Source organism: Aulonocara sp. 'chitande type north' Nkhata Bay, linkage group LG12 (genome assembly GCF_057382095.1).
Source record: "Aulonocara sp. 'chitande type north' Nkhata Bay isolate Kocher_YH1m ecotype deep benthic linkage group LG12, A_spYH_male_GT1.1, whole genome shotgun sequence".
Taxonomy (NCBI): Eukaryota; Metazoa; Chordata; class Actinopteri; order Cichliformes; family Cichlidae; genus Aulonocara; species Aulonocara sp. 'chitande type north' Nkhata Bay.
Window position 1 is genome coordinate 38925709 of NC_141355.1, and position 60948 is coordinate 38986656.

The window sequence follows — 60948 nt, forward strand, 5'->3', positions numbered from 1 at the left end:
CGGCTTCTAAAACAGTCATCATAGTTCCTTATTATTGTGTATTACTACATATGGCTGGGTTATAGCTGTTACTGAGCTTTGGGTGAATCTGCGTTATTTTCTCTTTTTAAGCTGAATGAAGAAATTTAAATGTACATAAAATGTTTTAGATGAAGAAATGTATCAAATGTTTGATGTGTATGTAGCTGTGGCTTCTGTGTTATTTTAAGTGAGTGCAACACTTCTTTCCCCCGCAACAAACATGGAAGGAAAAAAAATGAAGATGAACTTTTGCGAGACCTCCTTTGTGGCCCATCCTATCCCAGAATTCATAGCGCAGCCCAGCCAATTCCAGTTTCCAACAATGGTGGCAGCTGCTTAGTTTTAATATTATTCTTTCTGGGTCACAAAATAAAATTTTAAGATATCAGGCAAAAATGTAGCTGTGTAAACTTCAAATATCTGATTGGTTTATCAAGACATCACATATTTGTAAAAAGTGCTCCGATGTTTTCGTAGTCGTCTGTTACCCACCCGCTGCGCTCGATAGCTGACTGGGAGGTCGAGGCCACAAGAGACGGCGAGAATACCGCACTCCCGGCACACTGTGCCTCGACCTCCCTGTCAGCTTCCTTCTGGCGGCCTCCGAAAGATGTGGCCTAAGATTTTGAGAGATCCCGAGATCTCACAAAAGTAACTCAGGATCTCGCAAAATTTTATTTTCATTTATTTTCCTCCCATGTCCCTCACAGGGCTCCGTACTTTCCTTGTTATTCCATCACAAATAACATTTTCTAGAACACCTCTGTAAAACAAATAAATCTATGAACAAGAATTCAACTTTAAATATTCTTTATATTCATTCTCTCCATTAAAATTTATGAGCTTTGCATGCATAATTATAGCAGTGTGTATTATTTTGACTGTGGAAGAGAAGCAGCTGAGCTTCTCTCCAATGACTGGATGAATGACCATTTCTCTAAAGAAGAGGCCAGTCATGGCTTACAGAAAGCACATTCCTGCTGCTCTGGCCCTGATCTCATTCTTTCAGTAACTACCCAGAGCTCGTGACCACAGGTGAGGGCAGTGACCTCTGGGTAGTTACTGAAGGAATAATAGTCATTGAAAATAAATACTGCATTATTTTTAAAATAAGGTCTCAGATTCTTACCCAGTGCAGTGGGCAGCTGTCAGCACCCACTGTGGATGGATTAATGTCCCTCCACACAAAGAATCAGTCACACTTATCACATAAGCCATGAAAGGCAGTGAGTGTGGCTCGACTTCTTTCCCATTAATAATCTCAGAACCACGACCTGAAACAGAAACAAAATATCAGGACACATAAATCAGCAGATGAGTGAAATGGACTGGTTCTTATATAGCGCTTTTCTACTCTGTCTGATCACTCAAAGCACTTCATACAACTAATTCATTCACTTAAGTATCTAACATTGATACTACGGAGAGCAACATGGGGTTAGAATCTTGCTCAAAGCTATTTGGCATGCAGACTGGGATCGAACCGCCAACCTTCAGTAACTGACCTGCTCTGCCACCTGAGCTATAGCCACATTGAAGATATCAGCAGTGTGACGTTGCATTATGCTCGTTTACATGAAGATTAAAAATGTCAATAAGTAAATTAAATTACAGTGGAAATTACAGAGCACCCAGAGAGCTGCCCAGCCAGGCAAGATAAACTGTACTTGTCAGGATGAGACTTCTACCCCGTCTCTGTCAGTCCCTGCATCCCTAAATGTCTCCAGTTGTCCGGAGTTCTCTCTGTCTGTCTCCTTGGTGCATTTAAACCTCTGTTCCTCCCTGTCCTTGTCCTCGTCGTCTGTTGTCTTCGTCTCCGTTATCAGTCATCATAATTTTACCCTCTCTGTGCAAGTCTGCAAATTTCTTTATTAAATCATAAGATTCTTAAATCCATCAAGTCTCTCTGTGCCTGGGTCCTCGTCACAAAACATGACATCACTGCTTTGTGCATTTTAACACAATTTAATCCACATTTGTGAAAGAAAAGAAAAACACGTTTTTAAAGTCTGTAACAAAACCATCAAATCTGATCAAGGTTATTTAAATGGATTGGAATAGAAAAAATACATATCCTAACCTTAATTACTGGGAGAATAATGAATGATGCTCATAGTGAGTAAAAAGTAAACTGAGTGCATTTTTTGGACAGAGATTCATTGTTAATGTATATGTATAATATAATACAGATACATAAAAAAAATACACTCCAATAACAGAAGAGTCCTTGAAATGTACAAAATATATCTATACTTTTGGTGTTAAAATATTACATCTCAACCATGTACTGTATGGTTTTTATATTTTTATTGTGTCACACAAACAGCAAATATTGTCCAAAAGTAGTAAGTAAAAACTGAGTGGAAAACATCACTCACCTGGCTGGATGATGAAGAGGAGCACACATGAGATGAGAAGACTGAAATTCTTCAGGCAGGACATTTCTTCTTCTTCTCTCTTTGATCAGACGCTGAATGCACTGAAACTCACTGTGATGCTCAGCTTTATATGTTCAGCTCAAAGGATGTGGTCTGACCGTGGAAACGAATGAGTCAGCAAAACAACACTCACTCAAACCTTCAAATCGATGGTCAGGAGTATCAGTAATATCTACACTCCCCCCTCACAACATATGCGTTTAATTTGTGAAATATACTTGGATACTTATAACTATAACTTATTTATTCAAATTGCAGGAATGTCTTAAAGACATAAAGACTTGGATGGCCACTAATGTCACGGTGAGTAGGATGAGCCGTGTGGAGAAAAATGAAGGAGGATCCAAATGCAGGCACGCGTGGAGGAGGTTTATTGTAAATATAAAACACAAGTAGAAAACAGCAAACAGAACTAAAGCTAAACTATACTGGGAACAACTAAACATGAACACGAACAAGGGTGAGCAGAGGCACATGAAGGTTGAGAGCAGGGACACACACACACACACACACACACACACACACACACACACACACACACACACACACACACACACACACACACACACACACAGTTGATTTACGGGAGACTAACAAATGGACCAGCAACTAGAACCTGAGGAGACACGACTTAAATACACACAGGAGAACACGAGGAAATTGAACACAGCTGGAAGTGATTGATGAGACGAGACAAGAGAGGCAAAACTGAATACACTCACATGAGACACGGACCTACACAATAAAACAGGAAACAAGAAACAACTACACAAAGACGCAGACCAGACACAGAGACACAAAACCTAAGAACTAATCCCTTAACACAAATAAACAAAAACATAGAATTCTAATAAAAAATCAACGAAGCACAAGAGTTAGAATATAACCCAAAATACAAAATGAAACCAAAACATGAGAACTCAAAATACTGGGTCAAAATGACCCAGAACCGTGACAACTAATTTTCTGCTTCAGCTAATCCAAAATGCTGCAGCAAGAGTCCTGACAGGGACTAGAAAGAGAGAGCAGATTTCTCCTGTTTTGGCTTCCTGTTAAATCCAGAATTCAAAATCCTGCCCCTCACATACAAGGTCTTAAATAATCAGGCCCCATCTTATCTTAATGACCTTGTAGTACCATATCACCCTATTAGAGCACTTCGCTCTCGCTCTGCAGGCCTACTTGTTGTTCCTAGAGTATTTAAAAGTAGAATGGGAGGCAGAGCCTTCAGTTTTCAGGCCCCTCTTCAGCCTGAAACTTTCCTTTTTGCTAAAGCATATAGTTAGGGCTGGACCAGGTGACCCTGAATCCTCCCTTAGTTATGCTGCAATAGACGTAGGCTGCCGGGGGATTCCCATGATGCACTGAGTTTTTCCTTTCCAGTCACCTTTCTCACTCACTATGTATTAACAGACCTCTCTGCATTGAATCATATCTGTTATTAACCTCTGTCTCTCTTCCACAGCATGTCTTTATCCTGTCTTCCTTCTCTCACCCCAACCGGTCGCAGCAGATGGCCCCGCCCCTCCCTGAGCCTGGTTCTGCTGGAGGTTTCTTCCTGTTAAAAGGGAGTTTTTCCTTCCCACTGGGTCGGAAGAATAGACAGGAGGACAGTGGGAATTGCGAACCTGGGCATCTGATCGCTGTTTGTCCCGCACTTCGGAGGAAGCAGCAGCGCAAAGGATCTGAAAGTCCAGCAGGCGTAGGTCTTATTAAGCTTATGTCTCCACCTGAAATGCTTCTCACTTGTGATCTAAATGCTGGAATAGAGTCTTAAAGTTTTAAACCGTTCATCACCAAAGTATATATTGGATTGTGTGGGTCCCCTGCCGAAGACTAAATCCGGACACCAATACATACTTATAGTGATGTGTTCAGCAACAAGATTTCTGGAAGCAATTCCATTACGTATACTGAAAGCTAAAATGGTGAAAAAGGCACTAATCAAGTTTTTCACTACCTTCGGGCTCCCAAAGATTATTCAAACAGACCAAGGAACCAATTTTACTTCAAAGGTGTTTGTACAGGTTGTTGATGAGTTGCAGATAAAACATGTAAAATCCAGTCCATACTACCCGGAGAGTCAGGGTGCCTTGGCAAGATTTGATCAAACCTTTAAAACTATGCTGCACAAGAGAGTGGGGTGTTGGTTTGCCATTATTACTGTTTGCCATCAAGGAGGCCACTCAGGAATCCTTGGGGTCCAGGACCACGGATCTGGTGTTTGGACATGTGGTCCGTAGTCCCCTCTGGCTTCTGAAGGAGAATTGGTTGTCAGAGACTTCTGAAAGTCAACATAATGTCCTTGATTATGTTAGCAGACTCTGGGAAATGCTCCACCTTGCATGTCAGTTAGCTCGGGAAAACCTGACGCATGCAAAGAGTACCTCACCTTGTAATGAACAACATGTTGATGTCGTAACAAGACATGGAGCCAGTGCCAAGACAGATGCAACTGTTGTTGTGATTTGGCGCTATATAATACAATTGAACTGAAATCAATTTTAATTAAACATACTGCTCAAAAAAACTGTAAGTAAAAGTTTGAAGAGTCTGACATTCTGATACCTGATGGCTCCTAAGACCGTCAGTTACTCACCACCAAACTGGTCATGCAAAATCATTTTACAGGCAACGTTCTTCACGGCTTTTTCAGATCCTTTCACTTTTGTCACATGTGCTCAGGGTAAACCTGCTCTCATCTGTGAAAAACACGACGCAGTACTAAACGGCCTGTATTTGTACAGCGCTTTACTAGTCCCTAAGGACCCCAAAGGGCTTTACACGTTCAGTCATTCACACACATGATGGCAGCTACATTGTAGCCACAGCCACCCTGGGGCGCACTGACAGAGGCGAGGCTGCCGGACACTGGCGCCACCGGGCCCTCTGACCACCACCAGTAGGCAACGGGTGAAGTGTCTTGCCCAAGGACACTCCCAACTCTTGAGCCACGATTGCGGTGGACCTGCTATTTCTGATATTATATGTTTATGTTTCCACAGGACCCAGCAGTAAGGACAGAGCCCACTAGAGGATGCCGGGGCCTTAGGCCACCCTCATCAAGTCTTTTACTGAACATTTGGTCAAAGACACTCACATCAGTGTCTTGCTGGAGGTCATTTGGTAGCTCGGGCAGTGCTCAGCCTGTTCCTCATGGCAGAAAAGAGCAGATACTGGTCCTGCTGAATGTTTAAAGACCTTCTACAACCCTGTCTAGCTCTTCTAAAATAACTACCTGGACTACCTGTGCAACCTCTGTAGAGTCAAGGTATGGCCTCATGCTACCAGTAGTGACACAGATCTACCAAATTCCAAAACAAGTTTTTAATTATCGAGCAGTATGTTAGTGAGTGCTGAAATATTTGAGCCTGTATGCTGTAAAACCATGCCACGCTAGAAAATGAACAGTTCAAAGAAGTCATTAAAATAGTTACATTTCTCAGGCAGAACATTTCTTCTTATCTGTCTTTTACCAGGCGCTAAAAGCTCTGAAACTCAGTGTGATGTAAAGATTTATATCATGAGCACAAAGGATGTGGTCTAAATATGAATTAGTAAAAAAGAGACAACTGGGCTGATGCATGCTGATATTATTTAAGCTTGAGGTCAAATTTATCATAAATAATAACCATTTTATTTAGATGCTAGAGGCTCTTTATATGGTGCAGCACACTTTATCACAGCGTGTAGATGTGTAAGTGCGTCACTGAAACTCTCAGTTTTACTTATGAGGCTTTCTTAAAGCTGTGTTGTAATTCAGAAAACACAGAAAAAAGCTGGAAAAACATTGTGTTTTTTGTCATCTTTAACTTCCACAAACAGTTTCAATTTCTTAATATTCACTGAGAATAGTTGCAGACACAGCAGTTTCATCAAAGATGTTTTTTATACTCAAAAGAAAGTCTTTTAGGTCTGTGCGTGATGCTGAGATTGTCATAGTCCGGACTCCGTGTTTATGTTTGAGGTTTATTAATATTCTGTGGTTTTGTTCATTTTGGCTTATTTGTGATTATTCTCGGTGTTTAGTGTTTTCCATGCCTCCCTTGTTTTTTGTCTAGTGTTTTTGGTTCTATGGTAATGTTTACAGGAAAAATGATTCTATGTTTCTTTACCTTCTTTTAAATGTACAAAGATGCCTTTTGTCTGCCCTCTGCCTATGGTTAGATTAGTTTAGAATTATCTTTTTAGACTTTCCCAGCAAACACATCTTGTTTCTGGGACATATTGTTTTAGATTGTTTATCTTCCCTAGCCCTCTGCTGACGAGACTAGCACCATATATGGAGTTGTTTTATTTTATCTGTTTATTATTTGTTATCCTGTTCTCACTGTCTCTGTGCTCTGTGCCTATAAAAATTACCAAGCCACTGTGCATGGTGTGAGTTGTTCTTAGCAGCTCACCCGTGTACACGTTTGATAAAGAAAGTAACTTTGTCTCATTGTGTCTTTATTTCTCCTGGGTTTTTTACAGAGTTTTCCCCCAACATTTCTTGGTCCTTCGGAGCCGGAGCGCCTCCATCGTGTCCCATCTCCGTGACCAGTCCACGTTGTTCGCCTGTCGACAGCCCACACACACTAGGTGTGTGGTCAAAGACCAAGGGCGTTAAATTCGAGTCTTGGCCAACGTTCTAGAAAGCGACCCACGGTGGTGGGGCCCGATCGAGGTGGACCAGACCCGGCGACACCGACCAGGTAGATACAGACACACTGACACAATCTTGCGTAAAAGCGTATTTTAAATTCAGGGAATTTAAAATAGCGAAAGTAGCTCGTCGCGACTGGAAGCTCCCCACCTCTGTGGGTTTAAAGTAGCTCGTCGGCTGGTAGCTTGGAGCTCGTCGACTGGAAGCTCCCCACTTCTGTGGGTTAGGTTTGGAGCTCTGGGTAGCTCCCCCAGCTGGGTCTAGACAGGGTCTAGGGAATAAGTAGCTCGTCTACAGAAAGACTGGCAGCTCCCCTTATGATAAGGGTTCCGATCGCGCGAATAGGTGTGAATGTGAATGTGTGTGTGTGCATTGTTTTAATTAACGGAGCAAGCTGAATTTTCACGGTCCAATAAGAGACTGAGCTGCTCCTACTGTGTTTTTCTTTTACTGCTATTCACTGACGTGCTGGTGAGTTGAGAGAACGGTCGAGTTCCGTCTCGTAAAGTTCACACCGCTTTTGGAAATAGTCCGAAAGTAGAAGGGCGTGTGAGCAACCACTCTCGTCTCTAATACCAGCGAAGGTGATAGCAGCTGTATCGTGTATATACTACTTAAACAAAAATAAGTAAATACATAAATAAGATGGGTAATCAAGCAAGTGAAATTAAAACTCACTCCTGCTGACGAGCAGTGGTGAGAAAAGAAAAGTCCAGACGCCGGACAAAAACAGTGTCTGTAAACTGAGAGATTTAAGAAAACAAAATATAAACAGTCAGAAGAACAGAACTCAACTGCCAGTTTAGTAAAACCAGAAGACGAGACACTGTGCAGTTCCCACAATCCTTTTAGTAAACCATCACTCACTCCTGCAGCCGCATCTGCAGCAACACCCATATCAGGAAGAACATAATAATCCCTTATTAAGTGAAAACTAGAGATCACAGTAGTTTTGTAGTAGTTTAAAAGGGTTGAAAACAGACCCCACTGAGTAGATATAAATATAAAAAGTACGAAATAAAGATGAACAAAGGGAAAGTTACAGTAGAAATGATCTTTAGAGTATTTGAAATTAATAATAGCAAGGATAACAACCTGTAAAGTGATATTAACAATGAAACACAGTTGGCATGATGACCATGCCCACAATGTATAAAATGAATATAAAGCAAATAATTCACACGAAAATATTTTAATAACATAAATAAAGTATATTAAGGCTGTGTCATTGTTCAGCCAAGGACAGTGTGTGAAAAGGTAACTGTCTCCACCTTGGGAAAAGGATGATTCTGCAGGTCATCTGAAGCCCTTGATGGATACAAAATAAAATATAAATAATATATTATAATAGAACTGCCTGGTCCGCCATGCAACAGAGAGAACAAATGTGACCGCAGATTGGATGAATTCTAAATTATCTGTTTGCTGAATAAGATGATCCTAACTAACAAATTGGCTCAGTAGTAGTATAGTGGTACACACTGATAAAATATTATAATATGCTATTGCTGTTATATAAGACAAAGAGGATAATATTAACAATGACATAATATTAATATGAAGAGGCACCTTAGTCGGTTATGATGTAAGGTGGATAATTGTTAAGCAGTAGTCTGCATCAAGCTTAAGGTTTGCTGAAACTCAGTGTAACGACATGTGAGATGAAGACAATACAGAGAATAACTAAACTAATGAAGTGCATAGAGGCACTTGACCAGCTTGAAGCTTATCATCCTAGAATGACACATTGCTGAGATATAGAGCACACCTATAATAACAACCAATAAGCAAAACCCTGTAGACAACAGCTAAAACTACAGGATTGAGAAGCTGAATTAAATATGTAGACACTGCTAAGCTGATGAGCATGTTCCACATTTTCTTTTCTTTTTCTTTTTTGTTTCTTTTAGAGCAGAAGCTGCTGTAACACACCCAAAGAAAGACTCTAGGTCTGACCAACCGTCTCAGTCGTGGGAAAAAGATGACAGTCAATAAAATTCTAAAAGATAATTTATTGACGAAAAATATATCAAGAGATAAAAGATAAAACAGTCCAGTGTCCCACTTATGAATTGTATAAAAACACACAGTCCCAAGGCCAGAGCCAGCTATGCCACACGGCCAAGTTTAACAGGGTTAGAAGTTGTCCTTGGAGACCCACCACCCTGCAAGCATATAGTCAGTGGTCACTCAAGCCTCTGGAACTCTGCTGCCTTTAGGCTGTGGCATATAATAGGCCCTGGACTGCACAGAGAGACAAAACAACACAGCAGTGTTTGTAGTGTGGGCTATATGTAGACCAGTGTATCAGTGCAATCAAGTACACCTGCCTCTAATTAGTCCAACCCCATTCCAGCCATTGGCTCACCAAAAATGTGACAACCACAAAACCACTCCCAACCCAGTGCAACTTCACACAATAATATGGAGCTGAATTAACACAGGCACATTAGTCTACCATGTTACAAGCTGCATGCTATTAAAAGCCAACATATGCAGACTTCTGCCTTGTTCGGGTGGCAGCATTTTTCTTTTTCTTTTGTGTCCTGACACGTTTATGTTTTTTGTTTTTGTTTGATTATTTTGTTGGTTTTTGGAAACGAATTTAAACGAACTTGTGACCATACTTGAGAATCACAGTGACACATAGTGATTAGGCATATGATTGAAAAATGCCTAGGTTTAGAGCTGTGAGCTATGAGCTGTGAGCAATGCAAAGTTAAATATATATATATATATATATATATATGTATAAATGGGAAACAACCCTAACTTGACAGTTTGAAATGTGTGAGATCCATGAATTGTTTGAAAAACTAGAACTTATTTAAAATTGCCTTACGTGAACATGTAGTGTTGCATCTATTCTCCCAAACCAAGAAAAAAGAAGAAGCATTCTGTAACTTAAAAATAAGGCTGACGTGTTGACAACAGACTAAAACACTAATCCGCAGGTGGCTATCAGGAACAGAGAGGCGAGCAAAGTCATAAACACCAAGGCTGCAGACAGCCACGCAGAAACAGCAGATAACATAGAGACAACGCCTGCTAGAACCGTGGAGAGGAAGGTCACTTCACACGACATTGTAGGAGTAGGCCACAGAGAAATAATGCAAAACAGTTTTGAGGCAGCCACTTAAGAACTTATTTGACCTTACAGCACAGGCCGAAATTGTGTAGGTTACGCAGTAACCACAGATAGTAAAATAATAGAAGCAAAACCACTCTCTTCTTCATGTTCTGCACAGAGCGCTGAGCTGATAGCTGTGATACGCGAAAGTGAAATACACAAAGACAAACTAATAAATATACATACAGACAGCCAGTATGTTTTCTCTGCTGTGCATCATTTTGCAAAAAATTTGGCATAACAGAGGAATGATTACACCAACTGGAAAACCGGTTCAGCATGCCAACCTCTTACAAAGCCTACTGACTCTTTCATTACTACAGGCAACAATTTTGCTGACAGAGCAGCAAAATAGGCGGCACAAAAGACAAACATCACATTGATGGCAGTAAACACACATCAGATTCCACTGGATGTGTTGAAAAATGAACAAAAGCAGCAAGCACAGCAGAGCAGGCAAAATGGCTAAAACACGGTGCAGTTCTGACAAACGACTTAATGATGTGTTATGGCAAGCCAGTGTTGCCAAAATTCCTCCACAAAATGGCGGCATTAGTGACTCATGGCTGTACGCATTTGTCAACGGGGGGACTGACCAGTATTGTCAACTCTCATTTCTACACTGTAAATTCTACACTGTAAATTTTGAAACCTCAGCAAAACAATTTGTCAGAACGTGCATGACGTGTCAAAAATATAATGCTCAGGGAAACCTGAGACCACACAATCCATATGGACTTTATTGAGCTAAATGAATGCCAAGGGTAAAAATACACCCTAGTGGTTATAGATGTATCCTCAAAGTGGCCAGAAATCTACCCAGTGAAAAAGGCAGATACAATTTCAGTAGCAAAATGTATGTCTAAGTTGTAGGAAAATAAAGAGATGATTGTAAATGACGAAGAATGTAATGATGTCTATCAAGTGTCTTGCAGATCACAGCCCGGTGACTGGGTTCTGATCAAAGTGCTCCAAAGGAAAAACTGGAGCTTGCAAAATAGCGGAACGACCATCTTGCATCCATCAGAGCGAGTCAGTGAAGCCATCTAAACACAGCTGACGGCAGGCTTGCCCACTTGTTGTGATCTCGCCTGGTGGAGGGGTCAGCTTTCCTGGCCGGGGGGTCTACTCGCGACAGGAGGGTGTGTCCCGTCGTCATGAGGTGGTGGCTCTTAACAACTGCAGCGGCCCTGACCATGGCCGGGCTCCTCATCTTTGCTTCCGTGAGGGACAATAAGTCACGCTATATGAAGAAAAGGCAGACACTGTATGACAAAGGAAAGTACACCAAGTTTCCCCATGGCTATGCCACTAATTTCTGGTGGCAGCTTATGAACACTACAGCTTACTTGAATAATAAAACTGACTGCTATGCAAATACATATACACTTTCTGCCCACCGAGAAACGAGAGGAAGTGTATGGACTGTTCACTCAACGAAACCTGTGCCAGTAACGCGACACTGATGAGCCTCAACTGTCGCTCCAACTACAGCTACCGAATGATACTACAAACAAAGACTCATTACCAGACAGGATGTGCACGGACGGCACCAAGCAGTAAAGGAACCAGAGTTTCGCATCTGAGGAGGAGTGAAATTCTTACAGAGCTTGATCCCCGGCATTGGAGTTGCCGAGGTGCGGGATCACGTGGAAATCAACCGATATGCTCTGCTACGACACATCAACTTAACTAAGGCCCTGGGAACGGCCTTAGCAGGAGAACAGAAGGCCATCAGAACGATGGTGTTGAAGAACAGACTGACACTAGACCTGCTAACAGCATCACAAGGAGGAGTTTGCAAGCTGATCGGGGAGACATATTGCACTTTTATCCCTGATGGATACAAAGCTGGAGGAGACATTTATGAAGCTTTGCAGAATTTGTCCATTCTGCAAAAATATGTCACTGACCACACATCTGGAGCAGCTACACCGCCATGTCTAAGAGTAATGATTTCAAAGATGATAACAACTACAATGACTGCTTATGTTGCCGTGCCTCAAGAAGACCAGCATCCTGTTGCAATTCTGTTAGAGGAGAACTTGTAATAACTGCTAATGAATGACGTGGTGATTAAAAATGACTTCTGCCTTTTTCAAGTGATCATGCACTGATTAACACATTAGTAGTTTATGCAGGTACAATATAAGGTTTTCATCCTTTATTTTTTGAAGTTTTCATTTTACATATTAGGTTTTCATCATTTTTAAATACAAAGTTTTCATTTTAGTTTTCATCCTTTTATTTTTTGTAGTTTTAGTTTTATTATTTTTTCTTGTTTATTTCATTTACTATGATTTTCATTTACTATGTTTTTCTTTTTATTATTTTCTTTTGTTTTATTCTTTAGACCAAATGACTTCCATTTCTGCTATGCTGACATTTTGAAAATTAAAAAATTGCTTAAGATACTTAATAAATAACCTTCACAGACAATTGTTGTATACATTTAAAATAAGTTAAAACAGGAGGGAATGTTACAGGAAAAATGATTCTATGTTTCTTTACCTTCTTTTAAATGTACAAAGATGCCTTTTGTCTGCCCTCTCCCTATGGTTAGATTAGTTTAGAATTATCTTTTTAGACTTTCCCAGCAAACACATCTTGTTTCTGGGACATATTGTTTTAGATTGTTTATCTTCCCTAGCCCTCTGCTGACGAGACTAGCACCATATATGGAGTTGTTTTATTTTATCTGTTTATTATTTGTTATCCTGTTCTCACTGTCTCTGTGCTCTGTGCCTATAAAAATTACCAAGCCACTGTGCATGGTGTGAGTTGTTCTTAGCAGCTCACCCGTGTACACGTTTGATAAAGAAAGTAACTTTGTCTCATTGTGTCTTTATTTCTCCTGGGTTTTTTACAGAGTTTTCCCCCAACACTGAACATTTGGTCAAAGACACTCACATCAGTGTCTTGCTGGAGGTCATTTGGTAGCTCGGGCAGTGCTCAGCCTGTTCCTCATGGCAGAAAAGAGCAGATACTGGTCCTGCTGAATGTTTAAAGACCTTCTACAACCCTGTCTAGCTCTTCTAAAATAACTACCTGGACTACCTGTGCAACCTCTGTAGAGTCAAGGTATGGCCTCATGCTACCAGTAGTGACACAGATCTACCAAATTCCAAAACAAGTTTTTAATTATCGAGCAGTATGTTAGTGAGTGCTGAAATATTTGAGCCTGTATGCTGTAAAACCATGCCACGCTAGAAAATGAACAGTTCAAAGAAGTCATTAAAATAGTTACATTTCTCAGGCAGAACATTTCTTCTTATCTGTCTTTTACCAGGCGCTAAAAGCTCTGAAACTCAGTGTGATGTAAAGATTTATATCATGAGCACAAAGGATGTGGTCTAAATATGAATTAGTAAAAAAGAGACAACTGGGCTGATGCATGCTGATATTATTTAAGCTTGAGGTCAAATTTATCATAAATAATAACCATTTTATTTAGATGCTAGAGGCTCTTTATATGGTGCAGCACACTTTATCACAGCGTGTAGATGTGTAAGTGCGTCACTGAAACTCTCAGTTTTACTTATGAGGCTTTCTTAAAGCTGTGTTGTAATTCAGAAAACACAGAAAAAAGCTGGAAAAACATTGTGTTTTTTGTCATCTTTAACTTCCACAAACAGTTTCAATTTCTTAATATTCACTGAGAATAGTTGCAGACACAGCAGTTTCATCAAAGATGTTTTTTATACTCAAAAGAAAGTCTGGGCTGACTCAGCATGTAACAGAGGCCACACATAATAGAGGACACACTCTTGACCTACTGATCTCCAAAGGCCTGAGCATTTCAAAGGTTACTGTGTCTGATGTGGGCGTGTCTGATCATTACTGTGTTTTCTTTGAAAGTAAAATCTCAGCCCACACAAATATATCAACAACAGTGATCACAAAACGGTGTATAACTGAACACAGTAGTGCAATTTTTAACCAGGTCTTCCCATTAACACCTGACCTGTCCAGAGGGTCAGTCAATGAGCTCGTCAATAGCTTCAATGCTAACATGTTAAATGTAATGGACACTATTGCTCCCATTAAGGTGAAGGTTATCTCTGGAAGGAAAAAGTCTCCATGGAGAAACTCCACACTGGTGAAAAAAGAAAAAAGAGAGTGTAGGAAAGCTGAGCGCAGATGGAGAAAAACAAACCTCCAGGTTCATTATGACATTTATAAAGAGAAACTTCACAATTATAATTTACAACTGAGGAATGCAAGGAGGTCCTACTTCTCTGACATCATCACTAAAAACAGCCATAATGCTCGGGTCTTATTTTCTACAGTTGACAGGCTAACAAACCCTCCTGTGTCAGTGGCAGCTGAACTTCATTCGACCATGGCCTGCAATGACTTTGCCAAATTCTTCACTGAAAAAATCCAAAAAATTAGACAAGCAATTGGTACATCAACAGCAGATCCAGGATATGTACTGTGTCCACCAAAAAACTGTTTAAACACCATGAAACAGTTTCAACCTATTAACAGCAAAGACCTGGAGGACATCTTAGGTAAACTGAACTCCTCCTCCTGCTGTTTAGATGTCCTGCCAACAAGTTTTTTCAAAAAGGTCTCAAAGACTTTAGAGTCAGACCTGTTACAGATCGTCAACTTTTCTTTATTATCAGGTGTGTTTCCAGAATCACTAAAAACTGCTGTAATAAAACCTATACTGAAAAAGGACAATCTTGACAAGACACAAATGAACAACTACAGGCCGATCTCAAATCTCCCGTTTTTAAGTAAGATCATTGAAAAAGCAGTTTCTCAACAGCTCAGTTACTTCTTAAAACAGAATAATTGCTACGATGCCTTCCAGTCAGGTTTTAGACAGAACCACAGCACTGAAACCGCTCTGACCAAAGTGTTTAATGACATATGTCTGAATACAGACAGTGGAAAAATGTCAGTCCTAGTTTTACTGGATCTCAGTGCAGCATTTGATACAGTTGACCACAACATATTACTCAAACGACTGGAGAACTGGACAGGTCTTTCAGGAACTGCACTAAACTGGTTCAAAACATACGTAGAAAACAGGAAATACTTTGTATCAATAGGTAACTTCACATCTGAGCAGACAAGTATCACATGTGGAGTTCCCCAAGGTTCCATCTTGGGACCCCTTCTGTTTAACATCTACATGCTCCCACTGGCACAGATTATAAACAACAACAAAATAAACTATCACAGCTATGCAGATGACACACAAATATATATCACAATGTCACCAGGAGACCGAGGCCCTGTACAGGCTCTTGGTAAATGCATTGAGGAAATCAATGACTGGTTGTGCCACAATTTTCTCCAGCTAAACAAAAACAAAACTGAGGTAATAGTCTTTGGCGCCAAAGAAAAACGATTACAGGTCACCAGAGAACTTCAATCTATACATCTAAAAACCACAAACCAGGCGAGAAATTTGGGTGTAGTGATGGATGCAGACCTAAACTTAGAAAAACACATTAAGACAATAACAAAGTCAGCTTACTATCACCTCAAGAATATATCAAGGATAAAAGATCTGATGTCTCAACAGGACCTGGAAAAACTAGTCCATGCATTCATCTTTAGTAGGCTTGATTACTGTAACAGCATCTTTACAGGTCTACCTAAAAAATCAGTCAGACAACTACAGCTCATTCAGAACTCTGCTGCTCGAGTCCTCACTAAGACCAAAAAAGTGGACCACATCAGTCCAGCTCTGAGGTCCTTACACTGGCTGCCTGTCCGTCAGAGGATAGACTTTAAAGTTCTGATGCTGGTCTATAAAGCTCTGAATGGTTTAGGACCAAAATACATCAATGACCTCCTGACCCAGTATGAACCATCCAGATCCCTCAGGTCATCTGGATCCGGTCTTTTATCAGTTCCCAGAGTCAGAACCAGACACGGAGAAGCTGCATTCAGCTTTTATGCTCCTTATATCTGGAACAAACTCCCAGAAAGCCTCAGATCAGCTGAAACACTCAGTTTATTTAAATCCAGGTTGAAGACTCACCTGTTCTCAGCTGCATTTGAATAAAGCACCAAATCCACACTTTAAGCTTAAATTTCAAAACTTACATTTAACTACTGATTTTATCTACTGTTCTGATTTTATCTGTTTTGATTTTATATACTGTTTTGTTTGTTTGTTTGTTTGTTTGTTTGTTAATTAGTTAGTTAGTTTATTTGCTTGTTTTAATCAATTTTAAATCATGCTTTTTATTTGTTCTTGTTTCTAATGTCTCTGTAAAGCACTTTGAATCACCTTGTTGTTGAATTGTGCTATACAAATAAACTTGCCTTGCCTTGCCTTGCCTTTTAGGTCTGTGCGTGATGCTGAGATTGTCATAGTCCGGACTCCGTGTTTATGTTTGAGGTTTATTAATATTCTGTGGTTTTGTTCATTTTGGCTTATTTGTGATTATTCTCAGTGTTTAGTGTTTTCCATGCCTCCCTTGTTTTTTGTCTAGTGTTTTTGGTTCTATGGTAATGTTTTCTGGTTCACCTCCTCCCAGTCTCATCTAATTAGCATCAGCTGTGTCTTCCCCCTGTGTGCCATTTCCTTGTTTCCTTGTGTGTATATTAGCGTGTGTTTGCCTCTGTTCTTCGTCGGAGCTTCTGTGTCTCACCTGTATTTCTTCCGTGTGTCAGTCCTGTTGGTCTTCCTCTGTGTTTTCTCAGCCTCAGTCTCCTCGTGTTTCAGGTTTGATTTTCTGTTTGTAGTTTTCCCAGTTTGGTCCACGCCATTCTAGCTTCTGTTTTGTACTTCACCTATAAAACTCACTCCCTGCATCGTCTGCGTGTGGGTCCACACTCTTCATCTCCACATGGTTTCCCTCGCAAACTGTCACAGTACGCTCCGACCATACTATGGACCCAGTGGACTCCGTGTGATATCAGCAGCCCGCAGTTTCCTCAAGGAGAGGGTGAGGCAGGAGGCTAGGCGTGCCCAGGAGCACGAGTCCTTTGACGGGTCTCGTTTGGCTCTAGGGAGTGTCCCACAGCTTCCAAACTGAGATGGCTACGACCGGTCCGCCAGTGATCCGAGGGGACGCACCTGTTCCCGTTTTCGCTGGAGGCTCAGGTCACTGATTAGCTCAGCCACCTGTTCAACCACCACCTTCATGGCATTAACGTGTGGCACAGAAACTGCACTGTGGCAGAGAGGAAAGCTCTACAGAGGGTGGTTGTCAGGTTTATATTATTGGATTGTCATATATGCTTAGAGTTGTATAATCAAATTCACGTTGGTAGAGGGTTGATCCTTAATAGTCTGCAAAGACTCTGTTCTGGCATTCACACTCACATCCTGGGGTCACGAGAAGAGGTCGTACCTTCTCTTATTGTTTTATGGTAGGATAAACGTATCTATGTCTGTTTTAGTCTAAGTGCCTTTTGTTTAGATGAACTGCTGGACTTGCAGACCAGCAGGTTTAGGGAAGTCGTTTATGGGTTCACACATTAACTGAATTGTCTTGAACGTTCCAGCGAATAGGTTTGTAGCATAAACCTATCAGTGGTGAAGGCTGCACAGAGAGTCCAGCGAAGGACCAGCCAACGGCTTGACAGAGGCTCCAAGGATTTCATCCCAATGCCTAATGGCAGTCAGGATACCGTTGCCTGTAAAGTTCTGTGTGTCGCTCCATGGATGCTTCTCCAGACCATCACTGACTCACCACCAGACCAGAATGATGTTACAGGCAGCATAACGTTCTCCGTGGCTTTTCCAGACCCTCTCATCTGTCACACGTGGTCAGGGCAAACCTGCTCTCATCTCTGAAAAACACAGGGCTGACAATGGCAGGTCCTCTATCAGTGGTGGACCTGGTCGCAGGCAGGAAGCACAAGGCCTACCAGGGGATGTTGGCCACTCAGTCTAATGTCATAAATCCTTTTTCTGAACATTTTGTAAGAAACATTGACACCAGTTGCCTGTTGAAGGTGATTTTGTTTCTGGCAGAGCTCAGCCTGTTCCTCCTTGCGCAAAGCAGTAGATACTGGTGGTATTGAACTGTTAAGAACCACCTACAGCCCTGTTCAGCTCTCGCTGAGTAACTGACTGTCCCCCATGACTCCTCCACGCTCTTGAGACTTGAGGAGCTGGGCTACCTGTGCAACCTCTGTAGGGTTCAGGTACGGCGTAATGCTAACAGTAATGATACTGATCCCAGTCAAATGCAAAACCAGTGAAGAAAAAAACCCTGTCTGAAAAAACTAAGAGGGAAAAAATTTCAGTCGCCTCCACCTGTAAAACCATTCCTGTTTTTGAGGCTGTCTCATTGTTTCCCCTTTAGAGCACCAGCTGTTAATTTGATTAACACCATAACAATTGAAACTAATAAACAATCTCCTCTGCTTCTTAACTGAACAGAGCACATTCCCAGAAATGTAATTCTGTTGATGTTATACTCTCATTAAAGGTGTTCTTTTAATTTTCTGAGCAGCATATTAGTGCGAGTGCATGTATATATTTGAGCCTGTCTCTATGCTTTTTACTTCGTGTGAATTATAAAAGTTAAGAATAAAGTTGTGCACTTGTAGTCATTGTAGATGTATGCTGTAAAATCATGCACACTGGAAAACAAACCGTTCAAGGAAGTCATTAAAATACTTTATTTCTCAGGCAGAACATTTCTTATCATCTGGCTTTCATCAGTTGTTAAAAGCACTGAAACCCAGTGTGGTGTAAAGATTTTCATCATGAGCTCAAAGGATGTGGTCTAACTGTGAAACAGGGACAACATCAGCATGTATCAATCCACTTGTCTATCTTACTAAGTCAAATTTATCATTAATAATAACCATTTTAGACTCTTGATATGATAGAGCACACTTTATCACAGGCTGTAGACGAGTAAGTACGTCACTGAAATTATCAGTTATATTTATAAGGGTTTCTTAAAGCTGTGTTGTAATTCAGACAAAACACAAAACAGCTTGAAAAAACTATTTGTGGTAAATGATGAAAAAAACCTTAATATTTACTGAGAATAGTTGTAGACACAGCAGTTTCATCAAAGGCTAAAACATAATAGTGTAGACATTATTTAACAGTAGAGAGGTTTTTCATTAGTAGTCACTAGCTCACTAGACGACTTTAAGATGAATGCTAAGTATCATATGTGTGTCATTTCTGTCAAAGCGCTGAATTATTTATGTTGCAACAATAATCACTGATGGTTAAAAGAACACTTTCCCAGTTTGCTAATGTATGAATAACACGTGCTTTTGAATCATTCTTATATATTTTCCAGTTCTTACAGTGAACTGTGTGGTTAAAGGAACATAGTGCCTACAAAATACAGCACAGAGCACCACCGATTGTCACAGTATGAAAAGTTCAGTGTGTGTGTGGAAGCAGACATACATGGGTATGCTTGAAAAACAGAGATTTTCCATTTTCGTTTTTTTTTTTTTTTTTTTAAATCCCGTCCACACGTGGAGTTTTGAAAAATATCTCTTTCCACATGTAAACGCCCAAAACGCAGTCAAACTGACACGGTTTTGTAAATGAACTCAGGCGCAGACCAGGAGACTTTTGCAAAAACTGATAGTGTGTTTATTTACAGTGGTTTCACCGGAGGAAGGGTCCGGGGCTCCAGGGTAGCTTTGAAACACGGCTTTCTTTTTGCCAACAGTAGGGTGATTTTTATTACAGGTGTCAAACGATGTGGACAAGCTTTACTCATGTGGCCTCTCTGTAAGCAACCAAAGCATAAACCTTTACTCTTAAGGAATGTCACCTTTTCTTTGTTGGCTTTTAGTTTGAATGAGTCACATACGTCCAAAAAATGATTTTGGTTACAAAACAAGCACCGAGTTTGATCTAAGCCTTTATCTTCATGACTTATTTGAATATGTTCCAGTTTGTGTTTGTCATTGTTCTGTTCTGAAACTACAGCAACAGAAGTAGCAAAGCTACTGCTTTTAGTTTTAAACGGTGTCTTTGATGGTTTTGAAGCCATCTTTTCTTTTGTGTTGTGACTCTCTCCAAAAACAGGATCTAATGCAGCTCCTGTTTGCTTTTCAAGAAAATCAAGAAGATCTTTAAATCTTGTTGTTGCATCTTCAAAAAATAAAAATACAATAACTGAGACTTACAATGAAGTATCGTTGCAACTGGTTTACTGAACCTTCTTTTCAGTGCATATACAGAACAGGAGTATCCATTTTCTACTGCCTCCTACAGGACACACTCTTCTTCCACATCCTTACACATTAATGTAACACAGAACCAATACTGCCTCTCCTGGCATTACCATTGTAACAACACACTCATTCTGTTTCTTTCAGATGAATAACAGGAACTTAGGATGTAGGTATCTATGAATAATAACTATTATGCATACTCATATATTTATATAACCTACTAATTTCTTGCGATACCACACTTGCTCTGCGATTGCACTTTTCTGTTATATCAACAACTAGTATTTGCCGAAGTCTAAAAGGCAACTTTGAAACAAGAATCCTCATATTGGTTGAATTTTCCAGCTCATCAAGAAACCCAGCTTCATCCATTGTGTTGAAGCAGCTTCTTAGAAAGAATGTGTCAGCTCGTAATGCTGAAGCATCATCAGACTTTAAAAGTGACCAGTTAAGAGCCTTGTCTATAAATGCAGATGTTATCTTTGCTCTGTTACCAAAGTTCCACTCAAGCTGCTTTTTTGCCTCAACAGAAGCTGTCTGTGGACTCATGTGCATGCAACTTCTCACTAAAATTCTGGGCTGTCCTGTAGTAAACTGTTCTAAATAATAAAGCCTATCCTGCATGTTATCAGTCTTAGTTTCTATTCCTTGCTCAAACGCCTTAAGAAAGGATCTAAAATGCAAAGGATCACCACCAAAAACAGGAATTTCTATAGCTGGAAGCAGTGACAACCTCTGACAGCTGATTGCGGTCAGGTGTGTGCGCCAAGGGCGGGAGCTCACTGTGAGCTCCGCCCAGGCAGAGAGAGAGAGAGAGAAAACAAAACAAACACATGTAGCCTTGCGGGGCGGCTGGGCAGGCATGGAGACCATGACAAAACCTTTTTCTCATAATACATGTGACTCAAAGATGAGGAAGAAAACAAGTTAAAAATATGAAATTTCTCTCCGCAAAAGAGAGAAAGAAAAGTACATTTATTCATGTGTTTGCTCTATTAAAAGTAGAACTAGTAATAAGTCTACTAAAAATGTTGTTGTTTGGGGTTTTCAAAGAAAGCGTGCTCAAAAATGTATCTTTGTCAACACATGCACAAGCAGTTCTCATTTTGAGTCTGTGTGGCCGACGTCCGGAATAATCTTACGTTGTTGTCTTACTTTTATGAGTTTTGTGTGTACAAAAAACAAAACAACAATAAGAAAAACTGTTTTCCTTTGATTTATATTATTGACAAAAACGCAAGAGCAAAAAAAGAGAAAAGAGAAAGTAATTTTCCAGTTTTCCTGTTTTCAGTTTTATATACAGAAATGCAAAAAAAAAAAAAAAAAAAAAAAAGTTAGGGGTCCAGTTAATGTTTGTGCCACGTTGTACCTGCTTTAAGTTCCATCAATGGCAGTAATGGACTAACCAACAGAGGGCTGCTATCATACTCTATATGTGCAGAGTGTGTAAGAATTATAGCAAGCAAGCAGAAGCTAAAAATATAATGGAATATAAAAGAAACAATGAAATGATAAAATGGATAATGGTCTGCAAGGTTGGCGAACTCCAGGCCTCGAGGGCCGGTGTCCTGCAGGTTTTAGATCTCACCCTGGGTCAACACACCTGTTTCAGATGATTAGTTCATTACCAGGCGTCTGGAGAACTTCAAGACATGTTGAGGAGGTAATTTGGTCATTTAAAGCAGCTGTGTTGGATCAGGACACATCTAAACCTGCAGGAGAATTGGAGAATATTACTGTTCAGAATTAATACATTTCAAAAAATTTCACATTTATGCAAGTCAGATATTTTATATAATTATTAGTTTTGTTCCAATAGTAAATCAGTTGGAGAACTGTAAACTGTTGATGGTGTTTTCTGTGTCTTAAGCTGTTTGGATGCACATCAATGCTTTGATTTAAGATCTTGAAGAATTTGTACTTATTTTGTTCTTTATAGCCGGGCGAAGACGCTATACCTGGAGAGGCAGCCTCTCTCCTCCCCAGTGCTGCTTTTTGATGGAACAACCAGCATTGTTGCTGTGGGAAACATACCAGTGACCACTCTCCCCTTCGAGGATTTCTGGGAAGGAATGTTGGTGTTGGTGGTTTATTACTACACTTAACATGCCCAAAAAGTGTTGCAGCGGTCCTCTGTCTTACAAACTGAGCTAATCACTGATGATCGAGATGCCGCTTGTCAGAGTTCTACCCCTGACACTGCTGGATAAACAGAAACTCACTCAGGAACGAGGTCGCACAGAGCTCAAGTTTTCACTCGCGAGAGGGAAGCAGTTGTCTCCAACCCACAGGTTGTTTTTATTGGTTACACACATGAATATTCATGAAGCTTGTTGCTGTATTACCTATGAGAAGTTAGGTTACAAAGTGTGATTGTGCTGTGCAAGCATGGTTATACAATGTCTGTGGTCATATGATTTGACTGCAGCTCTCCCAGGATGTTTTCGGTATCTCATCCCAGCCAGGTGGCTTCCTTCATTGAGTAGAATCTGTTCTTCTCAAGGCTGCTTGTTCCCCTAATGAAGGTCGTGCACGTACTCATACGCGTGGGTTACATAGAGAGCAAACAGAAGCATTCTAGCTTTTTAAATGGCGACCTACAACACATACATTAAGCCTAACACCACTAGTGCACATAAGAAAGCAATAGCTGAGTTATTTTTGCAGTTCGTTTAGTTTTGTAGCGCGTTTGCTAGGAAAATTAGAAAATAAAGTTACACAATGTCCTGAGAAAGTGCTTCACTTATAATTCCTCACAAAGTTTTTTTTTTTCTTAATAACGCGTTACGTGAGGCATGTAAAGGGTTAAGTCACTTTTTTGTATTATGCCATTACGTACAACACTGTGTGACTGTCACATAAGTTTAAGCACAAAAACTTTTTGCTTTCTTTCTTTCTTTCTTTGTATCATAACACCTCCAAAGAGGATCAGCTTTGCTCTCTAAGAAACAGCTTTCCTTTGTGAATGTCATGAATGTGAATTACAAAAATATTTTGTGTTGTATCATTTTTTTGGGCTATGATCACGTTCTCGTCTCATTAAAGTGCAAACCTGTCTACTTGTTCTCTAGTTCCTTAAAAACACAAAAATTATATGAGGAAATTTCACAAGGAAAAACATTTAAAAGGAGATAAGATAAGATAACCTTTATTTGTTGTTAAGGCTGCCGACCTTTGCCAGCATCATCTGACCCTCCGACCATACATACATTACACAAACATCACATGGGGAAGACAGGTCAGAGAGGTATAACAATGCAAAATGCAAAACATGAGGAAAGACGAGGAGAAAAATAACTCCCCCCAAACTGAGCTCCAACAGGGAGATCAGTTTGAGAACAGAAAAAAAACACCTCTGCACATGAATCAGCACATCTCACAACACAGAAGACATCAGCTTCCAAGGCGTACATATACAGTTTTATAAAACTATTTTCATTTTTTTCTACTTGTGAGGAGTTTTTGCTTTTATTCTGTACTCTGTAAGTGCAGGTCCATATTTAATATGGAAAACTGTTGATCCTTGCATAATGAAAATAAACTGTTTGGTGGTAAAAGTGAAATGTTCTCCTGCTGGTGTATTTAATGCATATTCCTTTCAGTCAGGAGGCACACGAGCATATATACAACACTTTGTTCATAAACATGTAAAATGAAAATGCTGTTTATAGTGGAATAAGAAAAATATTGTTTACAGCAGTGGTAACTAATCACTTTTAGGATTGCAGGAATGACATCCAAGATCTCCATCCAGAAGTGTGCAGCTTTAGCAGCTGGATGGTTCCATCGTAACCGGTCTTAGAAGAATAGATCAGGGGCAAATATCAAGTAAGGGTCCCCAGACAACGGATTAAAGGTCTGGTGTTGAGGAACCAGGACGTGGCGATGAAAAATGGGTTATTGGAACAAGAAGCCGTAAGTGTACAAAGGAAATAAAATAGGAGATTTTTGGAATTATACTATACATTTAATCCCAGTGAGAGGGGCTATGGCTAGACTAACATTGAAACTACTAGTAGCTCCCTATGAAATAGAGGAACTGAAAAAGAAAGGAAGGAAAACAAGGAAACAAGAACAATTTGCTGGTATTTGTGGGGTGTATGCTAATATTTATTTTTACTAGTGCTGTCAGCATTAATCTCGTTAAAATGACATTAACCGACGTTAACGCGGCAAATCTCCATTAGCAAGTTGATGTGGATCGCCCTGTGTGAGGGCTGCACAGCGTTAATGCGTTAGCTCCATGCAGCGCCTCGCACGGCACGATGCCTGTTAACTCGCTGACGGCGTTAACAGGCATCGCGTCAATGCGGTCAAGTCATGCGGTCAAGTCATTTTAACGAGATTACCGCTGACAGCGCTAATTTTTACTACTTATATTTATTTGTCAATTCAATTCAGTTTTATTTATATAGCGACAAATCACAACAACAGTCACCTCAAGGTGCTTTGTATTGTACAGTAAATTTATTTATTTACTCCCTCCATCACATAGCAACAAAAAAAATCATTGTTTTTGATAAAATTGACCACACGAGTTAAAACAGTATCAACATGCACGAGTCCACATTCACATCTATTTTTGATGACTCGTGGGCAGGATACATCATTTAGGCTCAACCAGTGTTTGGCAAGTTACTTTGATAAAGGAACTAGTTATAGTTACTAGTTACTACTTCAAAAAAGTAACTGAGTTACAATATTATAAAAGTAACTAATTACTAGGAAAGATAACTAATGCAGTACTTCAAAAAAATGCTTGACCTTCTGGGGTCCTGGGTATAATTGGCCGTTTTTGACTACTTTTGATTTTACCTCTACTTTTCACCTTTAAAAACTATTTATCGTGCCTTGTTCGGTACACACTCCAAACACACTAAACATCACAAATTTCTCACATCTCAAAACTTGCTCTCTCTCACTGCCGTCACTCCCAAAACGTTCCCCTCTTCCTAAACAACCAAATGCCATGTTGCCATTTTTTGATTGATCTTTCCACCAATAGGAAAGCGATGTTTTTTCTTTTCCTTTCTTTGTTGGTTGCATGCAGAGAATGCTTGCCAGCGCTGTCCTTAGAAAACGATGTTTGTACCATTTGTAACCCTAATATAGTTTAAAGTCCACACTTTTAACACAAAAATAGAGACACAGCATCTTGCTTCTATGTCATCTTAAGTTGATAATGTGATTGGTTTACCATGACTACTTTATTCTCCCTCAGCCAATGAGCAGCACTCATGTGATTGCCCCCCCTCCCCCCCCCATAGCTCCCAGTAAAATGAAGAAAGCTTCAACCGTCTGTGTGCTGAAAAATAGTCTGCACTGCATTTTTCTTTTTATTAATGGTAACAGCATTGCAATGATAGAAATAGTAATTAGTTACTGAAAAAAGTAATGGAGTTAGTGACTCTATTACTTTTAACTCTGTTATTCCCATCGCTGCGATCAACACAAAAAGGCTTTGTGCCATATTGGGTTTCATTGCATTCAACACCTGATAAAACAGAGATACGAGAAACTGTTGTGCCTGAGACATCTGAATATCTTCATCTCATGTGTGGTGAAGCAGTGCAGTAAACAAGCTGCTAATCAAAAGGTAATATGCTACCGCCTGCATGCCATACAAACACACATACAACATCTAAAACAGATGCAATAAGAACCTGCAATGCCAAACAGAAATAAATATCAATAAATAGACATGTTACCAAAATCAGATGCAACCGCACTATTGCAAGTGAGAATTATACTGGATTTTGGAAGTGTTAGGAGCTGAGAGTAGAGTCATGTTCGTTTAAACAATACAGGAGATGCATGGATCTGGCTTTTATGCATAGTAAACACTGAAGTTCATATCACTGCAGAGGGTACATAAAGCTGGATGCACATAGATCCCAGACCTGACAAAGTACCCAGTCTACATGTGTTTTAACCGTGTATTCTTTGCAAAGGCCAGGAGGTGATGACACCTTTGGAGTAATTCTGAACTAAACAAGCCTCTTGGATGAGAGGTGAAAAAAGCCTTAAAGAAAGTCATCTTTTTTTCAAGCTCTTAAGACTGTCATGACCTGGGTGACTGAGAAGCTGCACGGACTTTGGAGTCAGAGTTGAACAGCCTGCAAATTGTAGAAATCTTAATTTCTGTTTTTCTAGCTAACTTAGATTAACTCTAAGAAGATGAGTGCTCCTGTTTGCTGCAGATTATGAAGGAACCCGTGAAGGTAAAACAACAAAGTGAGATTATCCAGCCTGTCAGCCAAACAGATTCACTACTTGTTGTATTTTAAATGTAAACTCAAAGTTAAGCTTGAACATATTTGTTGACATGGATAAATTCTTCCACATGCTTCCTTGTTTGTTTATGTCTAAATTTGAGTGTTTGTGCTTGGAAACATCAAAACAATACATTTTTACGTATATTCTGTGCTTTTCAATAAAGCGAGACACAGAAGTAAAAAAACGAATACTTTCTTTGTTTGTACGAGAACTCTTTCAAAATGCTGCTGTCATGACCAATTTAGCCACATGAGGCTGAAGTAAGGACTACTGCTCTAATGACTCGTAACAACCCAACAAATTGATCCAGTTTCCAAGAACTGGTCCATAAATTGTTTATTTGCATGTTTAATAATCCATCAATGCTGCAGTCAACCCGAGCAAAAGGAAGCTACTCCAAGGTGCTCTGAACTTATCAAGATGACTGACAGCCGTCAACAAGAAACACCCTCCCCTTACTCACCCAGCCTCCCTGCTGACACACCAGCGACCGAGTGAACACATGTCCTGCTCGTTCAACACTTTCCACATGACAACTATAAATCCAGGAATAGACACGCAACAACACACACCACACAGTGTATATGGTTGCTACAGCAGCTACAAAGTCTTTCTGTGGCATCAAAAATTAATATGTCACTGCCTTTGTTTTAGATTTTAAGTTCAGTGAAACAATAATTTGTTCGTTTGTTTTCTTCTAAACATATTTATGAAAAGGTTTCGTGCAAAAGACAACTACATGTAACTGACATGTAGTTTTTATACTCCACCATTAGGTGGCAGTCTCTGCTATATTTTGGGGGGCACTGTGTATGTTCCACCAAATTCACAGCAATACTGGTAACAATGATAATTAATGATAACAATAATTATATAAAAACATCTACCTAAGGAGCTAAACTGGCATTCAAGCAGTGGAATAAATGAACACACACATTATTATGACTAACACAAGACTCGAGTGCTGCTCTCTGTGCAGGACAGGTATTTCCTCTTCCTCGGTCCTCTAATGAAAGGATTAGTTTGATCATAGCATACACGTGTTTCTGTTTGTTCCCAAACTCTCTCAGATGATTGTTTCAGTCTTGATTAAGTACCAAGAATCATAAGATATATGAGATGATTGACTGAAGTATTTACTTCAAATAAAAAGTACTCTTTCTTTTCTGAGTAATGATATTTATAAACTGTGTGATCACGGCAACACACACAGAGACAACTGTTGATCGAGTGCTGATATTGTTTCAAAGCCTGTGGTCAAATTATCATAAATATTATAGAGGACACTGGGTGCAGACGTGTACATGACTGATACTTTCAGCCAATTTAACAAAAAGAAAGAAATGAATCAGGATTTGTGGAAGTAATCAATGACAACAGACAGAGTTGATGGAAGTGAATGTGTGAAGATCATGTCACTGAATCCTAAGGAGGAGGAGATCCTCAACATGTGAAGCTGTCAGTATTTCTCAGGTTCCTTTGTTTCTCATGAGTGAATATTCTCTGTGTTCATTTCTTCTGAAGAAAAGTTTTTGTACAAGAAAATCTACAGCTGATCAAAAGAGTTGAAAAAAGCAGTGAAAATGTTTCTTAGGCCTCAAACTAGACTGTAACTGTAAACTCATTATATTAACGATGCTACTTTGAAAGGTACAGTTTGAAACTGCAGTACAATCAAAGAAAAAGACAGCAAATGTGTTTTTTTATTCATGCCTCCAGCTTTATTAGAAAGTAGAAAAAGATGTTTGTTTTTTTTGGTTTTCAAGCAACAGTAATGCAAAATGAAGAAAACAAGTTTTTTGTGTCTTTTTCAACAAACCTGTCCACAAGCCTCATCTTCAGTTTCAGTTGGTTGTATATGTTTGACAGTCTGAATAATCTCTGTTTCATATTACAATCGTGGGTTTTGTGTGTACATAAAAATTGCTTCTCCCTGGTTTTACTGCAGCCGCACTCATCTGCACCAACCAGGAGCACTCATGTCTGGGAGTTCTTTGAATTATTTGGAAAAATGATGATTAAATATAACCATGTTTCTGTCTGGTTTGTGTGGTGAAAGATGGTAAAATTTCAAACAGTGTTTCCAATTTTGTTCACAGTAGGACTAAAATGTGGTTCATGCAGTGGACTAACCAAGTGCAGAATCTATTTAAAAAAAAGTATATTAAGCTGGCAGAAACTAAATTATCATAAACTGTAAGAGGAACAATGAAATGGATAAAGGTCTACAGAGACAACACTGACAGATGTAACATCAAATCATGCTGTGGTTTCACACATTTAGAATAACTTCATCGTGGTTTTGATCCAGTACAGCTGTCTCTCTGAGACAAACGAGTAGACTCCAGGTTTTTTAATGACACCACAATCCTCTCCAAAAGAAGTGACTCCAACCAGCGCTCCATCGCACAACAGCGGCCCTCCTGAATCCCCCTGCAGCAAGAACAAACACATGACAGTGTTTCAGGTGTTGAGCTGAATGAACATTTACCTCAAACAACGAAAAATACATGTATTCTTCATACGTACCTGACAGGTATCAGCGACGTTTGTACCATCTGAACCAGCACATATCATGTGTTTGGTGATCTCAGGTCTGTGGTTGTAATAATCACGAGAGTTGCACTTCTGCCTGCCGACCACAGTCACATTGACAGACTTGAGGATGTCTGATGGTTGTTTTGTTTCGGTTCGTCCCCATCCAGCCACCAGACACCTGCTGCCAGCTGCCGGGTCTCTCACAGTGTTGCCAAACTCGAGCCACTTCACTGCCCTGGTTTCCAACACCGGTTTGTTAAGCTGATAAAAAAAAATTTAGTCTTGAATCACCACTCATTTATTTATAATACTTTGCTTTGAAAATATAAAATATGTGCAGTGATGTGTTGAAACGTGTCTATACACACATTGAAATATATTTTATAATTTAAAGAATGAAACTAAGTTTTAGTTAAGTGAGCAAAACCTGAGTTGGCTGTAGGAGGTACAGCAGGTTATCTACTAATCGGATGGTTTGGTGTTTGATCCCTGGTCTCTCCAGTCTGCATGTCAAGATACTGAACCCCACGATGCGCTCTGATGCTACGTTAGAGTGTGAGTGTGTGTGAGTGTTAGAAAGCACTTAAGCATAGAAAACAAGTGTAACCATGTTGTGTAACACTCTGAGAGCTCAGGTAGAGTAGAAAGGTGCTAAATAAGAAGCAGTGCATTTACATCATTTGTATCAGACCCTGATATATCACCTTACCTTCAGCAACATGAGGTCATTGTCGTGCTTTGCACAACAGTAGTCAGGATGAGGAAAACTTTTCTCGACGACTCGGAGTTGCTTGGAATGTTCGTTTTTCGTTCTGGAGTGGGCTCCCAGCATCACCCAGTAACTCCTGTAAAAGAAAAAACACAATCTGGTGATGAAGGTTTACATATTTAAAAGGTTAACAGGTCAGCGGCTTCTAAAACAGTCATCATAGTTCTTTATTATTGTGTATTACTACATATGGCTGGGTTATAGCTGTTACTGAGCTTTGGGTGAATCTGCGTTATTTTCTCTTCCAGCTGAATGAAGAAATTTAAATGTACAGAAAGCACATTTCTGCTGCTCTGGCCCTGATCTCATTCTTTCAGTAACTACCCAGAGCTCGTGACCACAGGTGAGGGCAGTGACCTCTGGGTAGTTACTGAAGGAATAATAGTCTGTTGAAAATAAATACTGCATTATTTTTAAAATTGAGGAAAATAGGACCTCAGATTCTTACCCAGTGCAGTGGGCAGCTGTCAGCACCCACTGTGGATGGATTAATGTCCCTCCACACCAAGATTTAGTCACACTTCTCACATAAGCCATGAAAGGCAGTGAGTGTAGCCTGACTTCTTTCCCATTAATAATCTCAGACCCACGACCTGAAACAGAAACAAAATATCAGGACACATGAATGAAGAAAAGATGAGTGAAACAAACACACTGCACCAACTGCTGTGCAACACTGAAGGAGATCAGCAGTGTGACTTTGCATTATGCTCGTTTACATGAAGATTAAAATTACCAATAGGTAAATAAATTACAGTAGAAAACATCACTCACCTGGCTGGATGATGAAGAGGAGCACACATGAGATGAGAAGACTGAAATTCTTCAGGCAGGACATTTCTTCTTCTTCTCTCTTTGATCAGACGCTGAATGCACTGAAACTCACTGTGATGCTCAGCTTTATATGTTCAGCTCAAAGGATGTGGTCTGACCGTGGAAACGAATGAGTCAGCAAAACAACACTCACTCAAACCTTCAAATCGATGGTCAGGAGTATCAGTAATATCTACACCCCCAACTCCCCCAACTCCACCCCCTTTCAGAACAACCATATGTATTTAATTTGTGAAATTTACTGGGGTATTTATAACTGGCACTATTTGCCTCTATTAGAGCCTTTTTTTTTATATATATATATATATTACTGTTATTAAAATATATTTTTTATATATTACAAAGTTGCATTCTGTAACTTTGTAATATCTTGTATTATTTAGTAAACTTCAGGAATGTCTTAATTCAGATCAAACTGAGGTTATTGTACTCGGCCCTGAAAATCTTAGAAATATGGTATCTAAGCAGATTCTTACTCTGGATGGCATTACCTTGGCCTCCAGTAACACTGTGAGGAACCTTGGAGTCATTTTTGACCAGGACATGTCCTTCAATGCACATATTAAACAAATATGTAAGACTGCTTTCTTCCATTTGTGCAACATCTCTAAAGTTAATAATGGATTGCATTTATATAGCGCTTTTCAGGACCCCTCAAAGCCCTTTACAATACCACTATTCATCTACTCTCACATTCATACACTGGTGGAGGCAGCTACAGTTGTAGCCACAGCTGCCCTGGGGCAGACTGACAGAGGCTAGGCTGCCATACTGCACCATCGGCCCCTCTGGCCAACACCAGTAGGCGGTAGGTGAAGTGTCTTGCCCAAGGACACAACGACCGAGACTGTCCGAGCCGGGGCTTGAACCGGCAACCTTCCGATTACAAGACGAACACCAAACTCTTGAGTCACGATCGCCCCGTTAGAAATATCCTGTCTAGGGATGGGTATCGTTTAGGTTTTATCCGATACCGGTGCCAAACCGGTGCTTAAAGAATGGAGAACACAAAATTGGTCCAAAAACCTCTCATGTTCAGCTGTTTTTTTGTAAAAAGATAACAATGTGTGCCTTTTCTGCAGCTATGGGGCATATATGGCATCACTCTTGGCTGGAAGCAGTGCTTAAACAATGGAAAAAACACAAACTTTGTCCAAAAACCTCTCATGTTTAGCTGTTTTCCACTTTTTCTTTGGTCATTTTAGCCTTTTTGGCCAGGGTGAAGGGAGTATCTGCCATCAAACAAGAAGACAGCCGCATGTAGCTATGATGATGTTTGCTAGTTCACCTTACATGCATTAATATAATAATGTGGTTAGCCTACTCAACGTAAATTACACACGAACAACATTAAGCTCCTCACGCAGAGAAGAACGGCTGCTGCTGCATCATCATCCTCATCATTTCTGCTACACTGGCAGGGCTAGGGGCCAGGACTCTCCTCTTCTGGTTCTTGGGGGATATTGCTAACTCCGGGTCCGATAACAGGCACCACACCCGCAGTAGATGTGCTCGGTGTGAGGTCTCGCAGCAAGAAATCAAATACGGCGCATTTCTCGGCTTTAAAAAAAACGCTATGCGTCGCCGGGTGTTTCATCGGATTTGAGGTGTTACTTCCTTTGACAGTATCACAGTATCAGCTTAAAGCACTTGTTGCTGCTGAGTTTGCATCTTTTGCTGTGAAGTACAGCCAGACTTTTGACCGCTTCGCTTTGGGCATTTTTAATCTGTAGCTCTGCTCTAAAAGAACGTACGTACCTGGGCCCGCCTACTATCCTCGGAAACGTAAAATGATTGGCTAGAATCTAAAGTGTATCACAGCTCAGGAAAAAAAAGCAACAAAAAAAGCACCGAAATGTGCGCTGCTTTTCGGTCTGGTTACTACCGTGCCATCATGGCACCGGATACCAGTACCCATCCCTAATCCTGTCTCAGAGTGACGCTGAAAAACTAGTTCATGCATTTATTACTTCCAGGCTGGACGGCTGTAATTCCTTATTATCAGGAAGTCCTAAAAACTCCCTGAAAAGCCTTCAGTTAATCCAAAATGCTGCAGCAAGAGTCGTGACAGGGACTAGAAAGAGAGAGCAGATTTGGATTCAGGAGACAGACACCTGTCCGTGAATTGCTACCTTATCGTGGTGGAGAGGTTTGTGTGTCCCAGGGATCCCAGGGGCTATGTTGTCTGGGGGCTTTTGCCCCCTGGTAGGGTCTCCCATGGCAAATTGGTGAGGGACCAGACAAAGAGCGATTCAGAAGACTCTTATGAAGAGAACATCAAGGGAACAGTTTACCCTGCCCGGGATAGGGTTACCAGGGCCCCGCCCTGGAGCCAGGCCCGGGGAGGGTGCCCGAGGGCGAGTGTCTGGTCGGGTGGCGGCCAGGAGTGGAGGCCCTGGCGGACTGATCCCCGGCTGCCAAGACTGGCAATAGGGACATGGAATGTCACCTCTCTGGTGGAGAAGGAGCCTGAGTTAGTGCGTGAGGTTGAGAGGTACCGGCTAGATATAGTCGGGCTCACCTCTACGCATGACTTGGGCTCTGGAACCAGTCTCCTGGAGAGGAGCTGGACTCTGTCTCAGTCTGGAGTTGCCCCTGGACAACTGCTGAATAAGTGAAAACCTGTAGTGATCCTGTACGTGTCAGTATTGGGACAGTTAAGAAGCATTTTTTAATGTTTATTTATAAGATTTTAAGTTCAAAATTACATAAAATCACACCAGACAAAGGACACAAAATTCAATGAAAATAACATTGAAGCACAGAAAAAAGAAAAAACCTGAACAGGAAAACAGGACAAGAAAAGAAAAAATACACCGGTTAGCCAGTCCAAATCAAAAGTTCCAGAGAAATGCCAGTGTTCAAAGAAGATGATCTTTTATTTGAGCTTATCCAGGGCAACAGAGAGTTCACCAAGTCCAGAAGATGTGGAGAACAAGTCTAAGAAAGAATCAGGGTCCGGCAGAAGTGCAGCTTCACACAAATGCCCGGTGGGCCGCTGGTGATTTTTTGTTTTTATGGGCCGATGGATTTTTTTTTTTTTTTTTTTTAGGAAGGGTATATATAATGAAAGGTGTTGGATTGGCCAATTGGTCATGATCGACTCTGGGCTGGACCAATTACAGCCGAGGAGGCCGGATGTACCCTCCCCCTTGTTTAGCAATCACGTGATTTTCGCGCATTGCATGCCGGGAACTCGTGGCAAAACAATCCAAGTACCGCATCAAATGCAAGCATTTGCAGTACCGCAAAACGTTCATTCTTCGATTCCAATACCTTCTTGTTTTTTCTTTGCCGCACAAAAAAGGAATGTACAAAACAAAAGGAGAACAATGCCGGTCCGTACAAAGACTGACTCGACGAAAAGACAAAGAAAAGATACGAGGAAAAAATCAAAGGAGTGAAAGGGTCAGACCCTTACGAGCACACAGAGGGACAAAAGACGTTAGCGTGCTGCCCAACTTTCACCACGCTCATATTTATAATCATACGGTTCTTGGAGTGAGTGCACACACTCATGAAGTTTAGTAACTTCAGGTCACTGCAACAAGCCCAGGAACAGTTTACCGACGGATGGGTGCAGGACCTTGAAATGCACCGTGTAGAACGAAAGACCATCATACGAACAAAGGTAAGTTTACCAGTCTCACAAATCGTCGTCATAAATACACATTCGTTAACCGTTTATTAATATAACCTTTGAGCTCAACGGTAATTAATTAGTAGTGGAAATGATTTCTGGTTCATTACAGAAATGTAGCAGTGACAATAATACTGTATGCTGTAATCGTACTGGACAATTAGTGATACAAAACAACTGTTTTATCCTGTGAATAAAAGTATATGTTTTTGTCAGTGTACCATAATAACAGAAGCGAAACACAATATTGTGTCAGGACAATTTACTATTTATGCACAATAAACAAAGGAGCATAGCGCGACGATTTCTGTTCAGCGCCAGACTTGCTTGTAACCTATATCACCAATTATGTTAAGAAAAATGACTTAACTACTAATTAACTACTACAAAACTCTGACCTTTGTGGGAATGCTTGGAGCAGACTAACCTGTGAGCTGGAGTGTTCTGGGACGTTATATTTGGTATATCCAGACCATCCGTCGGCTCTTACTTCGGAAACATGGCTTAAAAATATTTCTCTTCAACGACGTAATCCGATAAAAAAAAAACGATCGGCTTCCCGTGGCTGTCATGCGACCGGCTGTTGCAGTTAATAATACAACGGCTTCTTGACATTTTTTGTGTTTCTTTTTATCGCTGTGTAACTGAGTTCAATTGAAAGCCTGCGTGCGCTAGTACCTCTTGCCACAAGTTCCCAGAATCCTTTGCGGGTTTACCTCTGAATGACGTCACATTTTCAATCTTTATCCCTGGTGGGCCGGTCTCTAGTCAAAATGCCCGGGCCGATTTTTTGTCCCAGTCCAGCCTTGGCTTCAGATAAACACAAAGTGCAGTCAAATGGGTCAGTTTATGTTGAATCCCCATTGTTTGTGTCTGTGGAGGTTCTCAGGTCATCGTAGTCTAAGGAGATTGGAAAGAAAAGCATCTGGACTTGTTTAAGTTGCTTGAAGATGTTTGACCTCTCATCTGAGAAGCTTCTTTAGTTCCGAATCCCCATTAATATAATTGAGAAAGGCCCCAGATTTTGGCAAACTTAAAGTGAGTGTAAGCCAGACGATAACGAACCTCTTCAAGATACAAACATGCAATAATCTCACATAACCAAACACTAAACAAAGGAGGTGAAACATTTTTTCTAAACAGTGTCGCTGTGGCTTTTAAAGCCCAAAAACATGCTGTGGCAAAAACTGGTCCAACCCAAGGATCGGGTCCCCCGACACAAAGAGAGTAACATAGTGTACGCTGTGAAGTACTAGGAGGATTGCCAGGATTCATACATCGGGGAGACCACACACCCTCTGGCAAAGAGGATGGCGCAACACAGCAGAGCTACCTCGTCAGGCCAGGACTCAATCAATCATTCAATCAATCAATGATGAGGATGTAACATCCAGGACAGGGAGGAGCACGGAGTCAAGGAGGCCATTTATGTGAACAGGGAAAGACCATCTCTGAATGGAGGAGGGGGCCCAAGGGTCCATCTGTCAGCATCGTACAATGCTGTGATTGCAGCCATTCCCCAACTCTCTGTACTGTGTTGGAATTTCTTCCATTATTTGTTGGTCACATTGTTTTATTGTATAAGGCGTAATTATTGAGTGAGCACAGTCAGTTCCTCATATGTGGAAAATAAATAAATGAAAACCTACTTATATAATCTGGGCTTTTTTTGTCTTTTGTTTGCATATTTGTTATTATTATTATTTGCTTTATGTATTTTTTTTAAAAATATTTTTAATGTATTTTTTAAATGTTTTTAATTTGGTAAAGTCACATAACTTGCTCATGTTTAGTTGACATTGATCAGCTCTTTTTATTAAACTGTGTTGCTCCACACATGTCAGGGAGCTGGGTCTGAGGGACCCAGGGCTCAGGAATAGTTTCTGGACTTGTGTATTTTTGGTGCTGCTGTCCCTCGGTGCATATGTGTGTTTGAGCACCAGTTTACAGGCATCTTCAGGGGGCAGTGTGCAAGGAGTATCATGAGACATGGAGCACGAGCACTGGGAAGAAGACACGGAACGGCAATCGGGGTGCAGGGGGATTGTTTGTTGTGCAATTATTTATGACTGTGGTCGGGCGTGGTCTGCGATGCCGTGCATGTAGGGCGAGTTAACACACGGGGACTCAGGGGTTGGTGTGTGTTGTGGTGAGAAGTGCTCAATAAAATGGCTCAAAACTATGATTCTTGGACCCGTCGTGCCTTAATTCCACCACAACGACACTGTAAACAAACACACTGTCTGCTTCCAAGAGTCCAGCATTTGGGTCCTCTGTCCCCACAACCCCACAGTCTGCCAGCGCAGACTGTGACAACACATGAGATAAAAATACTTTTCTCAGCAGAACATTTCTTCTTATCTCTCTTTTATCAGATTCTTAAAAGCACCGAGCATTTTCTGTTGAGCTCACAGGATGTGATCCAACGATGAGTCAGCAAAAATAGAGACGTGAACTGATGGCTGATTGTGTTTTAGCACCTGTGGTTTATGTGCAGCTCACAGTGCCGCTGGGTGTTGTTTGACACTTTTGGCAACACATCATAGAGCCTTGGTCACCAACAGGCGGGCTGCAGTTCAGATCTGAACTCAGATGTTTGATGTTTCTCATTTATTCTCTGCTCCTTCATTGTGAAAATTAATAATAATTATTGCTAAACTGTACTTTCTTTATTTGACATTTGCAGACACTGATACCACTGTTAGGCTACTTCAATATAAATCTTGTATTGAATTATAATGTATGTGGAACTTTATGATCTTCTGAAACCTAACCGGCATTTGTGTGTGGAAGCAAAGAAAGACTTTCATTGCACAGAGAAATGCTTTTTCTTCTTGTACATATGACATTAAACACTTTGAATCTTGACTCTTTGTTTAAGGATATTCTCTCTAACTGGACCTCTTTACATTTGAATTGATTATCCTTATCATTGAGTCCATTGACTTCAGCTGAAATAAAGTTGCCAGGCCCCACATCTGTGGGTCCTGCTGACCACAGAGTGTCAGGAAGAGTCACAAGTGCGGCCACTGCATCAGCATGGTCTGTTCTTTCTCTTCCGGCAGGCAGAGGGAGCCACCACAGGAGTGACTCAGCCTCAATCAATGGCAGCTACACCAGAGGTGACCCGGTCTCAGCCAGTAGCTGGGACATCACAAGGCAGCATAACTACACAGAGTGTGACTTTGCTTCCTCTTTTGCATTTCAGCCCAGAAGGAGCTCTGGAAGAAGCTCAACCTGAGGCTCCTAGGAGTGCAGAACGGGTCAACCAGGATTCATGGACTTCTCTATCAGTTTCTCCAGCACTCGTCTGGCACAAGGAATGAGACAACAACCTGTAACCAATATTCCCATGAAAGTAACAAGAGAAAACATGGCAGACATAAACACACCCTTCCATTGGCCAAACACAGATGTCACCCAGTTCTCCGGCGCATTATTGACTCCCGAATGTTCATGCATAGTTTTGGACAACGTTTTCAAACCCTCCAGAGCCCTGGTTACAGAGCCATCTGGAGCAGTGTTGCTGGGAATGAAAGTACAACACATGTCACCAAACATGGCACATACACATCAATGTGCGCGTGTCATGTTGTGGTATAGCTTTTACCTTACTCCCTATAGGCATCATTGGTGCCTCTAACCGCACCATAGCACATGTCCCCACACTCCCCAAAGGAACATGCACCAAAAGGGTGTGATGTCCACAGTAATAATACAACCACTTCTAGCCCATGTACCTATTATGGTGTTTGTGTCACTTCCATTATTTGTGGTCCTTCCCATGAGAGTATTTCACACTGTCCGTTGAGAATTTAAAACATGTGTAATTATTTTGTTTGGGTATAAATGATCCTACCTGTGTGCGCTTGTCAATTGGTGGATATAAACTTGACAGTGTGGTGCACTCTCCTGTGGACACAGCTTCTCTAGTCAGCCTCAACATACAATTATAACCCCACTCACCCTCTGGATACAGAGGCGCAGGTTCAGTGGACAAACGAGGCCTAGCTGTGGCACAGGCAACACAATCATCTACATGCTGTTCCCTATTTTGAGCCACCCAGTCCAGCCAGAGATTACGTTCAATTAAATCTTGTGGTTTCAGGCGAGTGTAGTTGACTACAACTACCTTTCTATCTGAGTTTTGGTTACCTTTTATGTCCCGTTACCCCTTACTACAGGCTTTGTTGGATTAGCTTTTTTAAGAAAATTAACTTTTATTAACCCCTTTGGGTCTGTCCCTGCAGTCTCCACGCCCAGAACGAGATATGGAGTTTTTTTTGGTTTTTTTTTTTAGATATACAATTTTTATTCGTTATCAAGAGTAGCACAAAACATGACAACCAAACAGAAAAGAAAAGAAAGAAAAGAAAGAGAGAAAAAAAATTACACATCCACACACACACACACACACACACACACACACACACACACACACACACACACACACACACACACACACACACACACACACACACAAAACACATTTTCACTCAATTACCCACAGATATAGAAAGAGAAAAAGATAAACTCTAAGAATGAATTGTCCTCATTGTCATCTTAATCGCAACCACCCCCCCTCAACAGTTGGGACAAAACATTTGGCAAATAAGAAAGCAAAGGGGACCAAACATTGAGAAAGAGACCCTCATTTCCTCCTAAAATAGCAGCAGTTCTTTCGTGAGGAATAACTTTAAATAATTGAGTGAAAACATGTTTTGTGTGTGTGTGGATGTGTAAAATTTTTTTCTCTTTCTTTTCTGTTTGGTTGTTATGTTTTATGCTATTCTTGATAACGAATAAAAATTGTATATCATAAAATGCCTGGGCTGATTTTTTGTCCCTGTCCAGCCCTGCTTATGACTCATTCATGTCATTGAGATGTGTCTCCGGTATCAGCTACCACTGTTTCCTTCTCAGGAGTTTGGGATCGCAGTCCCGGCAGTGCAGGACTACTTAAGCAGTCTGGCTTTTGTAGAATGTTTTATGTCTTGATATTTTTTGCTTTGTGTTTTTTTTTTATTCCCTTCTGTTTTTATTATTATTATTCATTTAATATATTTTCACATGTTTTAAATTTTTTGGTCAGTCCAGTGAAGCAATTTGTTACTTTGGTTCTGAAGGAACAGAACAGAAATATATCATTAATATTAATCCTCAGCGTCCTGCTCCTCTGCAAACCTGTCAGACTTCAGTTTATAGGGTGATTAGCAGCTCTTTATTACACCACACATGCAAACATTTCCTTCTTGTTCTCACGCAGATCATTTCTTCTTCTCTTTTCTTTATCAGGTGTGAAATGCTCTGAAACTCAACGACTCAGAGTTTCTATGTTGAGCTCACAGGATGTGATCTCACCCTCAGTCACACAGTAAAAACAGACCAATGGGAAATGAGATGTGCTGATATTGTTTTAACACCTGAGGTCACATTTATCATAAATAATATTAACTATGCTGTTCTAAACTTTAAATAAAGAAGGCTGCTGGAATAATAATGAGATAAACAAAGACACAGAGTTGGTGGAGATGCTGAAATCATGACTTTATGGATGTGCTGGATGTCAGAGATCCTCTGAAACAATGAAAGAAAGAGGACGGAAATGTGTCTTTTTATTCATGCGTTCAGCTTTATTAGAAAGTTAGAGAAATATCATTGTTGGTTTTTAAGCACAAATAATTGGAATGAGAAATGAACAAATGAGAAAGCGTGCAAAAAAAAGAAAGAATATAATACAGGAGGTGGTGAATCTCTCTGAAGAGAGCAAAATGAAAATAAGTCCTGCAGCAGGAATTTGCAGCTTGTTTCAGGAAGCTGATTTACCCCCCCCCCCCCCCAGATGGTTTGGGGTCCAGTTAATGTTTGTGCCACATTGTGCCTGCTTTAAGTTCCTTCAATGGCAGTAATGGACTAACCAACAGAGGGCTGCTGTCATACTGTATATGCGCAGAGTGTGTAACAATTATTGCAAAGCAGAAGCTAAAATATAATGAAATGTAAGAGAAACACTAAAATGATCAAATGCAGAATGGTCTACAGACACCGCACTGACAGATTTACCATAAACCATCAAAGGTTCTCATCTTGCTTGTGCAGCCTGACGCCTGTGCTTTCATGACATTCAGAATGATTTCATTGTCTTCTTGATCCACTTTAGTTGTTTCCTTGAGACAAACGAGTAGACTCCAGGTTTTTTAATGACACCACAACCCCGTCCAAAAGAAGTGACTCCAACCAGCGCTCCATCGCACAACAGCGGGCCTCCTGAATCCCCCTGCAGCAAGAACAAACACATGACAGTGTTTCAGGTGTTGAGCTGAATGAACATTTACCTCAAACAAGGAAAAATACATGTATTCTTCATACGTACCTGACAGGTATCAGCGACGTTTGTACCATCTGAACCAGCACATATCATGTGTTTGGTGATCTTAGGTCTGTGGTTGTAATAATCACGAGAGTTGCACTTCTGCCTGCCGACCACAGTCACATTGACAGACTTGAGGACGTCTGATGGTCGTTTTGTTTCGGTTCGTCCCCATCCAGCCACCAGACACCTGCTGCCAGCTGCCGGGTCTCTCACAGTGTTGCCAAACTTGAGCCACTTCACTGCCCTGGTCAGAGTCACTGGTTCCTGAAGCTAAAAAAAGAAACACCGAGTGACACTGATGTAGTAACTTTACAGAGTTGGTCTTAAAGCTTATATTTATGCAGCACTGTGCTAAAGTCTTGAACCGTCATCTATTTGCATGTTTTACTTTGAAAATGGGAAATATGTGCAGTATTATTGAAACGTAGACATACACAGACATACGTCATGTAAGGTAAAAACAAATGCATTAATCCTGTTGCATTTTTACTTGACTTGTTTTTGGGCATTAGTTTACCACCTTACCTTCACCAACATGAGGTCGTTGCCCTTGGTTACATGGGTATAGTTGGGATGTGGAAAAAGTTTCTCAACCTCTCGGATCTGCTTTGAATCTTTTTCCTTTTTCCTGATGGAGTGCGCTCCCAGGACCACCTTATACATACTGTCAAAGAAAAGTTACACATTTAGAGGGTTAACAGATCAGGAGTTTCTATAAGAATAATCATATTAATGCTATTAGTGTATATATTAATACATCTGGCTGCGTAATGGCTGTTACTAAGTCTCTGATGATCATTAGAGACTTAACAACATCGTAGCATCGTATTTCCTCCAGCTGAAATACAAACTTCAACAATATAAAATATTATAAATCAAGAATAAGAAAAAAATAAGAATTCAATAATATAAAATGTTTTAAGAGTTGTAAATATCTGTACAGTTCTTGGCTTAAACAGCTTGACATGTAAAATTATAGAAACGTGTGTGTTTTGACCTTTGAAGACTCTGGATCGATTTTACTTCCTACTTTCTTGTTCCAGCTCTGGAGCAGCTGGAACACCTTAAAACGTTCAGCTTTACTATTTAAAAGGCAGATTTTCTTCATGTGTGAATGTAATGAAAGCTGAATTAGAGAAACATTTATTTTTTAAAATACATTTATGATGTGATAAACCTCTGTTTTCATTCAAGCTGTTGTCTTTCAGACATTTCATGGAGACAAACTTTGAGTGGTTTCCACAAACACATTCACCTGTTTGGTTTCTGTCTATAATGTAAGAAAACAAGAATATAAGATGAGGAAAGACATGTAGATATAGCAACGTGCTAAAATGTTTGTACTGACCTTCGCAGTAAAATGGTAATGCACTCACTCTAAACCAGTATGTATTAGTAGAGTGAGTGCATGGACATTACAATTTATCACAATTAACAAAGGAGACAATGTTTCACACGGTCTGTAAAAAATAAATAATGTAATTTTATTTTTTAGAAAAAAATAAGAAAAAATTAAAAGTTCATGTTCCTACCGAGTGCAGTGGGCAGCCGTCAGCACCCACTGTGGATGGATCAATGTCCCTCCACACGAAGACAGTTTACCTCTTAAATAAGCCATGAAAGGCAGCGAGTGCGGCTCGACTTCTTTCCCTTGAATGATCTCAGAACCGTGACCTGAAACAAAAAGAAAATATCCAAAAACATAAATCAGCACATGATCAAGTCAAGAACAGATGAGTGGAAAAACACTCTGCACCAAGATATCAGCAATGTGTTCTTTGTTGTTTACATAACACAATCATTCATTAAAGCCCAATAGAAACGTTACTCACCTGGCTGTGTGATGAAGAGGAGCACGCACGAGAGGAAAAGACCGAAACTCCTCAGGCAGAACATTTTTCCTGGCTGTGGTAGATCAGATGTTGAATGCAGTGAAACCCGCTGTGATGAATCACACACAAAACTGAGGAGTGCTGATGTTGTTCTAATGCCTGTGCTCAGACTGGTCATAAGTGATGACCTTAAGCTCTTTTTATATCGTGCATTATCTCACATCAAATCTTGGTGCAACACTTTGAGCAACACGTATGAATGTTTCTAGCAACAGCTCACAGTTTCAGTGGGTGTGTGTCCACACTGTCAGTTACACTCATGAGTGTTTCTAAATGCCCCATTTTAATTAGAATATTTATGAAAGTAAATGATCTGAAAGGACAGAGCGTACAAACTACAGACCAATACTTCAGAATACAATAACTGAACTCTATTTCCCTCAATCAGCCACACTAATTATTTGATCCTCTGCTGAAACTGATTACAGATTACTCATTAAGTGTATGAAGCACACCGATCCACTGAATCAATTCACTCCATGCTCACCTCCTATCACCGTGGGTAAGACCGAAGGACATCAGGGACACGACTGAAGACGTACACTGGGATAGACAACAAGATCATCAGCGATAAGCTTGGTGAGAAGGTGACAAGTGTTGGTGTGATTATTCAGAAATGGAGAAATGTCACTTCCTCAGCTTCTCTATGAACCCGATTACAAGCAAAGACTCTTCAAACTCACCACAGCAGCTTCTAACTTCTCCTTTTCTCCCTGCAGACGCTCCGGGTGTATTCCTACAAACTGTGTTCCTGCCAGCAGCTCACCTTCACTCAGAGAAACCATCACTGCTTTTAATACAACTGCAGTCAGCTGGAGTCTGCTATGAGCTCACTTCAAGCTTAAACATTGTGAGTTTAGTCTCTGTAATAAAAGAATTTACCAAATATGAAATAAAGTTGTTCTTAAATTAAAGGCATAAACATTAAAATCTGACTCTGTGTGTGAGAGAGATGGATGGATACAGTATCTCACAAAAGTGAGTACACCCCTCACATTTTTCATGGGACAACATTGAAGATGTGACACTTTGCTACAATGTAAAGTAGTCAGTGTACAGCTTGTATAACAGTGTAAATTTGCTGTCACCTCAAAATAACTCAAACACAGCCATTATTGCCTAAACCAAGCAAAGGTGGCAGCAACAAAAGTGAGTACACCCCTAAGTAAAAAAGGTCCACTGTCTCATACTCTTATGTGATTGGGAGTCACTTGGGAAGGCAGTGTAGTAACATCCATTTCATTCAAAGGTGTGGACGGAAACAAAGCAAAACCTAAACTGGAGAAAAAACACAACACAGAACTGAAATGGCAAAGCAGGCAGACGCAGGTAGATGACACAGAACGAACACAGACGACAGAGGGAGACAACCCGGCAACAGGCAGGAGAACACACACACATACACACAGCAGTAATCAGGGGATGGGAGACAGGAGGGAAGCACACCTGGGTGAAATCATGACTGACGAGGCAGGTGAAACGTAAGCTGAACACACTCACATAAGAAAAGGACCTTCAGAACAAGACAGGAACACATACACGTAATGACACGACACACACAAACAACAGAACATAGGAACACGAAACGTGAAAAAAGGACAGTACAACACCCCAGAATAACAATAAACTAAAACATAAACATGGAGTCACAGACTCTGGACCATGACAAAAAAAGCTAAACATGAGAGGGTTTTGGACAAAGTGTGTGTTCTCCATTCTTTAAGCATCGGTTCGAGCACCGTTTAAGCACCGGCACCGTTTCAAAATTACCGGTTTGGCACCGGTATCAGACAAAACCTAAACGATACCCATCCCTAGTGTCACTGTCACCTCTAACAGACTGTGTGCACGTAGCAGGCTGGTTTTGTCGCTGTAGATCATCCTGGACTGTTTGTCTTCCTGTGTCCTATTTAGACCGTGTTAAAGTTAAAACTGCTCATGTGACAGGATGTGAGTTAGAGTGCCGTTCCTTCTAAAGTTTGGAACATGCAAACAGCCATGAGGGACTCCTTCATTAAACTTTTGCCTAGCAACCTGGACTGAAGCTTACAGCGGGACTAAGGGACCCAAACAGGAAGTTTGCAGCCTGATAAATAAAGGCCCATAAACAGGTGACAAACAACAAACCGGTTGGACTGTGTACAAAACTGAAAGCTGTGAATAATGATAACATCACCTAACATGTCACGGTCCTGGGTCTTTGACCAGAAGTTTGATTTTTTTAAATTTATTATTTATTCTTTTGGATGATTTACTTTCACTCTGGTATTTAGTGTTGAGTATGATAGTCTAGTCCAGGGCCGGTGTCCTGCAGGCTTTAGATCTCACCCTGGGTCAACACACCTGAATCACATGATTAGTTCATTACCAGCCTCTGGAGAACTTCATGACATGTTGTGGAGGTCATTTAACCATTTAAATCAGCTGTGTTGGATCAAGGACACATCTAAGACCTGCAGGACACCGGCCCTCGAGGCCTGGAGTTCCCCACCCCTGGACTAGTCCTTAGTTCCTGATGATGTCAGTTCTTTTCTGTGTCCAGTCTGTGTCCGTCATGTCTCCATGTCAGTGTCACGTGTCTTAGTCCTGGTCTCTGTGTTGGTTTCTTTTCTCTCGTCCTGTGTGCATTGTGTCTCTTTACTCTGTAATTAGTTCCAGTTGTCTTCCCCCCTGTTAGTCATCGTCTTGTTAGCTGCTGTGTCCTCGGTTTTCTCTGTTCCTTGTTGCATCATCTCAGCTGGCTGTGTGTCCAGTTTTCTCCTTGCCTGAGTTTTTGTATTTCCTGTAACAGCAACGAGGCTTCATTTAATTTGTCTTTGGTTCCTACTCTGCCTGCACACAGTGCACCATGACACAACAGGCTAAAGTAAATGCATAAAGCATTATCAGCAAAGTGATCACATTCAGAAGCAGGGTCAATCATGCAGTTAGAACAGATGGACAGTTTAATGCCTCGAACAGGTTATTGCTCAACAAGCCAGATCTGTCATTGTCGCTCTGCACGAGTGTTATTGTCCTCGTTCTGTTTTTGTTCTCCTCAGAGGTTACAGTTACAGGACACTGGATCGCTCCTTGTGTCTGTATCACTGTGAAACTAAGCTTAGATTGTCATTTTCATTCTGTGCTCTAAAGACTGACACACATCATGTCAGGGTGTTGTTTAAGGATGTTTGTGGTGAGTGATGTGTTCAGGGTCCAGGCCAGGGGACTTCTTGCTCTGTGGCTTGTGGTCATAAAAAAAACACTAAAAATGGAGGACTGAAACAATTCCTCATCGCAAAATAATGTGAAAGATTTAGGAGTTTGGTTTGGGCTCGTCGGCAGGTGAGGCCGAGACACACCGGAGCTCCATCAGCTCATCACACCTCCCTGCATCAACGACTGTGACCCGAGGTTGTGGCTGTGTGTGAGACAAAACTGCAGCCACGTGTTGTTAGAAGTGACAATCGAAAAAAGAAAAGTGTGAAAGAGTGAAGTATGTGGTGCCAAAAGGAGTTACTGCAAAAAACAGGACGCTTTGAAAGAACCATGAATGAAAGAAAGAGCCACGAGCTTTATTCGAAAGTAGAAAGAATAGAAAATGTGTCAGGACAAATTGTTGTTTTAGGATTGTTTGTTTGTTTTTGTTTTTTTTAGCACAAATATTCAAAGAGCAATAAAATACACAAGAATTTATGCTGAAAAATTCAGCATAAAAACATTCTGGCCACAATTTTTAGTTTCTAACACAGGAGATGGTGACAAACCATGACTGACAGACTGAATAAACTCACTTTGTTTTATGTTCATGGATTATGTGTGATAATTAAAAATAATTGAAAAAGAGAAATTACAAATTAAAATTTGAGTGAAAATAACATCTTTTCACAAATCAGTAAATTGCAGGGTAAAAAAAAGCTCATTTTCCCCTGTAGAAATGTGAAGATTGCTTTTGGAGCTGTCGTGATCGTTGCGAGGTCATCACACTTATACAGGGTTGTGTATACACGTGTAATTACAACAGCTAAAATGAAAAACAGCAATCCATAAACCATCACAGTGGCTGTGCCTTTTTTAATACTGAATGGCTAAAAAACGTGTTCAGGTCAGTCCAGTTAATGTTCCTGCCTTCAGTTCCTGCAGTGGAAACGACTGACCGTGACAGCACCGCTACATGTGCAGAATGTGAGCAAGCTAGCAGAAACTAAAAAATGAGAAATGATGAAATGGACAATGGTCTACAGAGACATCACCGAGAGATTTAACATGAAAGCATCAAAGATTCTCCTCTTGCTCGTAGAGACTGACGCCTGTGCTTTCATGACATTTAAGCTGACTTTAATGTTTCCTTGATCCACTTCAGTTGTTTCCTTGAGACAAACGAGTAGACTCCAGGTTTTTCAATGACACCACAACCCCGTCCAAAAGAAGTGACTCCAACCAGCGCTCCATCGCACAACAGCGGGCCTCCTGAATCCCCCTGCAGCAAGAACAAACACATGACAGTGTTTCAGGTGTTGAGCTGAATGCAAGGAAAGAAGGAAAAATACATGTATTCTTCATACGTACCTGACAGGTATCAGCGACGTTTGTACCATCTGAACCAGCACATATCATGTCATCAGTGATAACAGGGTCGTGGTCGTAATAATCACGAGAGTTGCACGTCTGTCTGTCCACCACAGTCACATTGACAGACTTGAGGACGTCTGATGGTCGTTTTGTTTCGGTTATTCCCCATCCAGCCACCAGACACGTGCTGCCAGCTGCCGGGTCTCTGGCTGTGCGTAACTTGAGCCATTTGACTGCCCCGGTTTTCTTTGCTGGTTTGTTAAGCTAAAAAAAAAAAGTATACATATAATTAAGTTAATTCTTATTATTAATTATCTAATTAAGTCAATTAATTTAATCTTGTTAAAATGATGTGGCTAACACGTTAACGAGCTAACCCGCCCCGCGTGGCGATCTGTGTTAACGAGGTATTAGAGATTTGCCGCTTTAATGCAGTTTTGGCGTTAACGTCATTTTATTGAGATTAACACTGGCAGCACTAATATATACATAAATATGCAGCATTGTGCTGAACTTTTGCACCATCAGTCATTCACTCATTTATTTTTATATTTTCCTGAAATATCTGCAGTGATTTGTTGAAATGTGTGTGAATGTGTCTAAAGAGAAAATACTTTATTTAATATGAAAATGTTGCATTTTTTCTTTACTTACTTTTGGACACTGAATCATCTCCTTACCTTGAGCAACATGAGGTCGTTGCCCAGAGCGACACTGGTGTAGCTGGGATGAGGAACGTGTGTCACAACCTCTCGGATCTGTTTAGAATTTTCTTCCCGTTTCTTGATAGAGTGTGCTCCCAAAGTCGCCTTATTCATACCACACACACACACACACACACACACACACACACACACACACACACACACACACACACACACACACGATGACTGTTTACATGTTTTAAAAGTTCAGGTTCAAAAACAATAATCATAATTGTCTCATTGCATGTGTGTTAATATATAGCACAGGGGTGTCGGACTCCAGGCCTCGAGGGCCGGTGTCCTGCAGGTCTTAGATGTGTCCTTGATCCATCACAGCTGATTCAAATGGCTAAACGACCTCCTCAACATGTCTCGAGGTTCTCCAGACGCCTGGTAATGAACTCATCATCTGATTCAGGTGTGTTGACCCAGGGTGAGATCTAAAACCTGAAGGGACACCGGCCCTCGAGGAGCTTCCACCTCTGGCCTACAGGAGAGAGGAAAACTCTGATGCAGCTGTTATACATAACACCTTCAAAGAGGATCAGCTCTACTCTCTGAGAAACAGCTTTCCTTTGGGTTTGTGAATGTTATTAATTTAAATTACAAACATATTTTGTGTAGCATCATTTTTTGGACTGATCACGTTCTCGTTTCGTTAAAGTACAAACCTGTCTACTTGTTTTCTAGTTTTTTTCCTGTCATGTAAAGTTGGAAAAATGTTTATACTGCTCATATCAGTAAAATGTTTGCTGATATTATTTTTTGCTACGATAAATATAAATCCAGCAACATCATGTTGATGTCCTCACTCACAGTCAGTATATCAAAGTGTGCAGACATGTGATCCCAAGCTCTAAACTATCGAAATTTAAGAAGGTCACAATATATTCTCTTCACAGTCTGTTAAAAACAAATATAATAAATATTTAAAGAATAAGAAATGTCTTTTTTTTTTTTGCCTGTCCTGTTTGGCACTGTAACAATCAGTATGACTGTCTGAAGGCCAAAAAAAGCCCAACAGACTGACTTTCACAAGTGGATCATTACAGTTTTTGTCATATTGGTCCACTTGATTGTCATAGTTCATTCGATCTTCAGTATTTACTTTTTTTACTTTAAGGTTATTACAGTCAGAATGGAGAGGAGCGGGGACGGGAAAGACAAAGGAAAGAGAGACACAGCAGAAACACAGAAACAACCAACATGAGTCATCATGTAGCAGTAAATAATAAATATTGAATGCTACACAAGACCGACAACACACGATTATTTAGAGGCAGCAGCCACCAAAGATAGTGTGTGTTTGTGAGCACGTTTTGTATTCATAAGGTTTCTTCGTGTAACTGTCTAAGAGTGGGTATGGGGCGCCATAGCCCCGCCCCCAGGGACATGAAGTAGGCGTGGTGGAGATCCAGACCCCAGACAGTTCGAGGCTCCTTAAAGCATGGGATTCTTACCCAGTGCAGTGGGCAGCTGTCAGGACCCACTGTGGATGGATTAATGTCCCTCCACAGGAATATTCACCTGTCACATGAGCCATGAAAGGCAGTGAGTGTGGCTCGACTTCTTTCCCATTGATAATCTCAGAACCACGACCTGAAGCAGAAACCAAACATCAGGATGCATAAATCAGCAGATGATGAAGTGAAGAACAGATGAGTGAAACAAACACAGCACCAACTGCTCTGTAGCACTGAACAATATCAGGAACTTTGTGTTACGCTTGTTTACATGAAGATTTAAATTATCAACAAATAAATTAAATTACAATAGAAAACATCACTCACCTGGCTGGATGATGAAGAGGAGCACGCATGAGATGAGAAGACTGAAATTCTTCCGGCAGGACATTTCTTCTTCTTCCTCCTTTGATCTGTTGAATGCACTGAAACCCACTGTGATGCTTTATGTGCTGAGCTGAGGGGGCGTGGTCTGAAAATGGTGGGTAAGATAAATGCGCGCGCACGCGCGCACACACACACACACACACACACACACACACACACACACACAAAGTGTTTTATTATTCTGATTATGAAATAGTATCAATACTATGAACAAGCACAAGTTAAACCACGCCCACAAAATATAGCAGAGAGCCCCGTCTCGTCAGCCCAGAGTTATTTACTCCAAGAAATCTTTGAGGCTGAATCTCATTTACAGTCATGTTGAGTTACATTTAGAGCAGAAGTGACAACAAGCACAACATATAACAAAAAAACAAAAACAAAAAAAGAACAGACAAATGAACACGAACATGTGACTCATGTGCAACAACAGAGTGACATTAAAAACAGTTCTCCTCTCGCTCTTTTGGTCTGTGTCACTGAAAATGATACCTCAAAGGTTTCTACAAACTGTGTTCGAGAAAAAAAAAGGATAAAAAGGAGACAGCTTGAAACAAATGAAAGAGCATTTCTGGAAGTGAATGATGACAAAAGACACAGTGTCCTAATATTTACAGACGTTGTCAACACAGTTTCACCAAAGGTTGCAAAACTATATCGCTGACAGTTTTTCCCAATCGAGCCGCCACAGAAATGCTGCTGCAGTTTTTTTAAATTGACATTGAAATTGAAAGCCTTTATTGTCATTATACACAGTTTAATGAAATTGGAAACAGCTCTATAAAAGTGCACACATGCTTATAGCACATTATAAAAACTATACAATAATTTAAATATACACTTTTGCCTTCCTTCAGACAGGTTTGCTTAATTGTTTTGCTTCGGTGGTTTCTTAAGCTCAGAAAGAATTAAAACAAAATAATATATAATTATATAAGGTGACAACAGGCATTGGCAATTATTAGCTTTAAATGATTTCTTTGAACTTTTGCTTTTTCAGGGTGGAATTATTATACAACGTACATTATTAGTGTCTTTAAAAGTCGCACAGTCACAAGTTTACACACTAAGGTTTTTTTCTCGAGGAGTGTGAAGAGCACAACCAGCCTCGCTCCTCTCAGCCAAAACCAGTACAGTTATAAGAACAAGAACCTTTACAGAATACAGACCAGTGTTCAAACGGTAACATGCTACTTATGGACTTTGTACATGTGTGAAACCGCTTGGGCAGCGGTTGTCCTTCTCTCCCGGATCAGCTGGAACTTTCTTTTGGCGCCTTCCCAGCTTTGACAAAAGTCCAGCTGGGATAACCACATTTCTCCCAGCTGGACATCTACAAGCTGACGTGTACCATAAACCTACACATACAGATCAGTATCTTTGTCTCATCATCCACTGGAGCACAAACTGGGTGTCATCAGGACGCTACAACACAGAGCGAACATCATGCCCACAGACACAGCAGCCAGGGAGGCAGAAGAACATCAAGAAGGCCCTGAGTGAATGTGGTTTGGAGTGTCTGGACGTCTTTAAGTTGCTTAAAAAAAAACCCCCAAAAAACTAACAAGCACGACATCTCAGTGTACTTCAGACCCAGCCATACACTCAGATAAAACAAAACGCCAAAACACAGACTTAACAATGTGGTGTTTGTTGTACAGTGCAGTGAGGAATGCCCAGACCTCTGCATCGGAGAGACCAAACAGCCACTTCACAAGCGCATGGCACAACACAGAAGAGCCACCTCCACAGGACAAGACTCAGCAGTCCATCTGCATCTAAAGGTCAAAGGTCACTCTTTCGAGGATGCCAATGTTCACATTTTGGACAGAGAGGACAGATGGTTTGAAAGAAGCCATCTATGTCCACTGTGAGCGACCATCTTTGAACAGAGGCGGGGTTTACGACACCAACTCTCTGCCATCTATAATCCAGTTTTGAGATCCTTCCCAGACGCCTTAACGCCCACTCACATCCTGGGCCATCTGATCTCAGGAATTCGCATGATAAGGTGGGGCCAGGTTTCACAATGAACTCACCCGAAACTCTGGCTGATTGGGACCCACACCCAGTTTCCCACCTTGGCTCAGGCGATTAGAGGATCATCAGGGGTCCTTTTGTCCCTCTGTGGGGGGTCACTCCCACTAGGTTTATATCTGGGACTCTCCACCATTTGACCTTAGAACTGAAGAAGCTTCTCGGATGAGAGGTGAAACATCTTCAAGCAACTTAAAGAAGTCCAGACGCTTTTCTTTGCAAGTCCTAATATTGACAAAGAATTGTTGTTGACACGTTCGTTTCACTAAAAGGTTGCAAAACAATACGGTTTACAGATGTACAGATATGTCGCCAGCTTCAGGCAGTTTCATTATATTGGTTTGCTTCAGTGGTTTCTTGGGCTAAGAACAGTAAGACATATTAATTATGTGGGAAATATGTCCAGTGATTATTTAAAAACTATGTAAGGCTAAGGGGATTAGGGTGCAAAATGTTGAATTTATTTGGGATTTTCTTTAATTCACACAGGATCAAATTTGTACATATTCAGTTAGAATATTGATATAATGTATGCATGAGGGTGGGCATGCATGTTTGTGTCTGTGTGTGCCTCCTCAGCTCTTCCCACGAGGGTGGCACGGATGCCCCTCCGGTGGTCCTCATTGGGCTCTCGCACTCTGGGGCCTCTGGATGTCTGGGCCCTGGATCTCCTCCATGCCTGCTTCATGCCCTGGGGGGGCGGGGCTATGGCTCTCTACATCCTCTTGCAGACCATTACATGGGGAAACCTTTTGAATACAAGCGCGCTGATCCACACAGGTGTGCACACGGGTGTTCACTGTTCATAGACAAACTACACCTTTATTGGCTGCTACTTCAAGGCACATTGTGCGCTGTCGGTCCTGCGTGCTGCACAACAACATTCAATATTTAGTATTTACTGCTGTTTACACTTAGCTAGATTAATGTGATGGTGTTGTGTTTAGTATGTTGCTCTGTTTTTTTTTTTTGCTTGTTTTCTTGTCTTTTTCTCTCTCAACAGCTGATCCAGGAGATTTCCCCCCCCCCCCCTCTCTCTCTGTCCCTCTCCCCTTCTGTTTTTCCTTTCCTTCCTCTTTCTCTCTCCCTTTCCGATCCCTCACTCATGTCTGTCTCGTCTGTAACAACTGAAAATAAAATAAAATAAATAATAACAAGAAAAAAAAAAAAGAATATTGATATAATGTTATTATTATAAGAAGCCTTACTGGGTTGTAAATTCTGTTTCACTGCTACATTGAACCATTTAGTGACAGCACAAAGACCGAGAGCGTTAGAAGGAGTGGGAGCTCGATGAAGTCGGCAAAGGGAGAGAGAGAGGAAAAAAAAAAAACAGATAAACGGGTAAGACTTTTAAAAAGCCGACAAAATTATAAAGCCAAGATAGTTTTGCCCACATTCATTGATGACTTCAAATTCTCAGTTTAGCATATGAATGAAATTAGCATTTAACAGGATTCTCTCTAAGCATGGCTTGAACAGGTTGGCTGCAAAATATTTTCTCACTGGACTCTGCATACTGCTGTGGCCTGAAACCATGTGGTGAAGTTACACAAGTCAGCAAGTGAAGTAACACTTCAGATGTGATGCATGGAGGCACAGAGTGTTAGGAGTATGTGAGCCTGGAGTAAACATTTAAAGTCAGTTTATTTTCTCTTTATTTTACTTCCTGTAGGATCCTGACAGGATCAGGCATCTCAGTCCACGTCTTCCAAATGAATTATCAGCTCACCAAAAGTTTTATCAGAATGTTTAAATGACATTAAAGCCTGGAGCGCCTTATTTGTTTTATGAGAGGGAGGCTGAGGTCCTGATCCTCAGACTCAGTTGTTCCCACAATGCAACAAAATTGGACCTGTGGCCAATCACAGCCTTCTGTTAAGCCCAGTGTAAAAAACAAACAAACAAAAAAATATTATCATGACGTAACACTGGACAAAGTGATTATTTTTGTTTTAAAGGTTTGAGGTTTGTATCAAATGATGCTTTTTTAAAGGTTAAACCCTTCTTAGGTTGGTGTAAATCAGGCCTCCCTTTCACATCTTCATTGTTGTTGTTTTAATTATTAATTTTCTGGTTTTACCAGTATTACTGTGAACTGGGTTCAAGCGACACGTTACCCCAAAATTATAGAAAATAGCCCCACCTAGTGGTGAAGCCCAAAAACTGAGTGCCTGTGCCACAGTGAGGGTGATGAAAGTAAAGATGTTAATGATGCCATAAAAACACAAAGAAGATGAAATTTTGAAAGCATTGTAGAAGAAACAATGAAATATTGACAGCAGCCTGTTTCATTGCTGTCTGGTTTTATTAGATCATAAAAGATATTTTTGTTTTGATGTTTCTGTCACGGCGTGAGCTATTTGGAGCAGATGGACCCAAAACCGATTCAACACAGACACACAAGATGTACGTGGCAAGAATATATTAGAGTGAGTGAAGAAACACACGAGTGTCTATATACAGGTGACGTACTATAGTGACTCAGTGAAAACAATGACACTGCGGGAATAACTACACAAGAAGACTAGTGACTGGGAAAATCATTTGCAAAGGAGAGGGCAGGAATACATGCTATGAACTAGAACTACTATGGTGGGCACTATCTGGCACTTGGCTGAGAAGAGGGCTGAATGATTACTGCTATAATGTTAACTGAGTGACGTCTCTCACTGTGGCAGGTGCTGGGATACTATGAACACTATGAAACAAGGGCCAGTGCCAACTGGGCCTCTGCAGTCACAGGAGAGGAGTTACGTTGAGACAGGTGGAAATGATTTCTAGAATGTGTTTGTTCAGGCTTACTTGTCAGCAGGTGGAGATTGGTCGGGAAGGAGGCTAGGTCCGGGTGAGTCAGTGAGTGATGAATCCAAATTGGTCCTGACGGTGCATCAGAGAGGCAGGCAGATGAGATGGAGTGGCGATGACTCGTACCTGGGAAGTGGTGGAGTTAGTAGCAGAAATGACCAGCGATCTGACTGAGTTGGTTGTGGGCAGGTTGCGAGTGTTGTCTGTGGATTTAACTGGAGACAGAGAATACAGTGAATACATGTACCAGCAAAAGCAAGTAACGTAAGCGGCCAAACACTAACGGTGATTAGCAGACGTTCAGGCGAAGAGTGCTTGCCGGTCTTAAGTACTGCCACTACAATCTACAGTCTCTGCCAGGGCAGGAGACCAGAAACACAGCAGACAGGCATGCCACTCACCCGGACCATGACAGTTTCCAAGCAGAGACATTTGGAATGACTAAGAAACCAACAAGAAAACATGCTCAGAAATGTACATTTGTCCATAAATATGTTCAGAGCCTCGTTTTCAGTTTAGAGCAAACTGTGAAGCTGACTGGATGAACTTTCAGGAGTTTTGTGTGAACATAAAAAAAAAAAATCCAAGTGACTTCTTCAGTCCCAGCTGACTGCAGGTTTCCACTATCTAAAAGCTAAAACAGATAATATTCTGTTTTAGCTTTCTTAATAGAGGAAGTACATCTGTTTCTTAGTTGTCTGAAAAGAAGCCAATCACTGGGGTAGCCTGTTTTCCTCGCTTTGGCCCAAGCCAGGTTACGCTCATGAATGATATCTGCCAGCTCTTGGGAGAACCAGGGGTTTTCACGACCTTTTATCCTATATCTTCTTAATGGAGCATGTTTATTCACAATTTGCACAAACCGATCCTTAAAGAATGCCCACGCTAATTCTACATCAGGGATTAATCCTATTTTCTTCCAGTCATAGTTTGACAAATCATGATAAAATGCTTGCTCATTAAAATGTTTAAGAGTTCTTTTAAAAATAATACCATGTTGTGACTTGGCCACTTTAGTATTTCTAATAGCAGCAACAACACAGTGGTCACTTAAGTCGTTACAAAAGACACCCAAAGATGAAAATTTACGAGGAACATTTGTCAAAATCAAGTCAATCAAGGTAGACTTTTCGGGGCTTTTGAGATTCGGCTGAGTGGGTAAATTGACCAGCTGGGTAAGACTGATAGAATCACAAAAAGATTTAAAATCATCTGAAACAGTTTTGAGCCAATCCCAGTTAAAGTCACCAGCTAGAACAAGCTCCCCATAATTTAGTCTGGACAGCAAGAGGTTTAAAGAACGCAGAGCTTCTGTGGAGGCAGAAGGGGGTCGATAGCAACAAGCAACTGTTATGCAAAGACCCTTTGCAACATTCACATTCAGAGCCAAAAATTCCAATTGTTTGCAAATTGATTCTGATTGAACTATTGTAGCATCAAATTTTGACTTAACATAAGCAGCAACACCACCACCTTTCTTAAACCTATCGGTGGGATAGATATTGTAGCCAGCCATGCTAACATGTTCATCAGATATATATTTAGACAACCAAGTTTCAGAAATGAGGACAATATCTGCATCTGTTGATTGAACCCAGATCTTGATCATATCCATCTTGGGTAACAAACTGCGCACATTAAGATGAACTATCTTCAGCCCAGGTGAGGATTTAAATTCAGATGGTGTCTGGCTACATTGCAGCTCAGGGCCTGGGTTAGGTTGCACATTACCAGATAAGAGCAGTAGTAAGACGATCAGAAGTCTCTGCTTTGTACTTATTGATTTTGACGTGTGAAATGTTGACACAAAGCAGGATTTTTCGTAACTAATTTTGTAATTGTACAAAGCAAGAAGGCTTTGAAGATGAGGTAAATCTTTCTGTAGTTCAAAATGATTAGTGTCCTGTTCCAAATACATTGGAAATTGTACAGGATGTATAGCAGCAGTGACGTATGTAGATCTGGGAACCATGTCTCGCAGAATGGGGTCACTGTTAAATGTTCTCATCTTAGAAAAATTGAGTGTCCAAAAGTCCCCCACGGCCAATAAGCAAAGTAAAGTTATTAAAAAAGCCATTATCCAAAACACAATGATTGTTGATGCTGAATTAAATAGGCTGCACAAACCTAGGATGGCAAGTAAGGCTCCAGCCAAAAGTTCGGGTCCTGGTGGCTTGCTAGCAGAGGGCTTCTGCTAGCACATTCACCAATGTGGTGTAGAAGGCTTCAATCAACAGCACAGCGCCCGATGTATTGCAGATAAGCTTTTCGAGCAGCATAGGCCTTGGTGTGGTGCTGATGTCTTGCACTAGCAACACAGATGCAGTTTGTTCAGCCGGCAGCAAAGGCCCTGGTGTGGTGCCTATGGGTCCAGACAGCAGAACAGGCCCTGGTGCGGTGCAGATGGCCCCAGCCAGCAGTACAGGCCCTGGGGTGGTGCCTATGGGTCCAGCTGGCAGCACAGGCCCTGGTGAGGCTCAGTTGGTTTATGCTAGCAGCACAGGCCCTGATGTAGTGCCTATGGGTCCAGCCGGCAGTGCAGGCCCTGGTGAGGCTCAGTTAGTTTATGCTAGCAGAACAGGCCCTGGTGTGGTGCCTATGGGTCCAGCTAGGCCCTGGTGCGGTGCAGATGGCCTCAGCCAGCAGCACAGGTCCTGGGATGGTGCCGATGGATCCAGCTGGCAGCACAGGCCCCGGTGCAGTGAGATGGCCTCAGAAAACAGCACAGGCCCTGGTTGAGGCTCAGTTGGTTTATGCTAGCAGCACAGGCCCTGGTGTGGTGCAGACAACCTCTGGTAGTAGCAGAGTTTGTTTAAACAATTATTGCACACTTTCTGTAAATCCAGTAAACTTCTTTTCACTTCTCAAATATCACTGTGTGTGTCTCCTGTATGATATATTTAACTGACATTTTTTTTATTGTAACAACCAACGATTTATACAGGAAAACAATGTCTATTAACAAGGTTGCCCAAACTTTTGCATCGCACTGTATTAGTATATTTTGTCATTAGTATAATATGAAATAAATTCTACATGTGTCAAGTCGTGTGCCAACATTTGCATGTATAATTATAGCAGTGTGTAATATTCTCTTTCTCTAACGAAGAGGCCAGCCACCGTTTACAGAAAGCTGCTCTGCCCTGATCTCATTCTTTCAGTAACTACCCAGAGCTCGTGACCACAGGTGAGGGCAGTGACCTCTGGATAGTTACTGAAGGAATAATAGTCTGTTGAAAATAAATACTGCATTATTTTTAAAATTGAGGAAAATAGGACCTCAGATTCTTACCCAGTGCAGTGGGCGGCTGTCAGCACCCACTGTGGATGGATTAATGTCCCTTCTTCTTCTTCCCTCTTTGATCAGACGCTGAATGCACTGAAACCCACTGTGATGCTCAGCTTTATGTGCTGAGCTGAGGGGGCGTGGTCTGACATTGGATGAGTAAGATAAACTGACACACCCATCCAAACCCGTCAAGAATTTAGAACAAAAGAAGTCCGCTTAAAAAAATAAAAGAGGATTTGTGGAAGTAAATGATGACAAAAGACAAAATGTCCTAACATTTACAAAGGACAGTTTTTGATATGGTTTCACCAAAGTTTGCAAAACGATATCGTTGACAGTCTTTCCCAAATTGTTCCCACTTTTTTTCTTTGCCTAACTTGAGACAGTTGCTGTCTTGTTTGCTTCACTGGTTTCTTAAGCTCAGAAACAGCTTAAAAGAAGGAAACATGTTGTTAATGTGAGCAGTAGCTGCAGCGATGTACTGAAACGTACAAATCATCAAACAAATATTAATATTTGACACAGATAACATGAATATATAAATGTCTTGTTATAGCAATGGTTCAGGGCAAAAACTATTAAAACATTGGAACGCCTGTTTATTTCCCCTTAAATGGCGCCACATTTGTAAGGAAAGTTCATTTGTGGGTTGAGCAGCAGAATATTTGGCTTGTGCCAATGAAAAACTTGTCAAATCTTCTCTGCCAATGCCGGACAGCTTATTCTGCTACCGGCTCTGGTTTTGAGCCTGTGGTTTGCATCCTGCAACAGTTTGTGTCCGCTTTAAGCATGCCACGTTTCACTAATGGGCCAATAGCGGTTTTTGATAGCGGTTTTTGGGCGACACGGGCGGTTGCCCGGGGCGGCATCACGGGCATCGGCAAAAAATAAAAATAAAAAAAATAGCTCGTACTCATACCGACATCAGCCAGCGCATATTGGGAATGTCGCAGGCACCGATTGGTTTTCTATCGCCCATTTGCTGGGAGTAAGGGCGCCCTCCGTTTGCGAGCTGCGCCTGCTGCTTGGGGAGGGGGAGGGGCCGGCTGCTTCCAAATAGAGCACATTTCATTCATAATGTTGTAAATACAAGCCCATCATGTATTCCTGATTTGAATCCTGGGTTGTGTGAAATCCCAGAAATAAACCTTGGACAAAGTGAATCTGTGAACTAAGGTGTAGGTGTGTTAGGTTATGTTGTGGTGATCCTCGGGTTGGGGGATTTGTACTGGAGTGCAAAATTAAAACCAATGGAAGATGGACAAGAAAAGTTCAAAGCCATCAGGTGCTCAGTTTAGAAAAAAAGAGGAAAAATGAGGTGAAATGAGCAAAAGATGCAGGTAAGCAGATGTGTGATTGGATGATGGCAGGTCATCCTGAACCAATCAGAATCAGAATACTTTATTAATCCCTGATGAAACTGTGGGTTACAGTTGCTCCAAGAAGAAATGGTAAAAATAGTAACAGTAACAGACTAAACTCCAAACAACACATTATGTTACAGATTTTAATATTAATTAGTCATTGTCAGTTGTTGATTTGTCCTGTTCTCATTGTATGATGAATTATGATGGCTGTTTGCATACAATGCATACTCTCTCTCTCTTCATATGTGTGTGTGTGTGTGTGTGTGTGTGTGTGTGTGTGTGTGTGTGTGTGTGGTGGTATATTTGGGGGGGGGTGCCAGAGGGAGTGTTCACCCAGGGCGGCAAACAGGCTAGGACCGCCACTGCACAGCATTATTTGGAGTGAGCCTTAGTGCCACCTCCAAACTGAAGGCCAGGTTCTAGGTAGGACTGGGAAGTGGGCGTCCCAGAAACATGGGACCACAAAGCATACATTTCATGCACAGCATTTCTAGGCAAAGCCAAGACAGTGGTAGCCTCAGAATCTCATCTCGTGGTGGCTGACAGGGCAGTGAAAGTTTCAGGTTTTTATTGTTAATAGTTTTTGAGACATTCAAGTTCAAACATTGCCTCCGATTGTCACGGCTGCCGCAGCAGTCATGTGGAGAAGTGAAGGAGGACCCAAGTTGCAGACAGCAGCGGTGATGCAAGTGAGTTTTTTTTTTTTACAGTGAACGATAAATAACAAAAGCGAGGGCAAAACTGAACTGGGGAAAACTACTAACAAACAAAACCTGAAATGATAACTCACAGAATCACTCGCAGGGGAAACATAAGGAGGGAAGGGAAGAGATGGAGAGCAGAATGAGAAGCAGAGATGACCAAATAATACAGATGAACCGACAAGGAACACAGGCAGGCACACACTATAAATACACACAAGGTAACGAGGGAATGACACACCAGAGGGGAACACAGCTGAACCCAATTACACACAACGAGACACAAACCTTCAAAGCCAGAATGACCCTTGATCAACACTTTCATTTTTTGAACACTTTCATTTTCTTTCAGTGTTTTTCAAAGGCTTTTTTTTTTTTTTTTTTTTGCCTGTCCCGTTTGGATCTTTTGCATCAGAATTATTGTCTAAAGGTGAAGAAAGATGCCCAACGGATTTACTTTACCAAATTGACCATCCCAGCCTTGGGTCTATTTGATTCACCTTTTATTGTTTATTTTATTTATTTTTTATTTTCACTTGCTGAATACGGGACAGACCTGAATGAGGAAAAGAAAAGGGAGAAAGGAAGAGGGGGAAAACAGCGGAGAAGAGGAGCGAATCATTTAATTTGTAATTCAACTGTGCACTGGCAGTCATTTAATTGACAATCACATGCAGTTTCCATATTTACAGATGGAAGATGAAATCCCACAAAAGCTTTTCCATATCAACTCTGTAAAACGTCTTCAGTCGAATTCTGCATATTTAAAATATTCATAATACAAAACTGAAATGAAAATAATTTACATTTTGCACTTGAGAAGAAAAGTGTAAACCTGTTATGTCAGAATCATAAAAAGCAAGTAAATACTGAGGTGCACAGCTTCATATGCTGAGCTGAAGAAATGCAGTCTGAGCAAAATGGACTCATCCACACAAAACCTTC

The 60948-nt window shown here is 40.9% G+C and overlaps 4 protein-coding genes and 1 long non-coding RNA gene across 11 annotated transcripts in view; 1 reads left to right on the plus strand and 4 right to left on the minus strand.

Moving 5' to 3' along the window:
• LOC147318084 (granzyme K-like) overlaps window positions 1-2542 on the minus strand; it is a 4743-nt gene extending 2201 nt beyond the window's left edge. The window contains exons 1-2 of the mRNA XM_086313016.1: window positions 2400-2542; window positions 1151-1295 (exon numbers count right to left, since the gene is read on the minus strand). Coding sequence (XP_086169142.1) covers window positions 1151-1295; window positions 2400-2463 — 209 coding nt within the window. The 5' untranslated portion in view covers window positions 2464-2542. The remainder of the gene's footprint in view (window positions 1-1150; window positions 1296-2399) is intronic.
• Window positions 2543-6542: 4000 nt separating this feature from the next.
• On the plus strand, window positions 6543-13061 carry LOC147318085 (uncharacterized). Its single transcript, XR_015124292.1, has 2 exons — window positions 6543-7153; window positions 9015-13061. It is a non-coding gene; the product is annotated as an uncharacterized LOC147318085 (long non-coding RNA).
• A 15308-nt stretch (window positions 13062-28369) lies between these two features.
• LOC147318086 (granzyme K-like) lies at window positions 28370-30856 on the minus strand. Its single transcript, XM_086257737.1, has 5 exons — window positions 30732-30856; window positions 30406-30550; window positions 29898-30033; window positions 29180-29449; window positions 28370-29083 (listed from the first exon to the last, which is right to left on the minus strand). Exons 1-5 carry the CDS (start codon window positions 30793-30795, stop codon window positions 28931-28933), a joined length of 768 nt encoding a protein of 255 aa, XP_086113863.1. The 5' UTR covers window positions 30796-30856; the 3' UTR covers window positions 28370-28930.
• Window positions 30857-40048: 9192 nt separating this feature from the next.
• LOC147318087 (granzyme K-like) lies at window positions 40049-43978 on the minus strand. 5 transcript variants are annotated; one of them, XM_086257732.1, is made up of 8 exons: window positions 43785-43881; window positions 43380-43559; window positions 43184-43239; window positions 42637-42709; window positions 42337-42478; window positions 41330-41468; window positions 40805-41074; window positions 40049-40708 (listed from the first exon to the last, which is right to left on the minus strand). In XM_086257732.1, the coding sequence occupies exons 4-8, from the start codon at window positions 42698-42700 to the stop codon at window positions 40556-40558; spliced, it is 768 nt and encodes a 255-aa protein (XP_086113858.1). In that variant the 5' UTR covers window positions 42701-42709; window positions 43184-43239; window positions 43380-43559; window positions 43785-43881; the 3' UTR covers window positions 40049-40555. The 5 variants fall into 5 exon arrangements, with proteins under 5 accessions (XP_086113858.1, XP_086113861.1, XP_086113859.1 ...); XM_086257735.1 differs by having other exon boundaries at window positions 42637-42745; XM_086257733.1 differs by lacking the exons at window positions 43380-43559; window positions 43785-43881 and adding an exon at window positions 43887-43978.
• A 2270-nt stretch (window positions 43979-46248) lies between these two features.
• Window positions 46249-58017, minus strand: LOC147318088 (granzyme K-like). 3 transcript variants are annotated; one of them, XM_086313019.1, is made up of 9 exons: window positions 57939-58017; window positions 56774-57438; window positions 54644-54861; window positions 49742-49886; window positions 49412-49550; window positions 48458-48467; window positions 47928-48056; window positions 47245-47511; window positions 46249-47155 (listed from the first exon to the last, which is right to left on the minus strand). In XM_086313019.1, exons 4-9 carry the CDS (start codon window positions 49803-49805, stop codon window positions 47003-47005), a joined length of 762 nt encoding a protein of 253 aa, XP_086169145.1. In that variant the 5' UTR covers window positions 49806-49886; window positions 54644-54861; window positions 56774-57438; window positions 57939-58017; the 3' UTR covers window positions 46249-47002. The 3 variants fall into 3 exon arrangements, with proteins under 3 accessions (XP_086169145.1, XP_086169144.1, XP_086169143.1); XM_086313018.1 differs by lacking the exons at window positions 48458-48467; window positions 54644-54861; window positions 56774-57438; window positions 57939-58017 and having other exon boundaries at window positions 49479-49550; window positions 49742-49809; XM_086313017.1 differs by lacking the exons at window positions 48458-48467; window positions 49742-49886; window positions 54644-54861; window positions 56774-57438; window positions 57939-58017 and having other exon boundaries at window positions 49412-49548.
• Window positions 58018-60948: the final 2931 nt, after the last annotated feature.

Excerpts from the sequence above, each read along its gene's own strand:
- LOC147318086 (XM_086257737.1), bottom strand. The coding sequence starts at position 30,795 with ATGTCCTGCCTGAAGAATTTCAGTCTTCTCATCTCATGTGTGCTCCTC. Across the intron at positions 30,551-30,731 it reads CCTCTTCATCATCCAGCCAG|GTCGTGGGTCTGAGATTATT; the intron begins GTGAGTGATGTT and ends TTTCTGTTTCAG. Across the intron at positions 30,034-30,405 it reads ACAGCTGCCCACTGCACTGG|GAGTTACTGGGTGATGCTGG; the intron begins GTAAGAATCTGA and ends TTTCTTTTACAG.
- LOC147318087 (XM_086257731.1), bottom strand. The coding sequence starts at position 42,814 with ATGACCAGTCTGAGCACAGGCATTAGAACAACATCAGCACTCCTCAGT. Across the intron at positions 42,479-42,636 it reads CCTCTTCATCACACAGCCAG|GTCACGGTTCTGAGATCATT; the intron begins GTGAGTAACGTT and ends TTTTTGTTTCAG. Across the intron at positions 40,709-40,804 it reads ACGTCGCTGATACCTGTCAG|GGGGATTCAGGAGGCCCGCT; the intron begins GTACGTATGAAG and ends TTCTTGCTGCAG.
- LOC147318088 (XM_086313019.1), bottom strand. The coding sequence starts at position 49,805 with ATGTCCTGCCGGAAGAATTTCAGTCTTCTCATCTCATGCGTGCTCCTC. Across the intron at positions 49,551-49,741 it reads CCTCTTCATCATCCAGCCAG|GTCGTGGTTCTGAGATTATC; the intron begins GTGAGTGATGTT and ends TTTCTGCTTCAG. Across the intron at positions 47,512-47,927 it reads ACGACCTCATGTTGCTCAAG|CTTAACAAACCAGCAAAGAA; the intron begins GTAAGGAGATGA and ends TTTTTTTTTTAG.